General features: G+C 46.0%; 2 long non-coding RNA genes across 2 annotated transcripts; both read left to right on the top strand.

Moving 5' to 3' along the window:
* The first annotated feature begins 27,855 nt into the window (after positions 1 to 27,855).
* LOC125541368 lies at positions 27,856 to 28,996 on the top strand. Its single transcript, XR_007297501.1, has 3 exons — positions 27,856 to 28,019; positions 28,395 to 28,567; positions 28,656 to 28,996. It is a non-coding gene; the product is annotated as an uncharacterized LOC125541368 (long non-coding RNA).
* A 1,172-nt stretch (positions 28,997 to 30,168) lies between these two features.
* On the top strand, positions 30,169 to 31,171 carry LOC125541367. Its single transcript, XR_007297500.1, has 4 exons — positions 30,169 to 30,282; positions 30,406 to 30,528; positions 30,615 to 30,724; positions 30,868 to 31,171. It is a non-coding gene; the product is annotated as an uncharacterized LOC125541367 (long non-coding RNA).
* Positions 31,172 to 72,089: the final 40,918 nt, after the last annotated feature.

Here is a 72,089-nt window from a genome sequence, read left to right as displayed (position 1 = left end):
TTTGAACGTCATGGAGCATATCAGATGTTCCAGGAGTTGAAGTTAATATTTCAAGCAAATGCCCGGATTGAGAGATATGAAGTCTCCAATAAGTTCTATGGCTGCAAAATGGAGGAGAATAGTTCTGTCAGTGAACATATACTCAGAATGTCTGGGTACCACAACCACTTGACTCAGTGATAACCCACAAGTATAGGGGATCGCAACAGTTTTCGATAAGTAAGAGTGTCGAACCCAACGAGGAGCGAAAGGCAGAACAAATTGTTGGGGATCGTTGCGGAAATTAAAAAAATTCTACGCATCACCAAGATCAATCTATGGAGTAACTAGCAACGAGAGAGAGGGGAGTGCATCTTCATACCCTTGAAGATCGTGAGTCGGAAGCATTGCAAGAACGCAGTTGGAGGAGTCGTAAACGCAGCAATTCAGATCGTGGCCGAATCCGATCTAAGCACCGAACAATGGTGCCTCCGTGTTCAACACACATGCAGCCCAGTGACGTCTCCCGCGCCTTGATCCAGCAAGGAGGAGGGAGAGGTTCAGGAAGAAGGCTCCAACAGCAGCACAACGGCGTGGTGGTGATGGAGTGGCAGTTCTCCGGCAGGGCTTCGCCAAGCTCAAGCGGAGGAGGAGAGGTGTTGGGGAGGGGAGGGGCTGCGCCTTGGATGTGGTACTGTAGCCCTCCCCTCGCCTCTCTATTTATAGGGAGAAGGGGGAAGGGGGGCCAGCCCCTCTAGATGAGATCTAGAGGGGGGGCCGCGGCCAAGGGGAGGGGGATTGCCCCCCAAGCAAGGGTGGCGCCCCCCTTTAGGGTTCCCCCAAACACTAGGCGCATGGGCCCTTGGGTGGGATGGCGCCCAGCCCACTAGGGGCTGGTTCCCTTCCACCTACAGCCCATAAGTCCCTCCGGGGCAGGTGGACCCTCCCGGTGGACCCCCCGGAACCCCTCCGGTGGTCCCGGTACAATACCGGCATGCCCCCGAATATTTCCGGTGACCGTATGATGACTTCCCATATATAAATCTTCACCACCGGACTATTCCGGAACTCCCCGCGACGTCCAGGATCTCATCCGGGACTCCGAACAACATTCGGTAATCACATACAAATCTTCCTAATAACCCTAGCGTCATCGAACCTTAAGTGTGTAGACCCTACGGGTTCGGAAACCATGCATACATGACCGAGACAACTCTCCGGCCAATAACCAACATCGGGATCTGGATACCCATGTTGGCTCCCACATGTTCCACGATGATCTCATCGGATGAACCACGATGTCGAGGATTCAAGCAATCCCATATACAATTCCCTTTGTCAATCAGTACGTTACTTGCCCGAGATTCGATCGTCGGTATATCGATACCTTGTTCAATCTCGTTACGGCAAGTCTCTTTACTCGTTCCATAACACATCATCCCGTGACCAACCCCTTAGTCACATTGAGCTCATTACGATGATGTCTTACCGAGTGGGCCCAGAGATACATCTCCGTCATACAGAGTGACAAATCCCAGTCTCGGTTCATGCCAACCCAACAAACACTTTTGGAGATACCCGTAGTGCACATTTATAGCCACCCAGTTACGTTGTGACGTTTGGCACACCCAAAGTATTCCTACATTATCCAGGACTTGCACAATCTCATGTTCTAGGGAAAATATACTTGACATTAGAAAAGCTTTAGCAGACGAACTGCACGATCTTGTGCTAGGCTTAGGATTGGGTCTTGTCCATCACATCATTCTCCTAATGATTTGATCCCGTTATCAATGACATCCAATGTCCATGGTCAGGAAACTGTAACCATCTATTGATCAACGAGCTAGTCAACTAGAGGCTCACTAGGGACATGTTGTGGTATATGTATTCACACATGTATTACGATTTCCGGATAACACAATTATAGCATGAACAATAGACAATTATGATGAACAAGGAAATATAATAATAACCATTTTATTATTGCCTCTAGGGCATATTTCCAAAAGTCTCCCACTTGCACTAGAGTCAATAATCTAGTTACATTGTGATGAATCGAACACCCATAGAGTTCTGGTGTTGATCATGTTTTGCTCGAGGAAGAGGTTTAGTCAACGGATCTGCGACATTCAGGTCCGTATGCACTTTACATATATATGTGTCTCCATTTTGAACATTTTCACGAATGGAGTTGAAGCGACGCTTGATATGCCTGGTCTTCCTATGAAACCTGGGCTCCTTGGCAAGGGCAATAGCTCCAGTGTTGTCACAGAATAGAGTCATCGGGCCTGACGCATTGGGAATAACTCCTAGGTCGGTAATGAACTCCTTCATCCAGATTGCTTCTTGTGTTGCCTCCGAGGCTGCCATGTACTCCACTTCACATGTAGATCCTGCCACGACGCTTTGCTTGCAACTACACCAGCTAACTGCCCCACCATTCAAAATATACATGTATTCGGTTTGTGACTTGGAGTCATCCAGATCTGTGTCGAAGCTAGCATTGACGTAACCCTTTACGACGAGCTCTTCGTCACCTCCATAAACGAGAAACATATCCTTAGTCCTTTTCAGGTACTTCAGGATATTCTTGACCGCTGTCCAGTGTTCCATGCCGGGATTACTTTGGTACCTTCCTACCAAACTTATGGCAAGGTTTACATCACGTCTGGTACACAGCATGGCATACATAGTAGACCCTATGGCAGAGGCATAGGGGACGACACTCATCTTTTCTCTATCTTCTGACGTGGTCGGGCATTGAGCCGTGCTCAATCTCATACCTTGCAATACAGGCAAGAACCACTTCTTGGACTGATCCATATTGAACTTCTTCAATATCTTGTCAAGGTACGTACTTTGTGAAAGACCAATGAGGCGTCTCAATCTATCTCTATAGATCTTGATGCCTAATATATAAGCAGCTTCTCTAAGATCCTTCATTGAAAAACACTTGTTCAAGTAGGCCTTTATGCTTTCCAAGAATTCTATATCATTTCCCATCAATAGTATGTCATCCACATATAATGTGAGAAATGCTACAGAGCTCCCACTCACTTTCTTGTAAACATAGGCTTCTCCATAAGTCTGCGTAAACCCAAATGCTTTGATCATCTCATCAAATCGAATGTTCCAACTCCGGGATGCTTGCACCAGCCCATAGATCGAGCGTTGGAGCTTGCACACCTTGTCAGCATTCTTAGGATCGACAAAACCTTCTGGCTGCATCATATACAATTCTTCCTTAAGGAAACCATTAAGGAATGCCGTTTTGACATCCATTTGCCATATCTCATAATCATAGAATGCGGCAATTGCTAACATGATTCAGACAGACTTCAGCTTCGCTACGGGTGAGAAAGTCTCATCGTACTGAAGCCCTTGAACTTGTCGATAACCCTTAGCGACAAGCCGAGACTTATAGATGGTCACATTACCATCCGCGTCTATCTTCTTCTCGAAGATCCACTTATTTTCTATGGCTCGCTGATCATCGGGCAAGTCAGTCAAAGTCCATACTTTGTTTTCATACATGGATCCTATCTCGGATTTCATGGATTCCACCCATTTGTCGGAATCTGGTCCCACCATTGCTTATTCATAGTTCAAAGGTTCACCATTGTCTAACAACATGATTTCTAGGACAGGGTTGCCGTACCACTCTGGTGTGGAACGTGTCCTTGTGGACCTACGAAGTTCAGTAGCAACTTGATCTGAAGTTTCATGATCATCATCATTAACTTCCTCTCTAGTCAGTGCACGCACCTCAGAAACATTTTCTTTAGCTGCGCCACTCTCCGGTTCAAGAGGAAATACTTCATCAAGTTCAACTTTCCTCCCACTTACTTCTTTCGAGAGAAACTCTTTCTCTAGAAAGGATCCATTCTTGGCAACAAAGATCTTGCCTTCAGATCTGAGGTAGAAGGTATACCCAATAGTTTCCTTAGGGTATCCTATGAAGACGAATTTTTCCGATTTGGGTTCGAGCTTTTCAGGTTGAAGTTTCTTGACATAAGCATCGCATCCCCAAACTTTCAGAAATGACAGCTTAGGTTTCTTACCAAACCACAATTCATACGGTGTCGTCTCAACGGATTTTGACGGAGCCCTATTTAAAGTGAATGCGGCAGTCTCTATAGCATAACCCCAAAATGACAGCGGTAGATCGGTAAGAGACATCATAGATCGTACCATATCCAATAGAGTGCAATTACGATGTTCGGACACACCATTACGCCGAGGTGTTCCAGGCAGCGTGAGTTGTGAAACAATTCCGCATTTCCTTAAGTGTGTGCCAAATTCGTGACTCAAATATTCTCCCCCACGATCTGATCGTAAGAACTTGATTTTCCTGTCACGTTGATTCTCAACCTCACTCTGAAATTCCTTGAACTTTTCAAAGGTCTCAGACTTGTGTTTCATTAAGTAGACATACCCATATCTACTCAAGTCATCAGTGAGGGTGAGAACACAACGATAGCCTCCGCGAGCCTCAACACTCATTGGACCGCACACATCAGTATGTATGATTTCCAATAAGTTGGTTGCTCGCTCCATTGTTCCGGAGAACGGAGTCTTGGTCATTTTGCCCATGAGGCATGGTTCGCACGTGTCAAATGATTCATAATCAAGAGACTCCAAAAGTCCATCTGCATGGAGTTTCTTCATGCGTTTGACACCAATGTGACCAAGGCGGCAGTGCCACAAGTATGTGGGACTATCATTATCAACCTTACATCTTTTGGCATTCACACTATGAATATGTGTAACATCACGTTCGAGATTAAATAAGAATAAACCATTGACCATCGGGGCATGACCATAAAACATGTCTCTCATATAAATCGAACAACCATTATTCTCAGATTTAAATGAGTAGACATCTCACATGAAACGAGATCCAGATACAATGTTCATGCTCAAAGCTGGTACTAAATAACAATTATTGAGGTTTAAAACTAATCACATAGGTAAATGTAGAGGTAGCGTGCCGACAGCGATCACATCGACCTTGGAACCATTCCCGACGCGCATCGTCACCTCGTCCTTCGCCAGTCTCCGTTTATTCCGCAGCTCCTGTTTTGAGTTACAAATATGAGCAACCACATCGGTATCAAATACCCAGGAGGTACTACGAGCGCTGGTTAGGTACACATCAATAACATGTATATCACATATACCTTTGACATTGCCGGCCTTCTTATCCGCTAAGTACTTGGGGCAGTTCCGCTTCCAATGACTGTTTCCCTTGCAATAAAAGCACTCAGTCTCAGGCTTGGGTCCATTCTTTGGCTTCTTCCCGGCAGCTTGCTTACCGGGCGCGGCAACTCCCTTGCCGTGCTTCTTGAAGTTCTTTTTACCCTTGCCTTTCTTGAACTTAGTGGTGTTATTCACCATCAACACTTGATGTTCCTTTTTGATTTCCACCTCCGCTGATTTCAGCATTGAATATACCTCAGGAATGGTCTTTTCCATCCCCTGCATATTGAAGTTCATCACAAAGCTCTTGTAGCTAGGTGGGAGCGACTGAAGGATTCTGTCAATGATTGCATCATCCAGGAGATTAACTCCCAGTTGAGACAAGCGGTTGTGCAACCCAGACATTTTGAGTATGTGCACGCTGACGGAACTATTCTCCTCCATCTTACAACTGTAGAACTTGTCAGATACTTCATATCTCTCGACCCGGGCTTGAGCATGGAAAACCATTTTCAGCTCTTGGAACATCTCATATGCTCTGTGTTGCTCAAAACGCTTTTGGAGCCCCGGTTCTAAGCTGTAAAGCATGCCGCACTGAACCAGGGAGTAATCATCACTACGCGTCTGCCAGGCGTTCATAACGTCTTGATCTGCTGGGAAAACAGGTGCTTCACCTAGCGGTGCATCAAGGACATATGCTTTCTTGGCAGCTATGAGGATAATCCTCAGGTTACGGAACCAGTCCGTGTAGTTGCTGCCATCGTCTTTCAGCTTTGTTTTCTCTAGGAACGCGTTGAAGTAGAGGGCAACATTAGTGTGGGCCATTTGATCTACAAGACATATTGCAAAGTTTTTTTAGACTATGTTCATGATAATTAAGTTCATCTAATCAAATTATTTAATGAACTCCCACTTAGATAGACATCCCTCCAGTCATCTAAGTGATACATGATCCGAGTCAACTAGGCCATGTCCGATCATCACGTGAGACGGACTAGTCATCATCAGTGAACATCTTCATGTTGATTGTATCTTCTATACGACTCATGTTCAACCTTTCGGTCTTCCGTGTTCCGAGGCCATGTCTGTACATGCTAGGCTCATCAAGTCAACCTAAGTGTATTGCGTGTGTAAATCTGGCTTACACCCGTTGTATGCGAACGTTAGAACCTATCACACTCGATCATCACGTGGTGCTTCGGAACAACGGACCTTAGCAACGGTGCATAGTTAGGGGGAAAACAATTCTTGATATTTTAATGAGGGATCATCTTATTTATGCTACCGTCGTTCTAAGCAAATAAGATGTAAAAACATGATAAACATCACATGCAATCAAATAGTAACATGATATGGCCAATATCATTTTGCTCCTTTTGATCTCCATCTTTGGGGCGCCATGATCATCATCGTCACCGGCATGACACCATGATCTCCATCATCGTGTCTTCATGAAGTTGTCTCGCCAATTATTACTTCTACTACTATGGCTAACGGTTAGCAATAAAGTAAAGTAATTACAAGGCGTTTTCAGTGACACGCAGGTCATAAATAATTTAGACAACTCCTATGGCTCCTGTCGGTTGTCATACTCATCGACATGCAAGTCGTGATTCCTATTACAAGAACATGATCAATCTCATACATCACATATATCATTCATCACATTCTTTTGGCCATATCACATCACATAGCATACCCTGCAAAAACAAGTTAGACGTCCTCTAATTGTTGCTGCATGTTTTTACGTGGCTGCTATGGGTTTCTTAGCAAGAACGTTTCTTACCTACGCAAAACCACAACGTGATATGCCAATTTCTATTTACCCTTCATAAGGAACATTTTCATCGAATCTGATCTAACTAAAGTGGGAGAGACAGACACCCGCTAGCCACCTTATGCAACTAGTGCATGTCAGTCGCTGGAACCTGTCTCATGTAAGTGTACGTGTAAGGTCGGTTCGGGCCACTTCATCCCACGATGCCACCAAATCAAGATAATACTAGTAACGGCAAGTAAACTGACAAAATCAACACCCACAACAACTTGTGTTCTACTCGTGCATAGAAACTACGCATAAACCTGGCTCTGATACCACTATTGGGGATCGTTGGAGAAATTAAAAAATTTCTACGCATCACCAAGATCAATCTATGGAGTAACTAGCAATGAGAGAGAGGGGAGTGCATCTTCATACCCTTGAAAATCGCGAGTCGGAAGCGTTGCAAGAACGTGGTTGGAGGAGTCGTACACGTAGCGATTCAGATCGCGGCCGAATCCGATCTAAGCACCGAACAACGGTGCCTCCGCATTCAACACACATGCAGCCCGGTGACGTCTCCCACACCTTGATCCAGCAAGGAGGAGGGAGAGGTTGAGGAAGAAGGCTCCAACAGTAGCACGACGGCATGGTGGTGACGGAGTGGCAGTTCTCCGGCAGGGCTTCGCCAAGCTCACGCGGAGGAGGAGAGGTGTTGGGGAGGGGAGGGGCTGCGCCTTGGATATGGTGCTGCAGCCCTCCCCTCGCCCCTCTATTTACAGGGAGAAGGGGGAAGGGGGCCGGCCCCTCTAGATGAGATCTAGAGGGGGGGCGACGGCCAAGGGGGAGGGGGCTTGCCCCCCTTTAGGGTTCCCCCCAAACCCTAGGCGCATGGGCCCTAGGGTGGGATGGCGCCCAGCCCACTAGGGGCTGGTTCCCTTCCACCTACAGCCCATAAGGCCCTCCGGGGCAGGTGGACCCTCCCGGTGGACCCTCGAAACCCCTTCGGTGGTTCCGGTACAATACCGGCATACCCCCGAATATTTCCGGTGACCGTATGATGACTTCCCATATATAAATCTTCACCTCCGAACTATTCTGGAACTCCTCGTGACGTCCGGGATCTCATCCGGGACTTCGAACAACATTCAGTAATCACATACAAATCTTCCTAATAACCCTAGCGTCATCGAACCTTAAGTGTGTAGACCCTACGGGTTCAGGAACCATGCAGACATGACCGAGACAACTCTCCGGCCAATAACCAACAGCGGGATCTGGATACCCATGTTGGCTCCCACATGTTCCATGATGATCTCATCGGATGAACCACGATGTTGAGGATTCAAGAAATCCCGTATACAATTCCCTTTGTCAATCGGTGTGTTACTTGCCCGAGATTCGATCATCGGTATACCGATACCTTGTTCAATCTCGTTACGGCAAGTCTCTTTACTCATTCCATAACACATCATCCTGTGACCAACCCCTTAGTCACATTGAGCTCATTACGATGATGGCTTACCAAGTGGGCCTAGAGATACCTCTCCGTCATACGGAGTGACAAATCCCAGTCTCGATTCGTGCCAACCCAACAGAAACTTCCGGAGATACCCGTAGTGCACCTTTATAGCCACCCAGTTATGTTGTGACGTTTGGCACACCCAAAGTATTCCTACAGTATCCGGAGTTGCACAATATCATGGTCTAAGGAAAAGATACTTGACATTAGAAAAGCTTTAGCAGACGAACTACATGATCTTGTGCTAGGCTTAGGATTGGGACTTGTCCATCACATCATTCTCCTAATGATGTGATCCCGTTATCAATGACATCCAATGTCCATGGTTAGGAAACTGTAACCATCTATTGATCAACGAGCTAGTCAACTAGAGGCTCACTAGGGACATGTTGTGGTCTATGTATTCACACATGTATTACGATTTCCGGATAACACAATTATAGCAAGAACAATAGACAATTATTATGAACGAGGAAATATAATAATAACCATTTTATTATTTCCTCTTGGGCATATTTCCAACACAAATATTCCCTCAAGTTCTATCGACCACTGATACAACTCTACGCACGCTTGATGTTCGCTTTACCTAGAACAAGTATGAAACTAGAAGTACTTTGTAGGTGTTTTTGGATAGGTTTGCAAGATAATAAAGATTACGTAAATAAAAAGTAGGGGCTGTTGTAAGTGAAGAAGCAATAAAGTAAATATAGCGAGTGTGGAAAAGTGGTGGTAGGAGTTGCAAAATTGCCCCTAAGCAATTGACTACTTTACTAGACCGATGGCAAGTATTATGTGGGAGAGGCCACTGCTAGCATGTCATCCCTGACTTGGAATTCTATGCACTTATGATTGGAACTATTAGCAAGCATCCGCAACTACTAACGTTCATTAAGGTAAAACCCAACCATGGCATTAAGATATATTGGCCCCCCTTCAATCCCGTATGCATCAATTTCTATGCTAGGTTGAAGCTTCTGTCATTCTTGCACTCCAATACATAGTCCTATCAACATACAACTAACCCTAGGGTGTGATCCAAGCGCGCAATCATATGATGGGCACCAAAGGACAGCAACATAACCACAAGCAAATTAAATCAATCATAGCAATTCATCAACTACCGATAGGACAACGAAAATCTACTCAGACATCATAGGATGGCAACACATCATTGGATAATAATATGAAGCATAAAGCACCATGTTCAAGTAGAGGGTACAGCGGGTTGCGGGAGAGTGGACCGCTTTAGATAGAGGGGGGAAGGTGATGGAAATGTTGGTGAAGATGGCGGAGGTGTTGGAGTAGAGCGGTGATGATGATGATGGCCAAGGCAGCGTTCCGGCGCCACTGGAAGAGAAGGGGAGAGGGCGGCCCTTCGTCTTCTTCTTCCTTGAACTCCTCCCTAGATGGGAGAAGGGTTTCCCCTCTCGTCCTTGGCCTCCATGGCATGGGAGGGGCGAGAGCCCCTCCGAGATTGGATCTGTCTCTCTGTCTCTCTCTGTTTCTGCGTTCTGTTCTGCTGCCCTTTCACCGTTTCGGGTATATATGGAGATCTGTAACTCCGATTGGATCGAAACCTTCGCCGTGAATTTTTTAAGAAAATTAGCTTTCTTGCGGCTGAAGAAGGGCATCACCGGCCTTACGAGTGGCCCACGAGGGTCAGGGGCGCGCCCCCCTGCCTCGTGGCCACCTCGGGCACCGTCTCGCATGGATTTTTCTTCCGGAATTTTCCAAATATTCCAAAAATAAGCTCCGTCGGTTTTTATCCCATTTGGATTCCATTTGATATGGATATTCTGCGAAACATAAAACATGCAACAGACAGGAACTGGCACTGGGCACTGGATCAATATGTTAGTCCCAAAAATAGTATAAAAAGTTGCCAAAAGTATATGATAGTTGTAGAATATTGGCATGGAACAATCAAAAATTATAGATACGACGGAGACGTATCACTCAGCTGGGAGTTAATCTTCCTGATGATAGTGTCATTGACAAAGTTCTTCAATCACTGCCACCAAGCTAGAAGAGCTTCGTGAAGAACTATAATATGCAAGGGATGGATAAGACGGTTCCTGAGCTCTTCACAATGCTAAAGGCTGCGGAGGTAAAAATCAAGAAGGAGCATCAAGTGTTGATGGCCAACAAGACCACCCGTTTCAAGAAACAGGGTAAAGGGAAGAAGGGGAACTTCAAGAAGAACATCAAGCCAGTTGCTGCTCAAGTGAAGAAACCCAAGTCTGGACCTAAGCCTGAGACTAAGTGCTTTTACTGCAAAGGGACTGGTGTTGGGGAACGTAGTAATTTCAAAAAAATTCCTACGCACACGCAAGATCATGGTGATGCATAGAAACGAGAGGGGAGAGTGTGTCCACGTACCCTCGTAGACCGAAAGCGGAAGTGTTAGCACAACGTGGTTGATGTAGTCGTATGTCTTCAAGATCCGACCGATCAAGCACCGAACGCATGACACCTCCGAGTTCTGCACACATTCAACTATATGACGTCCCTCGAACTCCGATCTAGCCAAGCTTTGAGGGAGAGTTCCGTCAGCACGACGGCGTGGTGACGATGATGATGTTCTACCAACGCAGGGCTTCGCCTAAGCACTGCTACGATATGATCGAGGTGGATTATGGTGGAGGGGGGCACCGCACACGGCTAAAAGATCCAAGAGATCAATTGTTGTGTCTCTGGGGTGCCCCCCTCCGTATATAAAGGGGGGAGGAGGAGGGGGGCGGCCAAGGGGAGGAGGCGCGCCCAAGGGGGGGCAATCCTACTCCAAGTAGGTTTTGCCCCCCCTTTCCCATTCCAACTAGGAGAAGGGGGAAGGAGGAGGTGGAGAGAAGGAGAAGGGGGGCCGCGCACCACCTATTGGCCTCCCTCTCTCCTTTCCACTAAGGCCCATAAGGCCCAATAGCTTCCCGGGGGGTTCCGGTAACCCCCAGTACTCCGATAAATATCCGATAACTCCCGGAACCATTCCGGAGTCCGAATATAGTCGTCCAATATATCAATCTTCATGTCTCGATCATTTTGAGACTCCTCGTCATGTCTGTGATCACATCCGGGACTCCGAACTACCTTCGGTACATCAATACACATAAACTCATAATATAACCATCGTCGAACTTTAAGCGTGCGGACCCTACGGGTTCGAGAACTATGTAGACATGACCGAGACACGTCTCTGGTCAATAACCAATAGCGGAACCTGGATGCTCATATTGGCTCCTACATATTCTACGAAGATCTTTATCAGTCAAACTGCATAACAACATACGTTGTTCCCGTTGTCATCGGTATGTTACTTGCCCGAGATTCGATCATCGGTATCTCAATACCTCGTTCAATCTCGTTACCAGCAAGTCTCTTTACTCGTTCCGTAATACATCATTCCGCAACTAACTCATTAGTCACAATGCTTGCAAGGCTTGAGTGATGTGTATTACCGAGTGGGCCCAGAGATACCTCTCCGACAAATGGAGTGACAAATCCTAATATTGAAATACGCCAACCCAACAAGTACCTTTGGAGACACCTGTAGAGCACCTTTATAATTACCCAGTTACGTTGTGACGTTTGGTAGCACACAAAGTGTTCCTCCGGTAAACGACAGTTGCATAATCTCATAGTCATAGGAACATGTATAAGTCATGAAGAAAGCAATGGCAACAAACTAAACGATCAAGTGCTAAGCTAACGGAATGGGTCAAGTCAATCACATCTTTCTCCTAATGATGTGATCCCATTAATCAAATGACAACTCTTTGTTTATGGTTAGGAAACATAACCATCTTTGATCAACGAGCTAGTCAAGTAGAGGCATACTAGTGACACTCTGTTTGTCTATGTATTCACACATGTATCATGTTTCCGGTTAATACAATTCTAGCATGAATAATAAACATTTATCATGATATAAGGAAATAAATAATAACTTTATTATTGCCTCTAGGGAATATTTCCTTCAGTCTCCCACTTGCACTAGAGTCAATAATCTAGATTACACAGTAATGATTCTAACACCCATGGAGCCTTGGTGTTGATCATGTTTTGCTCGTGGAAGAGGCTTAGTCAACGGGTCTGCAACATTCAGATCCGTATGTATCTTGCAAATCTCTATGTCTCCCACCTGGACTTGATCCCGGATGGACTTGAAGCATCTCTTGATGTGCTTGGTTCTCTTGTGAAATCTGGATTCCTTTGACAAAGCAATTGCACCAGTATTGTCACAAAAGATTTTCATTGTACCCGATGCACTAGGTATGACACCTAGATCGGATATGAACTCCTTCATTTTCTGCTTCTGAAGCAGCTATGTACTCTGCTTCACATGTAGATCCCGCTATGACGATTTGTTTAAAACTGCACCAACTAACAGCTCCATCGTTTAATAAAAACACGTATCCGGTTTGCGATTTAGAATCGTCCGGATCAGTGTCAAAGCTTGCATCGACGTAACCATTTACGACGAGCTCTTTGTCACCTCCATAAACAAGAAACATATCCTTTGTCCTTTTCAGGTACTTCAGGATGTTCTTGACCGTTGTCCAGTGATCCACTCCTGGATTACTTTGGTACCTCCGTGCTAAACTAATAGCAAGGCACACATCAGGTCTGGTACACAGCATTGCATACATGATAGAGCCTATGGCTGAAGCATAGGGAACATCTTCCATTTTCTCTCTATCTTCTGCAGTGGTCGGGCATTGAGTCTTACTCAACTTCACACCTTGTAACACAGGCAAGAACCCTTTCTTTGCTTGATCCATTTTGAACTTTTTCAAAACTTTGTCAAGGTATGTGCTTTGTGAAACTCCAATTAAGCATCTCGATCTATCTCTATAGATCTTGATGCCCAATATATAAGCAGCTTCACCGAGGTCTTTCATTGAAAAACTCTTATTCAAATATCCTTTTATGCTATCTAGAAATTATGTATCATTTCCAATCAACAATATGCCATCCACATATAATATTAGAAATGCTAAAGAGCTCCCACTCACTTTCTTGTAAATACAAGCTTCTCCAAAAGTCTGTATAAAACCATATGCTTTGATCACACTATCAAAACATTTATTCCAACTCCGAGAGGCTTGCACCAGTCCATAAATGGATCGCTGGAGCTTGCACACTTTGTTAGCTCCCTTTGGATCAACAAAACCTTACTCATATACAACTCTTCTTCCAGAAATCCATTCAAGAATGCATTTTTGACATCCATTTGCCAAATTTCATAATCATAAAATGTAGCAACTGCTAACATGATTCGGACAAACTTAAGCATCGCTACGGGTGAGAAGGTCTCATTGTAGCCAATCCCTTGAACTTGTCGAAAACCTTTTGCAACAAGTTGAGCTTTATAGACATTAACATTACCATCAGCGTCAGTCTTCTTCTTGAAGATCCATTTATTCTCGATGGCTTGCCAATCAATGGGCAAGTCAACCAAAGTCCACACTTTGTTCTCATACATGGATCCCATCTCAGATTTCATGGCTTCAAGCCATTTTGCGGAATCTGGGCTCACCATCGCTTCCTCATAATTCGTAGGTTCGTCATGGTCAAGCAACATAACCTCCAGAACAGGATTACCGTACCACTCTGGTGCGGATCTTACTCTGGTCGACCTACGAGGTTCAGTAATAACTTGATCTGAAGTTTCATGGTCATCATCATTAACTTCCTCACTAATTGGTGTAGACGTCACAGGAACCGGTTTCTGTGATGAACTACTTTCCAATAAGGGAGCAGGTACTGTTACCTCATCAAAGTTCTACTTTCCTCCCACTCACTTCTTTCGAGAGAAACTCCTTCTCTAGAAATGATCCATTCTTAGCAATGAATGTTTTTCCTTCGGATCTGTGATAGAAGGTGTACCCAATAGTTTCCTTTGGGTATCCTATGAAGACACATTTCTCCGATTTGGGTTCAAGCTTATCAGGTTGAAGCTTTTTCACATAAGCATCGCAGCCCAAAACTTTAAGAAATGACAAATTTGGTTTCTTGCCAAACCATAGTTCATAAGGTGTCGTCTCAACGGATTTTGATGGTGCCCTATTTAACGTGAATGCGGCCGTCTCTAAAGCATAACCCCAAAACGATAGCGGTAAATCAGTAAGAGACATCATATATCGCACCATATCTAGTAAAGTACGATTACGACGTTCGGACACACCATTATGTTGTGGTGTTCCGGGTGGCGTGAGTTGCGAAACTATTTCGCATTGTTTCAAATGTAGACCAAACTCGTAACTCAAATATTTTCCTCCACGATCAGATAATAGAAACTTAATTTTCTTGTTACGATGATTTTCAACTTCACTCTGAAATTCTTTGAACTTTTCAAATGTTTCAGACTTATGTTTCATTAAGTAGATATACCCATATCTGCTTAAATCATTTGTGAAGGTGAGAAAATAACGATACCCGCCGCGAGCCTCAACATTCATTGGACCACATACATCAGTATATATGATCTCCAATAAATCAGTTGCTCGCTCCATAGTTCCGGAGAATAGTGTTTTAGTCATCTTGCCCATGAGGCATGGTTCGCAAGTACCAAGTGATTCATAATCAATTGACTCCAAAAGTCCATCAGTATGGAGTTTCTTCATGCTCTTTATACCAATATGACCCAAACGGCAGTGCCACAAATAATTTGCACTATCATTATCAACTTTGCATCTTTTGGCTTCAACATTATGAATATGTGTATCACTACTATCGAGATTCATCAAAAATAGACCACTCTTCAAGGGTGCATGACCATAAAAGATATTACTCATATAAATAGAACAACTATTATTCTCAGATTTAAATGAATAACCGTCTCGCATTAACAAAGATCCAGATATAATGTTCATGCTCAATGCTGGCACCAAATAACAATTATTTAGGTCTAAAACTAATCTCGAAGGTAGATGTAGAGGTAGCGTGCCAACGGCGATCACATCGACTTTGGAACCATTTCCCACGTGCATCGTCACCTCGTCCTTAGCCAGTGTTTGCTTAATCCATAGTCCCTGTTTTGAGTTGCAAATGTTAGCAATAGAACCAGTATCAAATACCCAGGTGCTACTGCGATCTCTGGTAAGGTACACATCAATAACATGTATATCACATATACCTTTGTTCACCTTGCCATCCTTCTTATCCGCCAAATACTTGGGGCGGTTCCGCTTCCAGTGACCAGTCTGTTTGCAGTAGAAGCACTCAGTCTCAGGCTTAGGTCCAGACTTGGGTTTCTTCTCTTGAGCAGCAACTTGTTTGCCGTTCTTCTTGAAGTTTCCCTTCTTCTTCCCTTTGCCCTTTTTCTTGAAACTGGTGGTCTTATTGACCATCAACACTTGATGCTCCTTCTTGATTTCTACCTCCGCAGCCTTTAGCATTGCGAAGAGCTCGGGAATCGTCTTATCCATCCCTTGCATGTTATAGTTCATCATGAAGCTCTTGTAGCTTGGTGGCAATGATTGAAGAACTCTGTCAATGACACTATCAACAGGAAGGTTAACTCCCAGCTGAGTCAAGTGATTATGATACCCAGACATTTTGAGTATATGCTCACTGACAGAACTATTCTCCTCCATCTTGCAGCTATAGAACTTATTGGAGACTTCATATCTCTCAATCTGGGAATTTTCTTGAAATATTAACTTCAACTTCTGGAACATCTCATATGCTCCATGACATTCAAAACGTTGTTGAAGTCCCGGTTCTAAGCCATAAAGCATGGCCCACTGAACTATCGAGTAGTCATTAGCTTTGCTCTGCCAGATGTTCATAACATCTGGTGTTGCTCCTGCAGCAGGTTCGGCACTTAGCGGTGCTTCCAGGACGTAATTCTTCTATGCAGCAATGAGGATAATCCTCAAGTTACGGACCCAGTCCGTGTAATTGCTACCATCATCTTTCAACTTTGCTTTCTCAAGGAACGCATTAAAATTCAACGAAACAACAGCACGAGCCATCTATCTACAATAGACATAGACATGCAAAATACTATCAAGTACTAAGTTCATGATAAATTTAAGTTCAATTAATCATATTACTTAAGAACTCCCACTTACACTACAAAAAAATACACTTCTGTGATGATACGTGTTTGTCACAGTAGGTCGCATTTTCTGTCATGCATGTACATCCATGACGATTTTATGACAGAATCAAGATAGGCATGCCTGTGCTGTCGTAGAAGTGTTCCATGACATTACCAAAATTATCATCACGGAAGTGTCCACTTCCATGACGATAAATCGCGCGTCACAGAAGTGCTTTCGTCAAGGGTGACCGACACGTGGCATCCACCGTAACGGAACGCCGTTAAGCTATCGGGTCGGGTTTTGTATCCGATAACCCGTTACAGCCCCGACCAATGGGGATTTTCCACGTGTAAAATCATCACTGGCTGGAGGAGACACGTGTCAGGTCCGCGTTGGCACAGGTGTCACTCATTCAATGGGCGAGACGCGCCTATGATATGTTGACACATGGACCGGCCCATCAAGTATAAATGGGCTGGCCCAACTGAAGGCCCACAAGATTTTGCAGACCATAATGGGTCGGCCCAGCTAAAGGCCCAGGAGATTTTGCGGACCATAATGCGCTGGCCTAGCTAAAGGCCCACAAGATTTTGCGGGTCATAATGGGCCGGCCCAGGTAAAGGCCCACAAGATTTTTGTGTGCCATAATGGGCCGACCAAGGTAAAGGCCCACAAGATTCTTGCAGATCATAATGGGCCGGCCCAACTAAAGGCCCACGAGTTTTCACCGACATTAATGGGCCGGCCCAGCCGTAGGCCCACAAGATTTTGAGGACCCTAGTAGGCCGGCCCATTAACTGGCTACCATGTTTTGGGCCAAATGTCGGCCCATATTTGATCCGGTCTGTTAATGGCCTGCCACGCTCCGGGCCTAATAGTGGCCCATATGAGATACGGCCCGTTAAAAGCCTACCATGTTCTGGGCCAAATTGCGGCCCAGATCAGGTCCGGCCCTTTAAGAGGCTTTGGGCTCAATTATGGCCCATATCAGATTCGGCCCGTCAACTGGACACTATACTTTTGGGCCCACTTGCTAAAGGCCCACTTAGTAATTCGGCTTGATATTAGTTTTGGCCTGTTAAGGGCCCGCTTAACATTTTGGCCTTATATTAATTTCGGCCTGTTAAAAGCCCGTCATATAGTTGGGCCTAACTACGGCCCGGTTTGCATCTGGTCTGCTCGCAGCCGATATCTGATTAGGCCAAACAAGGACCGAGACAATTTTGGCCTGTTAAAAGCCCGTGATTTGATTCGCACAATCATGGGCCGGGGTTCATTTCGGGCTGCTGCCGAACCGTGAGCTGTTCGGCACGTTTCAGGCCCAACCTACATCGTGATTGCATGACGGCCCGATTATGTACCGTAATTTTACGGTTTGGCCGGTTTACTGCAAAGACAGGATATATATACAATAAATAACTACAGCATCGTGAATAAGAAAACACCTAGACTATACAATAAAGAAATTACGGCATATTACATCCACTGGGCATCAAAGTTCGCCACTATGATAATAAAGCACAAGCAGACAGCAGATTACATACACTGGGCATCAAAGATCGCCACCAGTGCAAATAAACACGCCGACAAAATAATATACAAAACCGACAGCACTTCAATAGAGTTCAAGAAAGGTTAGCCCTGCTGGGGAGCTGCAGCGCAAGCAGCTGAGCAAGATGATGAGACTGCGCTTGTTCAACACTTATATCTTCCTCACGCTGAAAGATAAACAAGCAGACAGATGGCAGGTTTTGCACATAAAAGTATCAGTGTTGAAAATTCATCACATTTCTTACTGGCAAATAAAGTGACATAGTTTAAAATTGCATTAACACAATATGGTATTGTTCAGGTCAAGACATGGTAGGAAATCACATTGTGAAGGAGTTGGCAGCTTCACGACACCACTGGATTACAGATCAAGAACTCATAAGTATCAATGGTTGGTGTGTTGTCAATTTATACCATTTCAGATTGGCAAATAAAGAGACGGTTTAAATAATAGTAGAATGATATGACATTGTTCATAGTTACGACATTGCAGAATATGACATTGTGCTGTAGTGGGTAGGTTCACCACACCACTGGATTACGGATGAAGAACAGAAGCATACATGCAGTGCAAAAGAAAATCACTTGCTCTGTATAGTTTAATTTACATGGTATGAAGAAGGAACTTGGTTGTACAACTGAAAACTTAAATTGAGAAAGGAAAAACTTTTGTTTATGAACTACATAATAAACTTTAAACAAGCAATTTGATGCAAACACCAAAAATAAACAGCTATTGCAGTCATGCCTAACCAAATATATACAACAAAGTTTGAAGGCTTGAGATGGACAAACATACATTATTGGTGAAGGCAGGCTCTATAAAGGCCTTGTCCATGCTGATGGGGGGGCAATTCAAGAAGTTTACCACAAAATCTTCTTCAAAAGCATTGCCTTTATTCTACATTTTGTTAACAGTAAATATAGATGTGATAATATACGAAAAAATGGAGAATATTTAAGATAAGATGAAGAGTGATGCTACATAACCAAGTAGCTATAAATGTAAGTGCAACGATACAGGCAAAAGGTACAGCCAAGAGCAATGCACAGCTAAACTTCTTCAGTACCAACCTTGTGGTAAGAGTAAATATAGATCTGATGTGTAGAAAATGGAGGGAAAAGGAAAATAAGTTGCAGAGTGATGGTACATGAACAACTACCTGTCATTATAAGCACACTGATAAAGGACAGCATGTACTTACAAGAACAATGCAGAGCTAAAAAAACATTGGCATTGGATATATTCTACACTAATGTAACCATTCATACAGATCAGATAATGTGGAGCGAACAATTGATAAGCAAGCTATCATGCATACTGCTGTCACATAATGAACCAGGTATGTATGCAAGTACAGTGATACATGACAACAGGTAATAACAAGAGCAAAGCAGCGGGCAGCATATTTGCGATATCCTGTCGTTCTTGTCAAACCGGAATTCTTCTTCGAGCAGATTTCCTGCAAAAAAGATCTGTAAGGCACATGCGGAAAAGTAGAAGTTCAAATTGTCATGTGATTTCATAGACAGTACCTCATCCTGGGAACGAGATCAGTGCATAACAAGGTTTTTCCATTCAATGTCTTCTAAATTTAGCACATGAGACTTCACCGGAAATTCGTTTATAGACTTGCCATCAAAGTGTGATTTCCTCGGGTAACACCGATACTGCCGCAATGCTTCCTTGAAAAGCACAAGCAAGCTTTGCTCGTCATGACTATCCAGATTGACCCTCGCCTAGTTACAACAATGTAATGTAAATCATTGATGTGTTCAATCAGCAGAAAACAGGAAAATAATAACCATGAATAATAGCACTTACACGTAAGTTGGACAGGAAGATGTGAAAATGGTGTTTGTCTTCACAATAATCTTCCCATGATGGGAATATATGCACGTAGTCCCTAACAACATTGAAAGCATTGTCTTTTAAACTGGGAATAAATGGAATGGGGTTCCAGTCTGCAGGAATTGGCCGTCTCTGCAGTTGGGATAGGTCTTCGGCCGGTGGACTTGCTGTACTTTTTGCTGGAGTGGGATTTTTCTGTGGTACAGCTGGTGCTATGGCAAATGAAATCGGTATACCTTTTGCTGGAGTGCAGGTCCTGTGTGGTGGGGATAGTGGTGTGGCTAGTGAAGTCTGTGTACAGTCTGCTGGAGTCGGTCCTACGTTTTGTGTCACTGGTTGTACAGCCAATATAAGTGGGGTGATGTCTGATTTCTCAGGCACCATCATGTTTTTCAAGGACTTTGCTGGTGCTCCTTCAAGTTCAGCAATCACCCTCTTCCTTTTTGATGTCTGATGCACAAGAACAACATTTGAGTGAAAAAACATGGTATGATGATAGATGGAATATGTATTGATAATGGATGGGCATGGCATCTCGACATATATGATGAGTAAACTAAGAAGATGGCGGTGCAACAAAGTAGAAGAAATGCAAGACAACATATGCAAGATACCCGTAATCAATAAAACATTGCCAAATTAGAACATGCACCTTGATGGGTGAATAGGACAGGCCATCTGCCTTTGACTCCTCGAGGTTAGAATAGTCATTAGGATCATATTCTGAACAAGAATCAACAGGTGGGGAGCGTATGAGTTTCATTGCATCCAGAATGGCACTCAATGCCTTGGTGCCAATTTTGTAAGTCATTGCAGTGTTTAGCTTCAAGAGTGGACTGCTGCTAGTGTGACACGAAGCAGCTACACAGATCATAGTGTAGATATAACGGGAAAACCTTAAGCATCAGAGTAAAATCAGCAAAGTGGAACTTGCTGGAATATATGTGCTAGTATTGCCGGTACGGCTAGAAAGGCTTCGGATACCAGCTCTCTTCAAGTGAAGGTGCGGTACTGTTAATATCAGTGTAACTCTCAAAGGCGACACAGCTCCCCGCATTTCCTTGCTATTCTTATAGGATTCAAGTGGGCAGGCCACTACAAATCCTATTCCTATGTTTACAAGATCCTACGAATCAAAGAGGCTCAAAGTGTCCATCACAACCAACCGTATAGACCTCTACACTGCAAATGTCCCTGCTCATCTTCAGTACAATGAACATACTGTACTACTATCATATTCCCTCCGTTCCAAAATATAAGTCTTGGTAGAGATTTCCACTATGGATCACATACAGATGTATCCAGATACATTTTAGAGTGTAGATTCACTCATTTTGCTCCATATGTAGTCCATGGTGGAATCTATACAAAGACTTGTATTTAGGAACGGAGAGAGTACATATTAAAGAAGAACGAAAGAGGAACATGGTAAAGAAGAGCAAGCAGATTTTGGATAATAAAATGTTGGTTGCGCAGTGCCCACACATGATGAACCAGAGCGCATTAAGAATGCAACCCCCAGCTGTCTCTTGACCATTTCAGGCGGTTGGATGAAGATCCTACGTCTCCTAATCCTTCTTCTTCCTCGTCTCTGATTCTTCCCATACAGAACACCGCACGGGCCGCCGGCCGGACCACTGGCCCCCACGCCTGTGTTCCTCCACCACCCCCACCCCCCCCCCCGCCCCAACCCCCACCCGCGTTGAGTTTTCTTCGTTCGGCGAGGCCCCACAACCACCCGAGCCCCTTCGATCGCACCGGCGAACTCCGGCGAGCTCTGAAAAATCGACTGACCCAATTTTGAAATTTAGTCTACTGTGATTTAACTAGTGTGGAATATAAAAGGGAAAACCATAAGCATTGGGAGTATAGTGTTGGGCGTGCCATGGCGGATCTGAAGGTGCAAACCGGACAAAGGCAACTTCACAACCAAGACAAGAAATCAAAGTAAAGCAATGGCCATCTATTTTCTTGCTGTGATAAATAAGTTGAGCAGATACGAAAGAGTACCACCTCTGGTGCGGCGTCGTGTATGCATCTGCTGCAAATTTGACGGTGCTGGGGTAGCGATGGATGTCGGCGGCATGGAAGCAGATCTAGGAGGGTAGACGGTGGCAGCAGGGCGCGGTGGACGAGACGGTCGTAGGAGCGGCGCCGGCAAGGTGGACGGCGGCAGGGATGAAGCGAGAGAACAGGATGCAAGGATCCCGGTCCGAAGCCGTGGATGAGATAGGTCGATCTCTTGTAATGGACGGCGGCATCGGGTATCAGCTCTGGCATGGTGGAGGAGGACGGCGGTGGATGGGGTGGCGGACGGCGGCGGACGGAGGAGGGTGGGGTGGAGAGGGTGTTTTGGCGCCCACGGAGTACGAATGGGGAAAAGGGAGGTAGAGAGGAAGGGGGAACCATGTATTCAGGGCGCACTTGTCTCAAATGCGAGGAAATTTACAAACTTAGCCCCCGTTTCAAATTTCTACTACATCACAGCAACATTAGTCGGTTGGGGATAGGACGGTAATCTCGCATACACTGAATATTTGCCGACAAGAGTTTGTTTTTGGCACCCACCGTGTATGAATATGAATCAGGGAGGGAGTCGATTTCGGCCGAGGACACACTGTGTTTTGGTGCCCATCGTGTATGAATCCGGGTGAGAGGCGGTTACGTCACGTTTGGGTGACATTACAAACCTACCCCTATCGAAACCTATAGAAATCCAGCAGATAGGGTTTGCCTGGCAGGGATAGGCAGTAGTGATTTCCATCTCGCAGATTTTGGTTTCGGGCGGTTACTGCGACTTTCCCCGCTTCGTTCAAATTTTGCAGAGTGCACGTTTACCGTGCCAACTCAATTCGAATCCCGTTTGTATTCTATTTTTTTGGGCGGGATCCATTTTCAATTGGAATTACATTCTATATACATCATTTTTTATATATACTTTCAAAAGCACAACGCCATTTATACATAAATATGGTTTACAAATGGCATGATCTCAGATTCATAAGGTTGTATCCATCAATTTGGATTTTCAAATATTTGAAACCACTTTATGTTGAAATCCAATGTATGCATTCCTCGCGAACTGTCTCCAATTAATGTGTGTTTCATGCGGGTTTTTTTTACTTCTCAAACATGTATAATGTGTTTCACACACGCAACATATAGTGTAATGTTGTTTAGACATTAATTGCATATAAACCATGCATTGTTTGTAATTGAAGAATCTATGGATCACCAATATTGATAAACTATATAACATTACACGTGTGCCCAAATTCAAATGAATATGCATGTTTGATACACCAATTTGCGTTACAATATTATCGATGTCGTGATCTCCAGTTTAAATATTTGAATCCCCTTTAATACAGATATTCGTCTCATATAGCTATCACTCATGCTTATGTAGGACTATCTCTCTGGACCTATACGCGTTCATCGTCTCTCAGGTATCTCTCGTGCTACCTGTATGTCGACAATGATCTTTTATCTTCGTAACACACTAACGGTACTCTCTCCCTCGACCTTCATCACTCTATCTCTCTCTAAGTATATCTTGCTCCCTGCTATGTGTCTCTAACTATGATTCTCCATGTGGAATCTCTTTCTTTCACACAAACACAAAACTTTTTCTCCCGGGGTCTCATTTCTCTCTACTATTCCCATGTGTGCCACTCGCACACCCCTCATACAGAGATGTCTTTCGCTCCTTAGATATGAGAACCTACGACTCTTCCTCTTCAATATCTCTTTCTCACATACAAACACAAACTCTGTCTCCCAGGGTCTCATATTTCTCCATTGTTCTCTTGCATGTCGCTCACACACACCCTCTCTCCCCAGAGATATCTTGTGTTCCCTTGTATGTCTCTCTAGCTATCACTCTCGTTGTGAAATATCTTTCTCTCTCGCAGACACAAAACTCCGTCTCTCTGGATCTCATTTCTCTCTGATATCTGTTTGTATGTGACTCATGCACCCTCTCTCTATCTCTCTCACACCCACACACACATAACCCAGCCTTCTGATCCACTCGACTCCTATCTCTAACGCACACTAGCTAGCATCTTTATCTTTCTATTTATCTGTTTCTCCATCAACCTTCTTTCTCGCCCTCACTCTTGATTCCTATCACGCACACTACATATTTTTCTCTCTACATGCAGTCAAGTGCCCTCTCACACACATATATAACTTCACCCTTTGAACCACCTGACGGTCATCTCCAACACCCAAACTAGCGGATGTCCCTCTAGCTAGCATCTCCATATCTGTATCTATCTGTAGTTTCTCAGTCAACATTTCTTTCTCGCACGGAGTCTTGCTTCCTATCACCCACACTATATATGTCTCTCCATACATATGCATTTATAGGTTGGTCTCTTTTGCACAATCGTTGCGCCTCACTCCCTCTACTCGCCATAGATACATGCTCCAGCCCACGCCACTATCTCTTAAAGACAAAAAACACATGCTCAATTGTCGGGCCTTCTTCCCTGCATTCTCACATGCATGCATATTGTCATACCGATCCGTCTCTCCCATGCCGTTGATCTTATGACTTATGTCTTCTTTCTTTTATCTCGATCATGCGCGTGCGCACACACACATCCCACGTATACATGTATACCTCTCACACAGGCACGTTCAAGGTCTCTATGTCTCCATACGTAGTTAATTACCCTCAATCCTAACGCCACATCGAATCATTCTCCTCTTTTGTGCACATAACTTCCGCCTAGATGGGTAAAACACACACTCACACTTAACAATCTCCTTCTAGCTACCCCCCCCCCCCCCCCCCCTCCCCCCCCCCCCCCCGCCCCTCACTCTTCCCCTATATCCCCGAAACCAATAAGACCATCCCTTTGTTTAATTCCCGCCTACATGCACCATCAATATATAGTAGTCTTCCTCGGTGTCTCTCGAACAAACACGTTCTCTGCATGTCGACTCCTCTCATGCGCACACACCTTCTGTTCCCTCTCTATGGGCACTTACTCTCTCGCACCCCATCGTTGGTGGCCTCTGCCATACACATCACCTCTCTATGATGAAGCCATGCACACTTAAATTACATCCGCCATAGAGGACCCCGCGACACACACACGCACACACACACACACGCACGCACCCCCCCCCACACACACACACACTAAGACTCCATCTCTCTCTCACACACACACACACACAAACACACACACACACACGCACGCATGCACGCACCCCCCCACACACACACACACTAAGACTCCATCTCTCTCTCCCTCTACACACACACAAACTAAGACTCCATCTCTCTCTCCTCTCTCTCTCTCACACACACACACCCCACACACACACACTAAGACTCCATCACACACACACATGCTCTAGGCGGAGCATTTGTTCCTACCACCCTTCATCCAACCTTACCCGTATGATAAACAATCACCTTTATTTACTTGCATAACATGGACAAATTCCACTTTACTTTAGTAGTCAGCAAACTTATCATCTGTACCCTTATAAAAAATGAGTTGGCGGTGATGGTGTGCATGCCATCTTGTAATACAGACCGTATGATCTATATCTGAGGATAGAAAGCAAACTATGATAATTTTACAAAAGATACCCGCACCTCTCTCCACATCATTATCTCCCGCAATCTCATTGCTCAGCAATTAAAAAGGAATAAGTCTCTGGAACAATCTAGCATGCATGGTGGCCGCTGCTGCCTGCCGGTGCCGTCCATCCCCATGCCTCCGCCCATTCCGACCACCAGTCACCATCACGCTCCACTCCTCCTCGCCTTATCTCTCATCTTTCATTTTTTTCGATGACATTCTCGAGATACCAGTTTTCCGATAAAATTCTCGATATATCATTAGTTTTTACACATGGGATTACTCCTGCATTGGTCAATCACAACAGGTGTTTTGTAAAAAAATGCATAGTGATGTTCCCTGCAATGCACGAGAATCTTGCTTGTAATTATATAACGCAAATCATGAGCAGTAAGTGACATTTTTTGACACAACCACGTTAACATGGCCACGTAAATCACTAGCTAAAGTAAATACCATTATACTTATATCCCGATGCAAAAGGTTGAGTACATGTCCGAAGAGTAGAGTCGCACACACGCACTCTGTCTCTCAGAATCTCTCTCACACACACACCAGTTACGTGATGCCCACTTAAGCAGACACGTATGTTACAATTTGTGCACCCGCGGGTACACGTGATGCTGCACATTTATTTAAGCCGGAAGGCGAACCCAAACAGTAGCTGCATTCATTCCCCTCCCGCCGCCTCTTCTCTGGTCGCCGTCGCCCGGTAGCCATGGGTCGGCCGAAGGTAACAACATACGCCATACTCCCGCCGGAGCGGTGCTTTAATATGGGAAATTTTAGTGGTCATGCATGCATCTTTTTGTGCTAGCACTCCTATATAAGGGTTGACCGATCGCTTCCCGCGGACGTGTGCGGGCGGTGGAAGAGGAAGGAGAAGGGAAGCGGGCTATGGAGTAACGTTTTTACCACAATTTCTTAGGAAACTGAGTGCAATAATTGAGTAGTTTTGCAAACTACCAGTACTACACCTGAAACAGTTCAAAACCTATATTCCCTTGCTAGCGCGCGCTTCCCGTGTGAAACGGTCAGCGTCGCCCAGGAGCGTCAGTGCCGCATTAATGCCCGGCCAGAGCGGAGGTGACCTCTCACTGGCGTCGGCTTTGAAGTGGCGCGACGGCCGAGAGAGTGCTGCTTCCCGGTGCACGCAACTGCTCCGCGTCGAGACTGGCCATAGGCCCTGTTTGGATCCATGGGTTAGAGTTAGTTTGAGCTAGTTGGGGCTCAAATCTCTCCATAATAATAATAAAGCATGGATTGAGTCTCCTGGTTCACCGTCGCGGGTTTTTTGTGAAAAAGTTTTTTTGTTTTTTATTTATTGAACATGCAGTCCTTTCTTAAGTGAGAAAAACGTTTTGTTCAGGCTGTTTTCCAAAACCCCCCTGTCGTATCCAATATTCAACCTGCAGTTCTCAAGCACACAAAAGCACGGGCTCTCCTCACCTCCCGATCCCAGCCGCCAGGAGGCGACCGATCCCGGCGACGCTCGATCCGGTGCTGCGAGCTAGGGTTCGATCCGCCACCTCTCCGGCCTCCCCGTTGGTGGCGCACCGACGCTCCGGTCACCCCTCTTCTCCTCCCCTTCCCTCCTCTGCTCTTGCCCCCTTCTCCTCCACTCATTTTTTTCGTCCGTCTCAATTCGCTCGATCTGCCCCTCCTGAGCGGCGGCTGCAGGCGACGTGGTGCCATGCCACTCCTCTCTCCTCAAGGCGCCGCCATCCCGAGACGCGCTGATCTGGTGCCGCTGGAGGTGACCGCCGTTGTCGACCTGGTAGGCTCAATAGTCACCGCTGGAGCTCCACATCCCCAAGACGAGGTGGAAGAAGCCCCAATCACGGGCAAGTGCCGCCACCCCAACGGCACCGATGGGGTCTGGGAGGTAGATGTCAGGGACAGTGGGGATGACGGACAATCCACATACGCCAGTCGAAGGCCTCGAGAAGGATGGCTCAGTCGGACTCAAGAGCAGCTGGACTAGAGGACACCATCGTCTTCACATCGCATATGTCTATTGAATTTGATGAGCGAAGGGCATGGAGACAAGAAGGTTGGATCCTGCGGTTGTTAGAATCCTCGCAGTGTGTTGAACCTCCCAATGGAGCTGTTGTGTTCGGCAATGGCCATGTGATGGACAGAGCGAGAGGCACATCATCATGGCCAGACGCAACAAGGGATGGTACCTGAGGCACAATCGCTACGGTGCTGAGAAGGAGGCGGCTGTGGCACCCGACAAATGCTGGATTCAGCTTTGATGCTCAATTAGGGCGTCCACACACATGACTCTGCCCAAGCTTCAACTATAGTTGGCTCGGATAAAAAGGATTGCAACATTGGTAGTACTGTTGATAGGATGGTTAGTTTTGGAAAGGGAATGGTAGTATGTGCAGAGATTGAAAACAAGGCTACAGTGCAAACACTCTTGCTCAACCAATTTAAGCTCAGTGTCAGCTCTTTGTGCTCTTTCCTTCTTGCTGAACCAATGTTTCCTCATGAGGTGAGCAATGTTTCCTTGGGACACGGTGAAAATTCTAGAGGACACGAGTGGTGTCCCTTCAAATGCATGTAGCTCCTAATATGTATTATTTAACCTTAGTGATGGTATTTATTTATAGCAGACCTAAAAATTCAAATACTCTGCTGTAAGTGCATAGGTAGGTCTGTTTATGGATGTGACAATTTAGCAACTGAAATGTTGAATAGGTTGTTGTGATTTTTTTACAGCTGTTAATGCATTGAACTTTTTTTTTATTGTTGTGCATTTAATTTTGGTGGTAAAGATTTTGCGATCTAGCCCCATGATGCCTTGAGAAAGCTGAGATCTGCCATCGTGCTCTTCTCAGTTGCTGACGAGACCTTCTGATGCATGCAGTCACCTTTGTTCCCGGTATTATAGTCATGAAGAAGCTTTCCTTCACATTTTAATTTGCCTAACCAGCCCCAAAAGCATCCGATCTCACCTCTGACGCATTGCCGGAACACCTTCCGCCGTCCGCACGTGCTCCACACTTCGCCGGAACTTCTTCTGCAGGTTTTCCATTTGAGGTATGTACTAAAGCTAACCTTGCAAGAGGCATGCAATATAAGCATGATTTTCAACATATTACCTGCATCTTTTGTTCTGTTGTACTAGGCTATGCGATGAAGCTGATAGAATTGCTAGAAATCAGAAGATGAACAATGGAATAGTTAGTGACCAGTGAACCTTGAGCCCATGGAATAGCCCTTTATGACAAATAGCAGAACTCTGTTCTGTCTAGATCTTTTGGTTGCCCATCGTATCGGGCATGTGCATTGCACAACAGCATGCAAGGCAGTTGGGAATCAAGTGCATCATCACGGTGACACAACTGATCTACAACAAGAGAACCCATCCAAAGTAAAAGAAAATACATAGTATCCAATCCATCATATCCTAATTAAACCCCAAACAGATGTTCTTGCCTTGATCGAGGGTGTAAGCTACAGTAGTTTTCTTCTTATGCTGATAAGGCACTTGATATATGCCATAGTATCGGTAGTATGGTTCACACACTGGTGTACAAAAGATGGAAACAACACTGTCAAACTTAACCAAAGGAATAAAGGGCATACTACAGTGTGATGTGGTGTCGCAGGGCGCATGCTGGACATTTTGCCGATGCCATGCATCAATGAGAAACCTGCGCGTGCACCCCTCGCCTTCCTCTGTTTTAGGCCTCCCCGTCTTGCCTCACTCCTCTCCGGCAGTCATTGATTTAGACGGGAAATATGCAAGGAGGATGGGGAATAACTGCTTGTACGGGTTGTGGGCATGCTCGGACCAGGAGGAGACAAAAGTTGTTGCGGCTGCCATGCGCAATGAAGGCTGGATACGATGGTCAGCGGGATAGGATGCAGCGGCTCGCAGGGGCAGCGCCTTCGGCGGCAGGTGCTGGGGCAATGAATTCTACTTGTGCGTTGGAGTCAGTTGCACGCTAACTGGACAATGCGTTAGCTTGTTCTGTACTTACTCTGTAGCTACCAATGATCAAAGTTGGAAGCTCAATGTAAGCTACACAGTTACCTTCTTTACTTGTGTTGGTTTTTTCATGCATGATTCTTTGGGGCGTAGGAATTTTACTAAAGCTAGCTCGATTTCAACAAGAATTTGAACAATTCTCTAGTCTGGTCTGAAAGATACATATTTGGGTAGCTAGGTTCAGTGATTGAAAATATTGCATGTTATTATTGGTGAATATAAGTTCATGGACAAATAAAAGTGGAAGATCATGGGAAATTTGCTATCAATTTTTAATTTGTTACTCTGATGTATTCTATTGTCGACAAAATTATATAGTCAAACGAGGCATGTAGCACAGGTATTCAGTCTAGAATGATATTTTGGTGAGGATAATCATGAATTCTCTTGGGTTCTGTCCTGATATTTGGCAGTTGTAGAAAATTGTATCCATTATTTGTTTGAAATATGATATCTCCATTGTTACTGTAGAATATCATGCGATTATTTATTTGAAATATGACATCTTCATTGTTACTGTAGAATATCATGTCCATTATTTATTTAAAATATGATATCTCCATTGTTGCTACTGGAGCTGAAAAATATATTTCACAACTACCTAAATAAATCTATTTTATCATCTATTACTGACTTTTTGATTCCCATGTCCAAAGAAATAAGTTCTACAAGTGCAACCTTATATCTGTATCAGGTGTACTGCTCTAAATTGCTTAAGCGATCAGGTGTCCTGCTATATGGACCTCCAGGCACTGGGAAGGTAGGTGTACTGAGTTTTATACTTTGTCTGAATTGAGTTTTCATCCTCATTTTTTGAAAGTTAGTTGTATCTGACAACAAAGATAATACATGCTAACTAGGATGTTTCCTTTTGAATTTTTAGACATTACTTGTGAAAGCAGTAGCAACTGAGTGCTCATTAAACTTTCTTAGCGTAAAAGGTCCAGAACTGATAAACATGTATGTTGGAGAGTCAGAGAGGAATATCAGGGACATCTTTTAGAAGGTATATCCATCTGCACAAGCCATGTTTGTAATTGCCATGAAATATGCACATATACTCGGGTTTTCAGTTTTCACTGTCCATTTCAGGCTAGATCAGCACGCCCATGAGTAATTTTCTTTGATGAGCTTGATTCCCTTGCTCCTGCACGAGGGTCCTCTGCACATTCTAGAGATGTGATGGATAAATGGTTTCTCAGGTATAATTAACGTCATCAATTAGGTGGTTACTGGTGTCTCAGTTTTCCCTCTTTTTTACACAAGCCTCTGGTTTCCCTCTTATTTTCAGTGTTTAAATGTTAAGAGTAAGCTAATTCAGTTTCCCTTTTTCTCTCGTTACTAGCACAAATGCCCGACGGAGATGCATATGTTTGGCATTCTATCAGTAAACATACATGTGCGCTGGCTTGCAGTACTACATTTTGTGATTGTGTAGTATCCACACCACTACTAATGCTTAAGTCCGTTGCCTTGCCGTGTAATTGTGTCATATGCACACCAATACTAATGCTCTATGATCTCGCCTGAGAGCACGTGTTGTGCTTTGTATCATCTAAAAAATGTAAACTCTGTAATTAGAAACAGACTTTAGCACTGTGATCCAGTATGTATTGAGTAGTGGATTAATGTATGTATTTGGTGTGCTTTCAACTGCTTATTTATTGCTTGCACTAGAAATACCAATAAGTTACTATTGAAAACAAAATATACTATCAGGAAAATGTAAAAACGCACGCGCACTGGTCTCAACTAGCTCAAATGCTTTGCTGCCACCGCCCTCCCCTAAGAGCATTCAACCCTAGGCGGAGATGCTTCTGCACCCCGAACACTCAAGCCTATGATAGAGCTGGTTCTGCATCGCATCATTTTATCCCATTGCAATGCACGGGCTTAAATCGTCTTTATTTATCGGTTCAGTTTAGTAGTGCATCTTCTCATGATCGCATCTATCGTTTATTTCACGAAAGAAACATCTATGCATTTTTTTGGGTTTGTCGTGAAGTTCATAGGAATCGATCATGAACTTGATGTCATATCCAAGAAAGGTGAGGTTGCTTCGCATGCGAGCCGTACTTTGGCGAGCGGTAGTCACGCCGGTTGATTAGCCGCCTTTTATTTGTATCACTACCATTGGCTTCATCTGCGTGCATAGATGTATAATGTGGATGTAAAAACTAAGTTTTGTATTAGTATCATTCTTAATTCTCAAGAGAAAATCGGAGAATACGTTGTCAATGTGAACAAATTTTACTGCACTGCTGAGTCATTTCCTGATAAATCTCAGTTCCTTCGGAATGGGCAGATGATCTTTTTTGTAGTAATGTGTATTGAAGATTTATACGTGGAAATGTGTATATCATTAGGTGATCTGTTAACAATTTAGATTTCCATTGCAAACAATTATGTTTCATCTTTTTTTCATTTACTATACTCCAAATTTGAAGGTTGATATTATACAAATTTTACCAAATTAACAAATATTGGTTGTGAAAAAAAATCAGTATGTAACAATCACGAACATTAGGAAGCAATTCGTGGAAGGCAGCCCTCACGGTCCAGCTCGACAAGATTAGGTTTTAAAGTTATAATAAATGTTATCTTGTGCCGGTGTGGTTCAATGATAGTGTGGTGGGTGAGTTCATCGCCCTCAGATTGACCATGTTCAGACACGTTGCGACTAGGTGAGCGGCTTATGTCAACAACGGCGGGAAGAAGGATAACTATGAGACAGATTGGTTACCGTGTTCAAGTGGATGAAGCAGATTGTGTGTGTGGTGATGGGTTGTGATGTTATTATTTTTCACCTTATAGCGAATGAGGGTAACCTTAGTTTCGACATTTGTCTTGGATATAAGAAGTGGCGCATAGTGGCACTCGGAGTAGGAGCAGGTTTTACAAAAAAAGATCGCCCGGTGCAACGCACGGGCATTTGTACTAGTAGCCCTAAAGTATCCAAGCATGAGGGTTTAAATTGGAGCAAGTTGGACCGAACCCACCAAAAAAACTATCCCACCCAAGAGGTGCTAACTGGAGATAGTTTTCATTGGGACCACTGAAAAATCACTTTTCTCTCTCCATGAAGTGCATTTATTGTCAATCTAACCCTGTCACCCAAACACCTCTTTGGCTACAGTTAGTTCAGGGTTAGTCATGAGTTAGTCTAACCTCTAGCTAACTTAGAGTATCAAACAGGAGAAGTATAGGACATGCAAGTTGCTCAAAGCATACGGGCAAATTCGTATGTGAAAGGATTTTTTCTTTCTGAAAACGGAACGTGAAAGGATTTTTTTTAGAATTCTCTTGGCATGTCGCTAACATGTGATTGTTAACCGACCTCAATAGACGGCAGAAACGCCAGCCCGCCGCACTTTGATAGAGACAAGGAGGGAGAAGCGATACAGGCTGCTGGATTACTAGAGATAGGTGTCGCACGGAAGCCAAGAAATATGGTGATAGCGTGGGTTAGCCATGTACTAGTATGATGTAACTACACTGGGCTGTCGTGTTTCGTACTCTTCCAGTCCACTGTGGAGATGATTGGTTAATTTTATATCGCTGAATAATATTAAATATTATGAGTACAGACACTCCACCACGAGGTTCCTTGCTCCTTCTCGATCGTCCGGAATCTATGTTCTTCCACTCTATTTTTTTACGTGAGCTTTGTTCATCCTTTTGCCAACACGCGAGACATCTAGCATCAAGGTGCACGTGTTATGCAAGGATCGTTCCATCTATATGAAGAACACGTGGGACTGGAACTACGAGACGGACATGTACCCAGGAGTGGGCGTATGAACCTGAGTAATGTAGCGCAGTAAGTGAAGTACAAAGGCACAAATGGTATGAACATGCGTGGCATATTGGGTGTGTTTGGTTGCGTTCTCGTCTCAGCATAGTTGTTCCCTCTTCATGCATGCTCAACTCAACACCCCTCTTCATGCATGCTCTCTTCATGCATGCTTCTAGTGTATTTGTGCTAAACTAGTGTGGACTCATGCACCCTCCATACACTCTACCAAACACCCAAAAGTAGGTCGAGAAGGGAACTCTTGGGCGGCATTTGTCTCTTACTACGTACTACCACTAAATGTTGTATGTGCAATGCACGGTGATGTTATGGAGTACGTGCCTAAGTACTCTACTACTACTATATTAGTTGGAGGCACATATTAACTTTTATATTTGTTTACGTGTATGCCCCGAGACCTTCCAACTAGACGTGTCTTTCTCTCCAGGTCGCACTTTGTATCGTTCATACCACTAAGTACTACTACATGTGGTCTCCGACCCAGAAGTGGAAGAAGTGGAGATGCTCTACCACGCTATTTTTTTATGCTGGGCTCTACCACGCTGTTCATGTCCCACTCCTTTCGCTGACGTGTGGGACATCCAGCACATGTCGTGTTTGGCACCCTTCATCATAAGAGTTGAAACGCTAGCATTCATCAGAAATAAAAAAATAATATAAATCGGCAGTGATACTATCTTTTGCGAACCAATCAACAGTGATACTATACCATGCGGTTTCCTTGCTCCTTGATATCGGAAAGAATACTTCCGTTCGCCAACATGTGGGACATCGACCATCCTGGTCCACTCATGCACACAGAACTCCAAGGGAGAGTCACCCAGGTCATCACGCCGCAGAAACAATGACTAATGAGCCATCAAATCATAGGCCCACTTCCCACTTCGAAGTTGCTCGGACGAAGGAACCATCATGACTTTGTTAAATTCCGCTTCTTGAAGAAAACTACTATACCAGGAGTACTCCTAGCTACAGTAGTTACTCCAACAGAGGCCTCCTTTCGTTCATAGGATAGGAATATGAAAAACATAGGAAGTGATATGACATGCATCTCAATTCCTATAGAGAAAGAGATGCCATTTGATGCTTAGGATAGGAATTTTTCCATTTAGTCTAGGATAATGTACTGGTAATTTGCTCTAAAAACTACAGTAGTAACTAGTAGTATTGGTACATGCTCGTACTCAGACACAGACACACACACTGACTACTAGTACTACTACTTCTCACATGCTGGCCAGACGCCGTCGTTCTCCTTCCCGGCTTTGTCGGCGACACCCCACCGTGCTTGGATCTACGCTGACCTCTCTGTAGCAGCGCGTGCGTCCTTTTCTTTCTTGCGGCGGCGGGCCTCTGCTTTCTTGAGTGCTTTCTGACTTTTCCGCTCCCTTTGTGCGGCTTTCGCCGCCTCTTGCTCTACCGCCCATTCGGCCTTCGCATCTTGAAATTCCTCCCACATAGTTGTGAGGTCGCTAGCGGCGATGAACTCGGCACGGCGGGATGCCATTGCTTCCCTACCATTTTGTGTGCGGTCGTGGGCGGCGAGGAACTGGGCGCGGCGGGATGCCATCGTTGCCTTACCGGTTAGTGTGCGGCGCGGTGGCATGAACGACGCTTGGTGAGAGCTCTGGGGTGGAGTGGCCGGACAACCGTATAGTGCATTGGTTTGTCAAGAGCTCAAGGATAGAAGACGAAGCAAATTTGGATTCCCCTTCAATCCTGGTCATTTATTACCGAGTAAAATGCATTGGCAGTCATCGAACTTGTCTTGATAGCTCACTTTGATCATTGTATACGCTTCGTCATTTTGTTCTGGATTTCTATCGATCAACCGCGTGAAAATGTTACGCTTCGCAAGTTCTAAAGGAAAAGGCGGCACACTTACGACTCGTACGCGTCGCAACCCCGACAGTCCGGCCCGCACGCAGCTCACCAGAGGGGACACAGGTTGTCTTGCAATTTCCATGACATGTGGGACTGTAATTGAATAAACTATCGATAGCCAAAATCTAATCGCTCAGCGGGCGTCGGCTGAGAAGAGAGAAACGGGGGAGGAAGAAGAGATCGCCTGCCCGCCGCGCACGGACTCCAAGAAATATATGGTGATAATGTGAGGTGGGCCATGCTAGAGTCCGGACCGCTTCCGGAGCTCGCTCTCACCGCCCTGGCCCCTCAAGACGCCAGCTGCCCGCCGCATGCATGCATAGCAAGTAGTACTCCTTATGTGGAGGAGAGAGAGGCATTGACAAAGTCAAGGAGTGGGCTCTGCAAGAGCCCGTCTCTACACGTGCTCCTAGGTATAAAAAAGAATTCTAAAAAAAGGCATAAAAACAATTGTGTCTTAAAAAAGAAAGGTAAAAAACATTTGAGAGGAAATAGATTGAGAAAGTGAGAAAAAGTTGTAACCTGGGCATTACATGAGGAAGGAGGGAGTGGTGCACATGCCAAGTTCACTGGGCTGCCGTGTTTCACACTCCTCCGTCGTAACAGTGGAGACAATAGCTTTCATAAAAAATAAACAATGAATAATCGTTGCTCGTCCTCTATATCGGAAAGAATATTTTCATTCGCCGACATGTGGGACGTCGACCATCTTGGTCCACCTGCCATGCACAAAATTATCCTGGTCTACCCCGGTCGTATCGCAGGCCCAACCTTTCCCACTGTAAGTTGTTTGGACAAAGGAACCATCATGACTTCGTTGAATTCCGCTTCTTCAAGAAAACTTACTGTACCCACAATACTGCTACCACACGCGAAGACTGGATGGCATTGTACCACATCATATCACAGAAACCCACTAGGCCAAACTAGCCTGCCTAGGTCATCTATTTTGGAACGGAGGGAGTACGTCTCTGCACTGCTATGATTTTGTGTTGAACGTTCTCTGTACTTTTGCTACGATTTTCCTACCCTATGAACCAAATGAGGCCTGAATGTATGTCGACTATTGTCTGATCGATCGCTAAGCCTACAATTTTAGGAGCTAGGGCTATTGGTCGATCGATGAGGGATAAGTATAAGCGTACCACGAGCTCATCAGCCCCAGCATTTCTCTTCAGTGAGTGTTTTGCAAGTACTATAGCTCGCACAGTAGCTAGCCTACTAACACCAAGAATCATCAAACAAGCCCTGCTGATATGATAAACAGTTCAAACTTACATCTAAGCATGCCATATATTACATCAAAAGCTGGTGAGGATACATCTGTTTCCATAACTCGGAGAGGGTTCGCATGATTCATCGCATGTTTCACTATCAAACAAAAGTAGCAAGATCCGCCCACACAAGACAGTGCACTAGCCCTAAGATGGTTTGATAACACGCATCGTTCTGGTAATTAAACACAGGGCAATGCAAACTACCCTGAAGGATTAGCGCGACCAACTATTTCTTGTCATCGATCTCTCAGGCAATGACCACAGCACGGACAGTGGCATGGGAATCGATTTCTGGGTCGATGTCCATAGGATTGACCGCGACATCGGAATCGATCTCTGGGGCGATGCCCACAGGATGGACAGTGGCATCGGAATCGATCTCCGGGGCGATGCCAATAGGACGGACCACGACATCGGAATCATCAAGGGCGTCCACCGGCACCTGCACAACCCTAACATATTAGCAAGCACATTGCAAATAATCACAAACCACAACTATGGTAATAAGCCATTATTTTTTACCTTATGCAGCTCACCGGGGGATCTCATCCCTCCGGGGGCCATCTCCTCGTCCTCGATGGGGGCCATCACCTTGCCAGGGGAATACTGCTTCTCAACGGCGACTATCTCCTCAAACTCGGTCTTGAGCCTCACATAGGTGGCAATCAGAGTTCCTAGGGTAGGCACGGTGGGGCCCTTGCTGTTCTTCCAACTTTCTTTGAGGAGTTCGTCTGCCAACGTCCTCAACTCTTTGGCCAGTGCTTGTTTCTTGGAGTTCTTCGTCTCCATGGGTTGGCCTGCCAACATGGTCAACTCGTTGGTCGGTGCTCGCTTCCTGGAGATCGCTGTCTCTAGTGGGTTGTCCGCCAGCAACTCTTTGCCTAGTGCTCCAGGATCCATCAATGAACTGACAAAAAAAGCAATTGAAAGGAAACCACAATCGCAATGAAAACGGGAAAAGAATAGGATGTGAGAATCGGTCGGTGCTTCGTAAAAAGAAGATTCTTGGAATGAAAATATAGTAGCATAACTGATTCGCCCACCTTTCCTTCGTCGGTACAGAAGAAAAATGGCAGAAGTGAGTAGCCTGGAGTGAGGTTTTCTTCAAGAAAGGGAAGAAAGGGCTTGAACGAGCGTTCCAGTGAAATGATGGTTGCTTCGTCCAGTCCAACTTGGAGGCCACCTTACCACTGTTGGTAAAGGTGTGGGTTTTGTGATATGACGGGTCATGATGGCCACACCAGGGTGACAGGTGAGTCTTGACTGTAGCACCTCGCTGTGATTTGGTGGATGGCACGCGGGGCCGGATGCTTTGAAATGTCCCGCATGTGCACCGCGACCAAGGCAGAGAGGAAAATGAGAGAACTACGTAATTAATGCATGAGTTTAATTAGGGTAGTTTTGTAAAGTACGAGATACATTCCTCCAATCGCAAAATGCCTTGGTTCATGAGATTTGAGCCCTATAAACCGGAAGGGAGGGAGTACTGCACACGGTGTAGTCTAGTCACTTGTTGAAATCTCTAGAAAGGCAAATACTCCTTTCCGGTTTACAAGGATATACTACTCCCTCCGTCTAGGTGTGTAAGTCATCTTACGAAAACCAAATAGTCCCAAAACATTTAGGCGCGGTGCATTAACTTCTATCTTGTTTCTTGTTTCTTAACATATCAACTAATAAGAGATGAGAGGTGTGCATGCTTTTAATTACTTGCAATGGCTAGTTCATTGCATGCAATGCTATTAATTAGCAAATAAACATTGGTGACCCCAGGAGGAAACGGTGCTAAGCGCGTGGACCTATGCAGAATGAGTATCAACCAATGGATAATGTAGTTTAATTGTTAAAAATAGCAATTTTGTCTCATGCAAGAGCCTGGCTAGTACTCCAAGGAACCGCACCATGCGAGCGTTCGCAACTGCCATGTTCGGGTTGCGCTTGGCTCTTCGCCTCTTCGAGAAGACGAACAATGATGTTACTCCTACTTCTACAGTATCGAATCCACTGCTGCATGTTCGTCCACCTCGTGCGGGAGGGATAGCGTGTAGCAAAAGCTTCTACTTACTGCTCCTACCTTTGCGTCTATGACAGGTAGGCCCAACAGGTGGTTGGCCCTCCTGTCATGCAGCCAAAGGCAGGTGCAGTTAAGGCACCGGAGCTCACTCCGCGAGGGAGAGGGCGTTGTAGTACTCAAATTTCTCGGTCTTGTACGAGTTGACGCGACACATCAAAGCACTGCACTCGATATAAGTCTTTTTACACATTTCAAATGGGCTACTTCGTATGTAGGAGTAGACATATTCTGCTTCGTATGTAGTCACTTGTTGCAATCTCTAAAAAGACTTATATTTGGAAACGGGGGGAGTACAACGCATGCATGCATGCATGCTGTGACTTTTCTTCTGATACTTGCATGTGTTGATTTGATGCACCTTGCCAAATTTTGACTATAAATTTAACTAACCAAATTTTCATGCATGTCACAAAAAATTACCAGGCTGTTTGGATTGTGACTATGTTTGTCTTATGTTGCCACATTATTTTTCCCACACTTGCCACACTTGCCTAACCTGAGTTGCTCAAATTGTTAGACGCACTTTGGCTTGCCTAAGGGAATCTTGCCACAATTTTTGTGTCTATGACATGTGGGGTTCACTGCTAATGAAAAAAATTCTTTTCTTAGGTGTGGCTAATAAAAAAGACTTATATTTAGGAATGGAGGGAGTAGAAAATATAAATAATAATGCATGTTGGGGCAACCCACGTTTCCGCTAATTTTAGCCATGGGCTTGTTCACAATTTTTACGAGGGGTGGTTGTTCATTAATGGAGGGACTTGTAGTACCAGACTTGAACGATACAAAGTGCGACCTGGCACACCGTAACACCACTTGGAACAAGCGGGTAGCTATCTCAAAAAACAATCAACAACTAAAAAAACCGCGACCTGGCATGTAGTAGTACACAGTTTTAAACGATTGTTTTGATGGAGAGAAAAAGGAAAACTACCCCACTACGTATATATAGGCCGGAGCCTCCGCGCTTGCTTGCTAGGGTTGCTCTATTCACACACTCTCATACTCTCCAGATCTAAACAAGATAGGGGTAGTAACACTGTCTTTCTCCCTTCAAAAAACACTGGCTTTCTATCCTCACCGCGGGTTACAGATCCGGACGTTTCCCCCTCCGCCGGTGAAGGGGAGGAGGGGCAGCGTTTAGGCCATCGTCGACAGCGAGGGAGAAGACCCACTGCCGGCCGCACCGTTATCTCTGGCCGAACGCCAGCACGGGAGGTCCTCCGATCCCTTTGCCGTTGCCTGTGCGCGGATCCGGCCTCCCGCCGCCCACCTATCCACATCCCGACGACCTTCGGGTATATCTTCGTTCGAAACCTCCTTAGCTCTACTTCCCCAGCTCACTACGTCGCTGCATGTGCATCAGTTTCTACCTCTCAGCCCCTCTCGATCGGATGGTCCAATGTCACATATTTTTTTCTTCTATTGTTGGAGGTAAAGCTACTTCATGGAGTTGAATCTTGTACTCCCTCCGTCCAAAAATACTTGTCATTGAAATGGATGTATCTAGATGTATTTTAGTTCTAGACACATCCATTTTGATGACAAGTAATTCCGAACGGAGGGAGTACTTGGTTCAAACAAGAAATAAAGTGGGGGTGGGGGAATTTAGTATGTACATCGGACTTGGTACAAACAGGAAGGAAATGGGGTGAAAGTAGTACAGACTGGTCATCCAACCGGTCTCTTGGTCGAAAAGGGAAATATAGGGGTAACGCTGTACACATTGGTATGACCAGGACTAGATTTGCTATCCACACATAGGAGTAGGTGGCTAGAGTGAACAAAAATGGGACCAACTCAGATATGTATCTTGGATGTTTGTTTCTCGGGGCAACAAACTATGAATCACCACTTTATGCCCATGTTTACGTACATGGTGCTGGACTGCTGGTGCACCCACTATCCCATGCCCTTATACCAAATATTTAGGCTCCGTTCGGAATAAAGGGGCAGAAAACGTAGGTCTTGATGAAAATAGAGGAATAGGAAAGGAATGTAGGTATAAAACTATCGAACAGCGAACCGGAGGAAACTCTCAAGAGAATGTGTTCGGATGGACTACGAAATGTACAGATTTGTTTTTTTAGAGTAGCATGCTTGGCAGTATGAGATGCTATTTGTTTATTTAGCTGCACAATGACTACTCTTGTCCTCACCTCACGTACCACACATAGGTTGATTTTCTTATTCCGGCAACACAGCACAGCAACCTGTCTAACGCATGGCAGTGAGCGCCTGCCTCGGGCTTCCGCCCAAAAAATGAGCAGTGCGTGGATGTTTCTAATCATATGGAATCAGTACTACCAGACCAGCTTTCCTATAAAACACTATTCACCTTTCCCGTGTTCCAAATGGTTGGAAGGGAAAGAATACCGTAGGAATTGTGTTCCTACGAAAATCCTGCACCAAACCTGTGAACTGAACGCAGCCTTAGCTGTTCTTAATCTAATGTCCCTAGTAAAAATGAAGCCATGCCACTATTATAAGCCATGACAAGTTTAGCCAAATGTTTTTTCCTGTAATTTTTTGAGACTCTGACTGTTTCCTCTGTGCCTTTTTGTGCAAACAGGGATATCCAATTCACCTGGTTGCTGTTGTGACCTTTTGGTGCACTGCATAAAACTCTTCTTAAAAGAAGTGACTTTTGTGATGTTTAACTGGAATGTCAGAATGGAACAGTTGATTCATTTTGGTGGAACTGCACAAAGGGAGATCTGCGTTCCAATACTCATCATCCATATTTGCGCCATAACCTTCCTTTAGGTAAGAATGATATTTAATGCATGTGTTCATCTCTATTTTCCGACTTGTACTCCATGAGAAAATAATGCTGTCTCACATGTACTCCATGTGTTCAGTCGAGGCCATTCAAGGGCTCCAGCAACGACTACCTTACATGTGAGACGATCCTCCAAGGAGCCCTTCCACTTCTGTTGTCTCACTTAATTAATTAGGAGTACTTAAGTACCACTAATTTATTACTGCCTAATTTTCCTGTTGGAGTTAAACAAATCTTTAGTAGGACCCTATATTGAATCATGTACGTGTTTATGTTTGTCTATGGAGGTGAATCATGTGGTGGAGCAGGGAGGGAATATTATTAGTGTCATGACATAATAGTGCTATTGTTTTGCATGTCAATTTATTGCCATTGGTTCAATGAGGCAATGTTTTGCTTATTGTCCATCATGAATTTGATGCTACTGTTTGAGTAATATGCTAATGTCTTCCTATCCTTTCTCACTAAGCTAATGAAGGTTTCACCTTGTTCCTACTTGTGCAAACAGGGATCATGTTGTGCCAATCATACATTTTAGTGGAACTACACAAGACAATACAATGAACTATATCCCAGCCACTGCTTTAACTCTGCTGGAAGTTCTTGATAATCTTTCGATATAATCTTAGCACTGGTAAACAAGAGTGATTTCAACCATACATTTGAAGTGCATAAAAATATATACTATTGTGTGATTCCAGTGGGTGCTTTATCATCTCTTATGGGACTACATGAATAAGCTTTTTTCTCAGGTTGGTACGGGCCTAAGGCCTTCATCCATATTAGTTTGCTGTCATCTCTATTTGTATCGTGCTACTGTCATGAGAAACTCCTTTATCTTTGCACGTTAAAGTTTTGCAACCTATGATAAATGGTAATGCTTTGAGTGTTGAGCTGAGCTAATTGGCACTGGTTAAATAAACTAATACCTCTCTTTAAGCAAGACTACTATGTTGCTAACTTTACCCATTAAGATGATGAGGGTGCTTCTATTTGTTAGTGTATGTTTCATCAACTAGTCCCACTATTACAGTAATCTCACTCACTCAATATATGTGCCAACATGGATGCTCGATTTTGGTGGAAGTGCACAAAAACTTTGGGTGCTTCATTGCCTCGACAGCTTCCGTCCTTTCCTGTCAGTCGCTAATCTCCGCTTGTTTTCTTCCTTTGCTATCAGTCGCTTGGCTTATCTCGGCTTCCAGTCAAAGGAAATAGTAATTGATATGCTACCTCACACAGGTTGGTACTGGTCTTTATCCTGATTATTGTGCCTGTCATATGTATTGGTAATTTGGTATTGTGCTACTGTTTGCCGATTTCATAAAGGAGTAATTTGGAGCCTGAACTCGCAGGCAAATCATTACATCGGGTGATTTTAGTAGAACTGCACAAAATGATCAGATGGACAGGTACTTATGCTGCTGCTATGTACTCCAAAGTTCACTCAGACAAACATCGATGTTGACAAGAAGTGCCTATATTCATTCGAGTATCAACCGGCGTCAACAAATTGTCAAACTCCAGGTATTAGGAGGGTGAACGCTAAAAATATTGCTTGGTGCATAGCCCAGAAAAACGCAGTCCAGTCTTTGGTCCCAACTTGTGCCTTTTGGTTATCGGCACATATGGTAGCGAACTATATGGCATGGAGTCTAAAGATTCTAGACAAGTTGGTTGACGCGTATATTCATCTGGCGCTTAATCAGTCTGCATGCCAAGGATGCTTCATTTCAGTTGAACTGCACAAAAAATTTGGGTGGTTCATTTTCTCAACCGTCTCCTTTCTCGTCTGCAATGTAGAATTTTGGCGAGATACAAGACCAAGATGAGCCAGTAAACTAGTTGGACGAAAGTAGTGGCCAAGTTGCTCAAACCTCCCTCGGCACGAGGCCACTATTTGAGGATAAACCTACAAGTAAAGTTCAGATTGTCTGTGCTGCCTCTTATGTACTCGAAAGTTTACTCGTACAAGAACTAATTTTAGCAATAAGTACCTCCGATTGAACACCATTTACCAGTCTGTACCCTAGGTAATTAAAGTTCGTCCATGGATCATATTGGCTGTGATCTCAATCATTTGGATGCATGAACATACTGAACATGTGTATATCTGAATCTTCTTGTGAATTATGTATGAATATTGTTGTGTGATCTATCAATCATTTGGATGCATAGATATGCTGAGCTTGTGTATATATGAATCTTTTGAGTTGTTGATAGTGAATGTTGGCTATGAATATGAATGTGTCCTGTGAACCTGAGTTTGATATGAATGTTTACCTTTTCTGTTGTATTTGTGTGTGAACTTGTTAGTATGCCTACTGTGGGGTATAAAACGCAGGTCTCTTATAAAAGTAATGATGTGTCCAATTTATGTTTTCCCTTCTAACCACATTATATATACTAGCAAAAGGGCCCGTGCGTTGCAACGGGAAAAAAAATATGGCACACACTTACGTTCTATTCTTCTTTACCGGGTCTGTCATTACATGTGCTCCGGTGTAATAACATCATAAATTACCAATCTGCCTTAGGAGTTTTTGTCTCAGGCACCACAGTGAGAATGATTGACAATATGAGCATCACCAGCCTGAAGAAAGTTGTTGCTGTTATGACCGGCATGGCCAAGAGGATATATGAGGCGCACTGACATCCAACAACAACATTTCTTATGGTTTCGGTTTTTTTTCTGAACCAGTGCTATATTTGATTATTTGGCACAAAAAAGTTGTAATTCTTTCACTCCAACTACGGCCAACATGGCTCGTCATTCTTCCAAAAGATGTCCCTTATGATATTTTTTTAGAAAAAAGGAGTGCATTATCTCCTTGCTGTCGTCTAACTGAAGGAAACTGAATGTGAAAATTTAAGTGCATATACACTGACCCACTCGGAGTGCATACAAAAATATTTTTATCCAAGTCGTCAGTGCCAACACTGTACCTCCAATGTCCATCTGCATCTACACGGCTAGGTCTAATCTTAAGCAAGAATGAAACTACCAAGCAAACTGAGATAACAGCATGTAGCCGACCCCGGGCAGCAGGTGGTCAGGGATCATCAGCAGAGAAACACGAAGTCGGCTGACGACCGCCGAGCATAGCCAGGCCCATCTCGCTCTCGTGGCTGCCGTGGTGGCTCCCGGGCCTCTCCGTGGCTCCTCCACTTCGAGTCCGCAGCCCGACCTCGGCATTCCGCCTCCATCCTCCTCCGCACTCTGTCCCGCGTGCTCCTCCACACCTCCCTCTCCGAGCCGACGGATCCGACCTTCCCCTTGCTGGATCCGGTCCACCACGAGCCTCAAGCCACCCTGCCGCCGCGCTCGTGTCCATGTCGTGCATGGTGTAGAGGTGGCCAGCGTGTGGAATAGGCTGCTTCACAGGCGTCTGCGCGCTGCGCCTCCGCTTCCTCACCCCGGCGAGCGCCGGACTGAACAGCTTCGCGCTGGACTGTCGTTTTGTTGTACAATTTCCCTTTGTTCTCATTCTGTGTTTGTTGATTCAAGAGGCTCGTTGTTGATATGCAATTTTCCTAGGTATATAAACTGGTAGACTTTCATGTAAGCAATCGAGGTGGGATTACTCCGAGTACATGTGTGAAAATCAGGTAAGGTACAGATACAAAAGCGTGCATGCAGGTCGAAACATGCGTGCAGGCCCAATAAGAGAATGTGGACGTGGACCAATTGGATGGACACAGTTTTTAGTACCGCCTCGCAGCAATTGGACGGACTGTCGATCAAAACTAACGGAAAAAAACTGAAAGTGTAAATTCACGGAAAGAAGCGTATTATGACGGTGAACCCAAAGAGTCAATCCGTGCTTTATTATTAGGGAAAGATTTATATTATTACTATTATCGTATATTTTATAGAGACTTATATATACATTATAAAAACATCCCACGTGTTATTAACTTATAAAAGTAAATGTTTAACGGAAGTTGGCAAGGAAAATCCTAGTTGTTTTTGACTCACGGGCAAGGGAAATCCTGGTGATTGCGTATAAAAGCATGCGAAGATTTTAAGGACCAATTTAATAATAATGCACTCATTTTTATTTTGAGCAATAACTCGCTAATTTCTTAATTATATATATAAAAAATGTGCCTCTCCGGTTTATTCTTTGATATTAATTGCTCCTTCTAACATAACATTATATATATAACGAGCCCACCTAATACGTGTATTTCAAGGAAGTGCAAATGGGCTGGGATTTCTTAGAAAATATAAATGGGCCTGATTGACGTGAAATTATTTGCTCACCCAGCCCAGCAAATGTACTGTACATTCTAGAAAACATGGGTTAAATATATGCCACATTTTTGCAGGCTGACATGTGGGCCAATAGGTCGAAGCCTACGCAGGGCGTTGTCAACTTGGTCAACAAATGATTGTGTCATCCACAGCCATTGGATTTATATCCAACGGCCAGCATGCACCTTCAATCTCTCATCTTCTTCCTCCAGCGTCGCCGGGACCGCCTGGTCCAGCCTCCGGCGGCTAGCGGCTCTGCTTAGCACGCATCGCTGCGAAGCGCTACCCCACCGCCGGCCAGGCTATCCCTCCACCCCTCGACACCTCCTATTATTCTCCACAGACTACAGCCCCACGCCGCAACAGAACCAGTTATAACCCTTCTCCTCCTCTCAATCTGCTACTCCACTGCCGCGTTTTCCCATCTCCGAGTCGTTCCCGTCCGGGGCCTCGCCATCGTCCACCGCCTCGCTGCGTTCGGTGCGGCGTGGTCAACAAACGGGAGTCATCGGAAGAGGACTGTACGTGGAGAGCCTGACAGCTGGGACCCACGAGGTCCGTGGTCGCACGCAAGGAAAGTTCCTCCTTATTAAGCTGAAAAAAATGTTTCCTCCACCTGACAGCTGGGACCCACCGGCTGTATCTTCGCACGGAAGGAAGTGCCTCCTTGTTTTGCGAAAAAAATTATTCATCCCGTTGACACCTGGGACCCATCAGATTTGGTGACTGACTTGTGGGCCTACTACACGGACGTGTACGCACGGCTTTGTCAACTTGATCAACAAATGATTCTAGCAGCTGGACCGTTGGATGTTAATCCAAAAGCCGTGCTCCTTCTTCAACCTCTGTTCTTGCTCCTGTCTCCCGTGGGCGGCACCGCGGCTGTGCTGCTGCGCACCCAAACCAGTGAAGTTTCCCACTCCTCTCCATCTGCGACTCCACTGCCCCGTCTTCCCCATCTCTGGGTCGTTCCAGTCTGGGTACGCTCGGCATGGTGTGGTCAACATGGTCAACAACCGAGAGTCATCGGAAGATGACTGTATGTGAGAGGCTGACAGTGGGGATGCACCACGCCCATGGACGCATGCATGCAACGGAACGCGGCGAGGTCAACGTGGTCAAGGAACGACTTCCATCGGAAGTATACTGTACGTGGAGAGTCTCAACTGGGTCCACGGCCGCAGCAAGTAAGTGCCTCCTTATTATGCGGAAAATAATGATTCCTCCAACTGACAGCAGGGACCCACCGGACGGGCCACCGTATTTTGTGAAAAAATGTTTGCCCCCTGACTGTTGGGACCCACCTGATGGGCCACCGTATTTCGCGAAAAAAACGTTCCCCCCGCTGTCAGCTCGGACCCACCTGAAGGGCCTCCTTATTACGCACAAAAAAATGAATACTCCCCCGGCTAGCTGGGACCCACCTTGGTGGGAGGCTGACTTGTGGGCCTACTAAGTTGACGGGGACAAAGGCCATTGTCAACTTAGTCAATATGAACGATTCTAGCTCTAGTGACCGTACGATGTCCATCGAACGGCCATAGTGCTTCTTCAACCTCTGGTCTTCTTGCTCCAGCCGCCCAAAGCAGCGCCAGTCGTGCCGCATGCTCCTGCCTCCCATGGCCGACTGTGCTGCTACGGAGGCCTCACCGCCCCCTACTATTCCCACCGCTGGCCAGGCCCTGCGGCAACGGCAGCCTCACACCGCAGCCGAACCAGTGAACCCTCGTACTCCTCTCCATGCGGGCTTCCACTGCCGCGTCTTCCCCGGCTTCGCGTCGTCCCCTTCCTAGGCCTCGCCGTCGTCCACCACCGTGGTGCTCTCCGCGCGGTGTGGTCAACATGGTCAAGGAACGACTTCCATTGGAAGAGTATTGTATGTGGAGAGGCTGACAGCTGGGTCCACGGCCACATCCCAGTTTTTTTGTGATTTGCCAAGTAAGTCGCTTTGTCAGGCCTGTTGGGCTGCAAATCTTTCAAGACGAGGAGAGCTTTCATTCGGCTGGCCGAGAAAATGGCCCATCAGTAATGAGAAATGGGCTATACATTTTTAAAACACATCAAACCGGCAATTAGTTTCAAATATCTTTTTTTTCATTTCGAGATTTTAAATTACATTAATTTTTATGCGTGGAGAATTTGCTGGATTTTATATTGATATACATTTATTTTTAAAATCAGTTTGAATGTGAGTCGAAATTTTGGGATTAAAAACAGTTCGGACCGCACCGAAATATGCAAAATTTCGTATAATTTTTTAACCGTGGCCACAATATGGGCTGTAATGCTAACAAAAAGAATATGGGCTCCAAAAAAACCTTAAGAATTAGCAAATGGGCTGTAAATTATTAGAAATAATGGCAGATGGAATGTATGTTGTTTTCCACAGATTTGAGGCTTTCCTAAAAAAAAGGTTGACGCACAAGCAGTGACTGTTGGATGTCCATCGAACGACCATCGTGCTTCTTCAATCTCTGCTCTTCCTGCTCCAGCCGCTCAAACAAGCGCCAGCGGGACTGCCTGCTCCCTCCTCCCCTCGGCCGGCTATGCTACCGCGCAGGCCTCACCGCCCCATCGTACTCTCATCGTTGGCCTAGCCATCCCTCTACTCACCCACACCTGCTGTTATTCTTCGGCGACGGCAGACGAACCAGTAAACCCTTGTACAGTCGTACTCCCCTCCGCGTGGGAAACAACTGCCGAGTCTTCCCTGCCTCTGTGTCGTTCCCTTCCTAGGCCTCGCCGTCGTCCACCGCCCTGGTGCTCTCGGCACGGCCTGGTCAACGTGGTCAACGACCGACATGCATCTGAAGTGGACTGTACGTGGAGAGGCCGATAGCTGGGTCCACGGCCGCACGCAAGGAAATGCCTCCTTATTACGCGCAAAAAAAAATGATTCCTCCACCTGACATCAGGGACCCACCGAAAGGGCCTCTATATTTCGCAAAAAAAAACATTACCGTCGCTTACAGCTCGGACCCACCAGCTATATCTTCGCACGCAAGGAAGTGTCTCCTTATTATGCACAAAAAAATGAATACTCCCCCTGTTAGCTGGGACCCAGTATAGTGGCAGGCTGACTTGTGGGCCTACTAAGTTGACAGGGACGGAGGGCTTTGTCAACTTAGTCAATATGCACGATTCTAGCTCCAGTGACCGTAAGGTGTCCATCCAATGGCCGTAGTGATTCTTCAACCTCTGGTCTTCTTGCTCCAGCCGCCCAAACCAGCGCCGGTTGTGCCTTGTGCTCCTGCCTCCCGTGGCCGGCTGCGATGCGGCGGAGGCCTCACCGCCCCCTACTACTCAACCGCTGGCCAGGCCATCCCTCTACTCACCCACACCCCCTGTTATTCTGTGGCGACGGCAGCCTCACACCGCAGTGAACCAGTGAACCCTCGTACTACTCTACATGTGGGCATCCACTGCCGCGTCTTCCCCGGCTCCGCGTCGTCCCCTTCCTAGGCCTCGCCGTCGTCCACCGCCCTGGTGCTCTCGGCGCGGCGTGGTCAACGTGGTCAAGGAACGGCTTCCATCGGACGTGGACTGTACGTGGAGAGGCTGAAAGCTAGGTCCACGGCCGCAGCAAGGAAGTGCCTCCTTATCACGTGCAAAATAATTATTCCTCCACCTGACAGTGGGGACCCACCAGACGGGCCACCATATTTCGTGAAAAAACGTTTGCCCCTGACTGCTGGGACCCACCAGCTACATCTTTGCACAAAAGGAAGTGCGTCCGGGCAAAAAAAACAATTCGCCCCCCTGACGGCTGGGACCCACCAGCTACATCTTTGCAGGCAAGGAAGTGCCTGACAGTCGGGACCCACCTGGTCGAAGCGTATGTAGCGTTGTCATTCTGGTCGCGAACATGTACGTACATATATACTGGTGGATGTAGAGGCGCGCACGTGTCATAGTAGACGCGCGTACGTGTCGTAGTAGAGGCGCGCACGTAGCATGTACACGTACATACAGCGGCCAGGGTGCAAGAAAGAAAATACGGCCACGTATGTGTACATACGGGCGGGGTCTCGAACGCCTACTCGCGCATACGTACGGCCAGGGCTCGTGTACATGGCTTGGTCGGAACGGAGAAACATCGTCGTCTCGTGTTCATGGGGAGGCAACGGAATGCGTCGTGTTCATGGGGAGGCAACGGAATGTGTCGTGTTCATCGGGAGGCAACGGAACGCGTGGGAGCCAACCGGCTGGGTCGGAACAGAATGCATGGTCGTGTTCATCGGGAGGGCCTGGATGGAACAGGCGATGGAAACGAGGCCTGGCGTACCGCACAACGGAGGAAACAGACCTCCTATGGTCGAAACGAGGGTCCTGTTGATCGGGAGGGGTGTGGCGTACCGCAAAATGGACGAAACGGACCTCCTATGATCAAAACGGGGGTCCTGTTGATCGGGAGGGGTGTGGCGTACCGCAAAATGGACGAAATGGACCTCCTACGGTCGAAACAGGGGTCCTGTTCATCGGGAGGGGTGTGGCGTACCGCAAAATGGGACTCCACAGGATACTGTTCATCTCCACCGTGGACCTCCTCCAGCCTCCATGGGCTACGGTCGACCTCCTCCAGCCTCCACAGGCTCAAGTTCATCCAGCCTCCACCGCGTGCTACTCCACCGGCTACTGTTCAACCACCCCTCCACGGGCACCCCTCCACCGTCTACTATTCATCCAGCCCTCCACACCACGGGGTCCTGTTCAACCACCCCTCCACGGGCACCCCTCCACCGTCTACTGTTCATCCAGCCCTCCACCACAGCACGGGGTCCTGTTCATCCAGAGGCAACGCCACCGCTCACTGTTCATCCGACCCTCCCCCCGCAACGCTCACTGTTCATCCCAGAGGCAGCATCGATCGGCTTCAGTTAGCAGCAGTAGCGAAGGAATCGCTCGATCGGGTTCAATTAATAGCCATCGATCGATCGCTCGGGTTAGTAACGCGTAGCCTGCAGTGCAATCGCTCGGGTTCAGTTAGAGCCCAACGCCTCGCTCGGGTTCTGTTAGAGCCAACGCCTCGCACACACGCGCGTACGTGTATGAGAGAAACACGCAACGCTCGGCCCCCGACCTTCCACCGTAACCGGGAACTCCCCGAAATTTTCCTCGCCCTCGCTTCTACCACGGTTTTTTCCGTCATGGACGGCCCAAAGAATGTCATGCAGCTGCGTCTCCGGCCCGCCCAGTATGAAAAGCCCATTTTCTGTCATGATTTTTTGTCATAGAAGTAGGAGCCCACCACATCTATGATGATATCGGGTTTTGTCACAATTATCGTCATAGAAGTGTCATATGTATGACTTAAAAAATTTGTTCGGCCCAAAATGTCACGGTTGTGTCTTTTTTTGTAGTGTTAGATAGACATCCCTCTAATCATCTAAGTGATCACATGATCCAAATCAACTAAACCATAACCGATCATCACGTGAAATGGAGTAGTTTTCAATGGTGAACATCACTATGTTGATCATATCTACTATATGATTCATGCTCGACCTTTCGGTCTTACTGTTCCGAGGCCATATCTGCATATGCTAGGCTCGTCAAGTTTAACCCGAGTATTCTGCGTGCAAAACTGGCTTGAACCCGTTGTAGATGGACGTAGAGCGCAACGGTGCATACTCAGGGAGAACACTTTTATCTTGAAATTTACTGAGAGACCATCTTATCATGCTACCGTCAATCAAAGCAAAATAAGATGCATAAAAGATAAACATCACATGCAATCAATATAAGTGATATGATATGGCCATCATCATCTTGTGCTTGTGATCTCCATCTCCGAAGCACTGTCATGATCACCATAGTCACCGGTGCGACACCTTGATCTCCATCGTAGCATCGTTGTTGTCTTGCCAACTATTGCTTCTACGACTATCGCTACTGCTTAGTGATAAAGTAAAGCAATTACAGGGCGATTGCATCGCATACAATAAAGCGACAACCATATGGCTCCTGCCAGTTGCCGATAACTTCGTTACAAAACATGATCATCCCATACAATATAGCATCACATCTTGACCATATCATATGACAACATGCCCTGCAAAAACAAGTTAGACATCCTCTACTTTGTTGTTGCAAGTTTTACGTGGCTGCTACGGGCTGAGCAAGAACTGTTCTTACCTACGCATCAAAACCACAACAATAGTTCGTCAAGTTAGTGTTGTTTTAACCTTCTCAAGGACCGGGCGTAGCCACACTCGGTTCAACTAAAGTTGGAGAAACTGACACCCGCCAGCCACCTGTGTGCAAAGCACGTCGGTAGAACTAGTCTCGCGTAAGCGTACGCGTAATGTCAGTCCGTGCCACTTCATCCAACAATACTGCTGAACCAAACTATGACATGCTGGTAAGAAGTATGACTTGTATCGCCCACAACTCACTTGTGTTCTACTCGTGCATATAACATCAACGCATAAAACCTGGCTCGGATGCCACTGTTGGGGAACGTAGTAATTTCAAAATAAATCCTACGCACACGCAAGATCATGGTGATGCATAGCAACGAGAGGGGAGAGTGTGTCCATGTACCCTCGTAGACCGAAAGCGGAAGCGTTAGCACAACGCGGTTGATGTAGTCGTACGTCTTCACGATCCGACCGATCAAGCACCGAACACACGGCACCTCCGAGTTGTGCACACGTTCAACTCGATGACGTCCCTCGAACTCCGATCCAGCCGAGCTTTGAGGGAGAGTTTCGTCAGCACGACGGCGTGGCGATGATGATGATGTTCTACCGACGCAGGGTTTCGCCTAAGCACTGCTACAATATGATCGAGGTGGATTATGGTGGAGGGGGGCACCGCACACGGCTAAAAGATCCAAGAGATCAATTGTTGTGTCTCTGGGGTGCCCCCCTCCTCCGTATATAAAGTGGGGGAGGAGGAGGGGGCCGACCAAGTGGAGGAGGCGCGCCCAAGGGGGGGCAATCCTACTCCAAGTAGGTTTTGCCCCCCTTTCCTATGCCAACTAGGAGAAGGGGGAAGGAGGAGGTGGAGAGAATGAAGGAGAAGGGGGGCCACGCCCCCTTCCCTTTCCCAATTCGGATTGGGGCAAGGGGGGCCGCGCGCCACCTCTTGGCCTCCCTCTCTGTTGGGGATCGTTGCAGAAATTAAAAAAATTCTACGCATCACCAAGATCAATCTATGGAGTAACTAGCAACGAGAGAGAGGGGAGTGCATCTTCGTACCCTTGAAGATCGCGAGTCGGAAGCATTGCAAGAACGCGGTTGGAGGAGTCTACACATAGCGATTCAGATCGCGGTCGAATCCGATCTAAGCACCGAACAACGGTGCCTCCGCGTTCAACACACGTGCAGCCCGGTGACGTATCCCGCGCCTTGATCCAGCAAGGAGGAGGGAGAGGTTGAGGAAGAAGGCTCCAACAACAGCACGACGGTGTGGTGGTGATGGAGTGGCAGTTCTCCGGCAGGGCTTCGCCAAGCTCACGCGGAGGAGGAGAGGGGCTGGGGAGGGGAGGGGCTGCGCCTTGGATGTGATGTTGCAGCCCTCCCCTCGCCCCTCTATTTATAGGGAGAAGGGGGAAGGGGGGTCGGCCCCTCTAGATGAGATCTAGAGGGGGGGCGGCGGCCAAGGGGGAGGGGGCTTGCCCCCCAAGCAAGGGTGGCGCCAGCTTTAGGGTTCCCCCCAAACCCTAGGCGCATGGGCCCTAGGGTGGGATGGCGCCCAGCCCACTAGGGGCTGGTTCCCTTCCACCTACAGCCCATAAGGCCCTCCGGGGCAGGTGGACCCTCCCGGTGGTCCCGGTACAATACCGACATACCCCCGAATATTTCTGGTGACCGTATGATGACTTCCCATATATAAATCTTCACCTCCGAACTATTCTGGAACTCCTCGTGACGTCTGGGATCTCATCCGGGACTCCGAACAACATTCGGCAATCACATACAAATCTTCCTAATAACCCTAGTGTCATCGAACCTTAAGTGTGTAGACCCTACGGGTTCGGGAACCATGCAGACATGACCGAGACAACTCTCTGGCCAATAACCAACAGCAGGATCTGGATACCTATGTTGGCTCCCACATGTTCCACGATGATCTCATCGGATGAACCACGATGTCGAGGATTCAAGCAATCCCGTATACAATTCCCTTTGTCAATCGGTATGTTACTTGCCCGAGATTCGATCGTCGGTATCCCAATACCTCGTTCAATCTCGTTACCGGCAAGTCACTTTACTCATTCCGCAACACATCATCCCGTGACCAACCCCTTAGTCACATTGAGCTCATTACGATGATGTCTTACCGAGTGGGCCCAGAGATACCTCTCCGTCATACAGAGTGACAAATCCCAGTCTCGGTTCATGCAAACCCAACAAACACTTTTGGAGATACCCGTAGTGCACATTTATAGCCACCCAGTTACGTTGTGACGTTTGGCACACCCAAAGTATTCCTACAGTATCCAGGAGTTGCACAATATCATGGTCTAAGGAAAAGATACTTGACATTACAAAAGCTTTAGCAGACGAACTACACGATCTTGCGCTATGCTTAGGATTGGGTCTTGTCCATCACATCATTCTCCTAATGATGTGATCCCGTTATCAACGACATCCAATGTCCATGGTCAGGAAACCATAACCATCTATTGATCAACGAGCTAGTCAACTAGAGGCTTACTAGGGACATGTTGTGGTCTATGCATTCACACATGTATTACGGTTTCCAGTTAATACAATTATAGCATGAACAATAGACAATTATCATGAACAAGGAAATACAATAATAACCATTTTATTACTGTCTCTAGGGCATATTTCCAACAGTCTCTCCTTTCCACTAAGGCCCATAAGGCCCAATAGCTTCCCTGGGGGGTTCCGGTAACCCTCGGTACTCCGATAAATATCCGATAACTCCAGGAACCATTCCGGAGTCCGAATATAGTCGTCCAATATATCAATCTTCATGTCTAGATCATTTCGAGACTCATAATATAACCGTCATCAAACTTTAAGCATGCGGACCCTATAGGTTCGAGGACTATGTAGACATGACCGAGACATGTCTCCGGTCAATAATCAATAGCGGAACCTGGATGCTCATATTGGCCCCTACATATTCTACGAAGATCTTTATCGGTCAAACCGCATAACAACATACGTTGTTCCCTTTGTCATCGGTATGTTACTTGCCCGAGATTTGATCGTCGGTATCTCAATACCTAGTTCAATCTCGTGACTGGCAAGTCTCTTTACTCATTCCGTAATACATCATTCTGCAACTAACTAATTAGTCACAATGCTTGCAAGGCTTGAGTGATGTGTATTACCGAGTGGGCCCAGAGATACCTCTCCGAGAATCGGAGTGACAAATACTAATCTCGAAATACGCCAACCCAACAAGTACCTTTGGAGACACCTGTAGAGCACCTTTATAATCACCCAGTTACTTTGTGACGTTTGGTAGCACACAAAGTGTTCCTTCGGTAAACGGGAGTTGCATAATCTCATAGTCATAGGAACATGTATAAGTCATGAAGAAAGCAATAGCAACAAACTAAACGATCAAGTGCTAAGCTAACAGAATGGGTCAAGTAAATCACATCATTCTCCTAATGATGTGATCCCGTTAATCAAATGAAAACTCTTTGTCTATGGTTAGGAAAAATAACCATCTTTGATCAATGAGCTAGTCAAGTAGAGGCATACTAGTGACACTCTGTTTGTCTATGTATTCACACATGTATCATGTTTCTGGTTAATACAATTCTAGCATCAATAATAAACATTTATCATGATATAAGGAAATAAATCATAACTTTATTATTGCCTCTAGGGCATACTTCCTTCAACTGTTCACTGGAAGCGGAACTGCCCCAAGTATTTGGCGGAGAAGAAGGATGGCAAAGTGAAAGGTATATTTGATACACATGTTATTGATGTCTACCTTACTAATGCTCGTAGTACTGCCTGGATATTTGATACTGGTTCAGTTGCTAACATTTTCAACTCGAAACAGGGGCTACGGATTAAGCGAAGATTGGCTAAGGACGAGGTGACGATGCGCGTGGGAAATGGTTCCAAAGTCGAAGTGATCGCCGTCGGCACGCTACCTCTACAACTACCTTCGGGATTAGTTTTAGACCTAAATAATTGTTATTTGGTGCCAGCTTGAGCATGAACATTATATCTGGATCTTGTTTGATCCAAGACGGTTATTCATTTAAATCAGAGAATAATGGTTGTTCTATTTATATGAGTAATATCTTTTATGGTCATGCACCCTTGATGAGTGGTCTATTTTTACTAAATCTTGATAGTAGTGATACACATGTTCATAGTATTGAAGCCAAAAGATGCAGAGTTGATAGTGATAGTGCAACTTATTTGTGGCACTGCCGTTTAGGTCATATTGGTGTAAAGCGCATGAAGAAACTCCATTCTGATGGACTTCTGGAATCACTTGGTACTTGCGAACCATGCCTCATGGGCAAGATGACTAAAAATCCGTTCTCCGGAACAATGGAGCGAGCAACAGAGTTATTGGAAATCATACGTACTTGATGTATGTGGTCCAATGAACATTGAAGCTCGCGACAGATATCGTTATTTTCTCACCTTCATAGACGATTTGAGCAGATATGGGTATATCTACTTAATGAAACAAAAGTCTGAAACATTTGAAAAGTTCAAAGAATTTCAGAGTGAAGTGGAAAATCATCGTAACATGAAAATAAAGTTTCTACGATCTGATCGTGGAGGAGAATATTTGAGTTACGAGTTTGGCCTTCATTTGAAACAATGCGGAATAGTTTCGCAACTCATGCCACCCGGAACACCACAACGTAATGGTGTCCAAACATCATAATTGTACTTTATTAGATATGGTGCAATCTATGATGTCTCTCACTGATTTACCGCTATCGTTTTGGGGATATTCTTTAGAGACGGCTGCATTCACGTTAAATAGCGCATCATCTAAATCCGTTCAGACGACACATTATGAACTGTGGTTTGGCAAGAAACCCAAGTTGTCATTTCTTAAAGTTTGGGGCTGTGATGCTTATGTGAAAAAGCTTCAACATGATAAGCTCAAAACCAAATCGGAGCAATGTGTCTTCATAGGATACCCAAAGGAGTCTGTTGGGTGCACCTTCTATCACAGATCCTAAGGCAAGATATTCGTTGCTAAGAATGGATCCTTTCTAGAGAAGGAGTTTCTCTCAAAAGAAGTGAATGAGAGGAAAGTAGAACTTGATGAGGTAATTGTACCTGCTCCCTTATTGGAAAGTAGTTCATCACTGAAATCAGTTCCAGTGATTCCTACACCAGTAAGTGAGGAAGCTAATGATGATGATCATGAAACTTCTGATCAAGTTACTACCAAACTTCGTAGGTCAACCAGAGCAAGATCCGCACCAAAGTGGTACGGTAATCCTGTTCTGGAGGTCATGTTACTTGACCATGATGAGCCTACGAACTATGAGGAAGCAATGATGATCCCAGATTCCGCAAAATGGCTTGAGGCCATGAAATCTGAGATGGGATCCATGTATGAGAACAAAGTGTGGACTTTGGTTGACTTGCCCGATGATCAGCGGGCCATAGAGAATAAATGGATCTTCAAGAAGAAGACTGGCAATGACGGTAATGTTACTGTCTACAAAGCTCGACTTGTTGCAAAAGGTTTTCGACAAGTTCAAGGAGTTGACTACGATGAGACCTTCTCACCCGTAGCGATGCTTAAGTCCGTCCGAATCATGTTAGCAATTGCCACATTTTCTGATTATGAAATTTGGCAAATGGATGTCAAAACTGCATTCCTTAATGGATATCTTAAAGAAGAGTTGTATATGATGCAACCGGAAGGTTTTGTCAATCCAAAAGGTGCTAACAAAGTGTGCAAGCTCCAGCGATCCATTTATGGACTGGTGCAAGCCTCTTGGAGTTGGAATATACACTTTGATAGTGTGATCAAAGCATATGGTTTTATACAAACTTCTGGAGAATCCTGTATTTACAAGAAAGTGAGTGGGAGCTCTGTAGCATTTCTGATATTATATGTGGATGGAATATTGCTGATCAGAAATGATACTGAATTTTTGAATAGCATAAAAGGATACTTGAATAAGAATGTTTCAAATAAAGACCTCGGTGAAGCTGCTTATATATTGGGCATCAAGATCTATAGAGATAGATCAAGACGCTTAATTGGACTTTCACAAAGCACATACCTTGATAAAGTTTTGAAGAATTTCAAAATGGATCAAGCAAAGAAAGGGTTCTTGCCTGTGTTACAAGGTGTGAAGTTGAGTCAGACTCAATGCCCGACCACTGCAGAAGATAGAGAGAAAATGAAAGTCATTCCCTATTGTCGGTGTCAAAACCGACGGATCTCGGGTAGGGGGTCCCGAACTGTGCGTCTAGGCCGGATGGTAACAGGAGGCAGGGGACACGATGTTTTACCTAGGTTCGGGCCCTCTTGATGGAGGTAAAACCCTACGTCCTGCTTGATTAATATTGATGATATGGGTAGTACAAGAGTAGATCTACCACGAGATCAGAGAGGCTAAACCCTAGAAGCTAGCCTATGGTATGATTGTATGTTGTGATTGTTGTCCTACGGACTAAAACCCTTCAGTTTATATAGACACCGGAGAGGGTTAGGGTTAGGGTTACACAAGGTCGGTTACAAAGGAGGAGATATCCATAACCGTATTGCCTAGCTTGCCTTCCATGCCAAGTAGAGTCCCATCCGGACACGAGACGAAGTCTTCAATCTTGTATCTTCATAGTCTAACAGTCCAGCCAATGGAGATAGTCCGGCTGTCCAGAGACCCCCTAATCCAGGACTCCCTTAGTAGCCCCTGAACCAGGCTTCAATGACGATGAGTCCGGCGCGCAGTATTGTCTTCGGCATTGCAAGGCGGGTTCCTTCTTCGAATACATCACAGAAGAATTTGAATATGAGGATAGTGTCCAACCCTGCAAAATAAGTTCCACATTCCACCGTAGAGAGAATAATATTTTCGCAGATCTAATTTTCTGGCTTGTTTTGGCAGCATGACGTTACGTCATGGCCCGGTGATTATTCGAACCGTTTCTTTTAACCAGCTCCACACATAACGCGGGGCGGTTTCTTGACACGTCTTGTCGAAGCGGAGATCGTGTTCCCCCAATTACGGGATTCTCATTAATGAGGTCATGGGTAACCCAACCGTGTCTAGGACTCCTAGATTATAGGCAAGTCCTAAACGGCTACGGAGAGGACGCTTGATATTCACCCTCTTTATAAAGGGACAAGGTTTTCACTTCTTCCCTCTCGTGCTCAATCGAACCCTTCCCCCGCCTCAAGTTCTAACACCCAAAGCCCAGGTTAGGTGCTCCGGATCTTCAATCATGTCCGGATCCAGCCTTCAAGGCTGATGGATGCCCTTCTCCATTACGGAAGAGGACATTAAGAAGTTGAGGGAGGCCAGATACCTGACCGCCGAGGTTTCGCATCGGCTTCCTGCTCGAGGGCAGATCGTCCCTACTCCCGAACCCAACGAGAACGTCGTGTTCGTCTCCCACTTCCTCTGAGGTCTAGGCCTCACTCTGGATCCCTTCGTCGGGGGTTTGATGTTCTATTACGGGCTAGATTTCCATGATCTAGCTCCGGACTCCTTTCTCCACATCTCGACATTTATTGTCGTGTGTGAGGCCTTCCTCCGCATTACCCCTCAATTCGGCATGTGGCTCAAGACCTTTGAAGTGAAGCCGAAGATGATCGAGGGGCAACATGCAGCGTGCGGAGGTGCATCAATAGGCAAGATGGCAGGAGCTCCATGGCCGAAAGATTCCTTTCCAGAGGTGTCCGAATTATGGCAGCGGGAGTGGTTTTACATCACAGCTCCCAGAAGTGCCAAGTGGGCGGTTGCCCCCGTTTTTCGCTCGGGCCCCCCACCACGACTAATGTCATGGATTAGCAGAGGTCTGAGCTGGGGTCCAGCCAAGGACATGCCGATACTGCAAAGCCGCATTCAAGATCTCTTCGAGGGAGATTTTGATTTGGTAGTGGTAATACAAGTTATGCTGGTTCGTCAAGTCCAGCCTTGCAAACGCCGGCCCCTTCGCTTGTGGGAGTTCAACCCAGAAGGACCGCGTGCCATTCAAAGTTTCCTCGGCCTGACGCACGAGGAGATGTACAAGTCATTCTTCGGACCTCAAATAGAGTGTCCGGATGCTACTGAGGACGTGGGCCTGAGCAGTAACCGCACCACCGAACAAGTAAGAAATCCTCTAGCCGAACACACCGCCTTTTATTCATCATGAAGTTATTTCTGAGAGATCGCTCTTTGACTAGGACTGGCTAACAAAGGCGAAGATGATTCGGTGTTCGGTCCCCCTCCCTGAGGGTTTGGAAAATCCGGTATTGGAAAAGATGCTCGAGCTCGCATCTTGCCCGGGGCCCTCGAAGGAAGATACATGGGGGAATAATATGGGCAGAAGCGGGCCCCATCGCTGCCAGTTTCAACCAAGGGAATGAACCCCTCCTTAAAGGAGGATAACCGGGGGAGGAAGAGGACTGCTTCCGAGGATCCGGAAGCCGAGGCCTCCAAACGAGAGAAGTCTCCAACAGAGGGTCCTGCCTCGGGGGGTGCTCTTGCCGCACAAAGTCCGCGGCGGGATCAGCCCTCCAACGAGTCGTAAGTGATCCAAAAAATACTTTAATAGTGAAGGTATACTATCTTTCTTCTGAGAAAATAACCGCCGCATATATCTTGTAGTTCAGGTCTTAGCCCTTCTCCGTTGAGCTCGTCTTCAGGGGATCTTCTTTCGGAGATGATGGAGAGCGAAACGCCTCCCCCGGACTCCTCCGCTCAAGAAGCGGGCGACCCCGAAGTGTCATCACGGAGGGCCTCTCCGGATCCGGTGAGGCCAGAAGATAATCACATAGATCCTCGAAGTCCCCAGCGTCCGGCTCCCGAAGAGAGCAAACAAAAGAGTCCGACACCGTCTGGTATGCGGTCGGACGTTCTGAGGGAGCTGTTGGGGCGAGCGGCCATCTCAGAAGAACACCGTACGCTGATGGGTACGGTGATGGAAAGAATTTTGTCCGTCGAAAGGGGATTACATGAAGCCTTTATGAGTCTACTGACAGGCTTTGAGGTACGTGAAATAATATGTGATAGTACCGCACATGTTAGGTGTGCCCTGTGTAGATAGTAGCCCCTGAGACTCTGGTTGTCATCGAGAACAGTGGCGAATAGAGGATCATAGTCCCAGGCAATAACCAGACTGCCTTTATGTGCAGGTGATGGAAGCTCCGGTGGCTAGCCGGACTAGTGAGTTTGCCGAATTAAAATGGCAACTGGATGCGGCAGACGCCGACATCGAGCTTGTTCACAAGCGGCTTGACGAATCACAGGGTAAGTAATGTTTTCTGGTGAATGTCACACAATAAGAGCAGCATGATGCCAGTATCTTTAATATGTTGTGACTGCAGACAGAGCTGCCACCGTGGAGACCCTTTGGGCGGAACTCGACCGAGCCAAGGAACAAGCGAGGGTTAGTAATGCGGCTGCTTTGAAGGTGGCCGAAGAGTTAAGAGACGAGAAGGCCGCCCATTGCGAAAGCAAAGAAAAGATGGCCAAGATGGCCGTAGAATTAAAAGGCACTGCCGACCGTTGCCAGTTCCTTGAAGAAGAAAACCGAGTGAAGGCAGCGGACCTTGAGAAGGCCACTATGGTGACCAAAGACAGTCGCTCTGCTATGAGGGCGAAGAAGGAGGAGCTGCGCGAAGCCGGGGATATTGTGGCTGGGAAGCCCTTTCTGCTGCGGAGGAAGTTCGGAGATCCATGGTATGCCCCTCTGGATCGGCTGTGGAGTTCGGCAGCCGCATATATGGACTTGGCGGCGAGCGCTGTCGATGCGGTCGAATACTTCCAAGATCAATCAGATCGTGAAGTGGACAAGCTATTCTGGTCGCAACTCAACGTTCCAGAGCGTCCGCTTCCCTTGACTGATCAGCTAGCCAAATGGGCCGAACTTAATAGGTTGTCCGGACTCGCCATGAGGTCTGTTGTAGATCATTTGTGGCCGGAGAAGCCGAAGCCGAAGAACTATTTCAACTTAGTGCAGCAGTTCCTTGGTGCGGTGTCGCGCATCAACGCGATGAAGAGGTCGGCATGCATAGAAGGCTCGCGGATGGCCTTTGCCCGTGTCAAGGCATACTGGGCGGAGATGGATGCTACCACTATTGCGGCGCAAGGTTCGGCCATAGGCTGAGTAGCTGCCGAGCACTATTTTGAAGAGGTTCTTGAGGGTGGTCGTTTGATAGAGTCCCAGTGCTCGAAGAATATTATGTTTGAATTGTTGGAAATATGCCCTAGAGGCAATAATAAAATGGTTATTATTATATTTCTTTGTTCATGATAATTGTCTATTGCTCATGCTATAATTGTGTTATCCGGAAATCGTAATACATGTGTGAATACATAGACCACAACACGTCCCTAGTGAGCCTCTAGTTGACTAGCTCGTTGATCAAAAGATGGTCATGGTTTCCTGACAATGGACATTGGATGTCATTGATAACGGGATCACATCATTAGGAGAATGATGTGATGGACAAGACCCAATCCTAAGCATAGCACAAAGATCGTGTAGCTCGTTTGTTGTAGCTTTTCTGAATGTCAAGTATCATTTCCTTAGACCATGAGATTGTGCAACTCCCGGATACCGTAGGAGTGCCTTGGGTGTGCCAAACGTCACAACATAACTGGGTGACTATAAAGGTACATTACAGGTATCTCCGAAAGTGTCTGTTGGGTTGGCATGAATCGAGACTGGGATTTGTCACTCTGTATGATGGAGAGGTATCTCTGGGCCCACTCAGTAATGCATCATCATAATGAGCTCAATGTGATCAAGTGGTTGATCACAGGATCATGCATTACGGTACGAGTAAAGTGACTTGCTGGTAACGAGACTGAACAAGGTATTGGGATACCGACGATCAAGTCTCGGGCAAGTAACGTACCGATTGACAAAGGGAATTGTATACTGATTGATTGAACCCTCGACATCATGGTTCATCCGATGAGATCATTGTGGAGCATGTGGGAGCCAACATGGGTATCCAGATCCCGCTGTTGGTTATTGACCGGAGAGTCGTCTCGGTCATGTCTGCATGTCTCCCGAACCCGTAGGATCTACACACTTAAGGTTCGGTGACGCTAGGGTTGTTAGGAAGACTTGTATGTGATTACCGAATGTTTTTCGGAGTCCCGGATGAGATCCCGGACATCACGAGGAGTTCCAGAATGGTCCGGAGGTGAAGATTTATATGTAGGAAGTTGTCATACGGTCACCGGAAAGGTTCGGGGGCATATCGGTATTGTACCGGGGCCATCGGAGGGGTTCCGGGGGTCCACCGGGAGAGGCCACCTCTCTCGGAGGGCCTAATGGGCTGTAGAGGAAAGGGGAACCAGCCCTACATGGGCTGGCCGCATCCCCCCCTTGGGCCCATGCGCCTAGGGTTGGGGGGAAACCCTAAAGGGGGCGCCCCCCTTGCTCGGGGGGCAAGCCCCCTCCCCTTGGCCGCCGCCCTCCTTCTAGATCTCATCTAGAGGGGGCCGGCCCCCTTCCTCCTTCCCCTATAAATAGAGGGGCAAGGGGAGGGCTGCACACAACATCCAAGGCGCAGCCCCTCCCCTCCCCAACACCTCTCCTCCTCCATAAGAGCTTGGCGAAGCCCTGCCGGAGTACTGCAGCTTCACCACCACCACGCCGTCGTGCTGCTGTTGGAGCCCTCTTCCTCAACCTCTCCCTCCTCCTTGCTGGATCAAGGCGCGGGAGACGTCCTCGCTTCGTACGTGTGTTGAACGCGGAGGTGCCATCCGTTCGGCGCTAGGATCTTCGGTGATTTGGATCACGACGAGTACGACTCCATCAACCCCGTTCTCTTGAACGCTTCCGCTCGTGGTCTACAAGGGTATGTAGATGCACTCCTCTCTCCCTCGTTGCTAGATGACTCCGTAGATTGATCTTGGTGATGCATAGAAAATTTTAAAATTCTGCTACGTTCCCCAACAGTGGCATCATGAGCTAGGTCTATGCGTAGTTACTATGCACGAGTAGAACACAAAGCAGTTGTGGGCGTCGAAATTGTCAATTTGCTTGGCGTTACTAGTCTTGTCTTGATTCGGCGGCATCGTGGGATGAAGCGGCCCGGACCGACCTTACACGTACGCTTACGTGAGACTGGTTCCACCGATTGACATGCACTAGTTGCATAAGGTGGCTGGCGGGTGTCTGTCTCTCCCACTTTAGTCGGATCAGACTCGATGAACAGGGTCCTTATGAATGGTAAATAGAAATTGGCAATTCACGTTGTGGTTTTGGCGTAGGTAAGAAACGTTCTTGCTAGAAACGTATAGCAGCCACGAAAAAACTTGCAACAACAATTCGAGGACCTCTAACTTGTTTTTGCAGCAAGTGTTTTGTGATGTGATATGGCCAAAGGATGTGATGAATGATATATGTGATGTATGAGATGATCATGTTCTTGTAATAGGAATCACGACCTGCATGTCGATGAGTATGACAACCGGCAGGAGCCATAGGAGTTGTCTTTATTTATTTATGACATGCGTGTCAACATAAACGTCATGTAATTACTTTACTTTATTGCTAAAGCGTTAGCCACAGTAGTAGAAGTAATAGATGACGAGACAACTTCAAGAAGACACGATGATGGAGATCATGATGATGGAGATCATGGTGTCATGCCGGTGACAACTATGATCATGGAGCCCCGAAGATGGAGATCAAAAGGAGCAAATGATATTGGCCATATCATGTCACTATTTGATTGCATGTGATGTTTATCATGTTTTACATCTTATTTGCTTAGAACGACGGTAGCTTAAATGAGATGATCCCTCAAAATAATTTCAAGAAAGTGTTCCCCCTAACTGTGCACCGTTGCGAAGGTTCGTTGTTTCGAAGCACCATGTGATGATCGGGTGTGATAGATTCTAACGTTCGAATACAACGGATGTAAGCCAGATTTACACACGCAATACACTTAGGTTGACTTGACAAGCCTAGCATGTACAGACATGGCCTCGGAACACAGAAGACCGAAAGGTCGAGCATGAGTCGTATAGAAGATACGATCAACATGAAGATGTTCACCGATGTTGACTAGTCCGTCTCACGTGATGATCGGACATGGCCTAGTTAACTCGGATCATGTTATACTTAGATGACTGGAGGGATGTCTATCTGAGTGGGAGTTCATTGAATAATTTGATTAGATGAAATTAATTATCATGAACTTAGTCTAAAATCTTTACAATATGTCTTGTAGATCAAATGGCCCACGTTGTCCTCAACTTCAACGCCTTCCTAGAGAAAACCAAGCTGAAAGACGATGGCAGCAACTATACGGACTGGGTCCAGAACCTGAGGATCATCCTCATAGCTGCCAACAAAGATTATGTCCTAGAAGCACCGCTAGGTGACGTACCCGTCCCACAGAACCAAGACGTTATGAACGCTTGCCAGTCACGTGCTGATGATTACTCCCTGTTCAGTGCGGCATGCTTTACAGCTTAGAACCGGGGCTCCAAAAGCGTTTTGAGAGACACGGAGCATATGAGATGTTTGAAGAGCTGAAAATGGTTTTTCAAGCTCATGCCCGGGTCAAGAGATATGAAGTCTTCGACAAGTTCTTCAGCTGTAAGATGGAGGAAAATAGTTCTGTCAGTGAGCACATACTCAAAATGTCTGGGTTGCATAACCGCTTGACTCAGCTGGGAATTAATCTCCCGGATGACGCGGTCATTGACAGAATCCTTCAGTCGCTTCCACCGAGCTACAAGAGCTTTGTGATGAACTTCAATATGCAGGGGATGGAAAAGACCATTCCTGAGGTATATTCAATGCTGAAATCAGCAGAGGTAGAAGTCAAAAAGGAACATCAAGTGTTGATGGTGAATAAAACCACTAAATTCAAGAAAGGCAAGGGTAAGAAGAACTTCAAGAAGGACGGCAAGGGAGTTTCCGCGCCCGAAAAGCAAGCTGCCGGGAAGAAGCCAAAGAATGGACCCAAGCCCGAGACTGAGTGTTTTTATTGCAAGGGAAGTGGTCATTGGAAGCGGAACTGCCCCAAATACTTAGCGGACAAGAAGGCTGGAAACACAAAAGGTATATGTGATATACATGTAATTGATGTGTACCTTACCAGTACTCGTAGTAGCTCCTGGGTATTTGATACCGGTGCGGTTGCTCACATTTGTAACTCAAAGCAGGAGCTGCGGAATAAGCGGAGACTGGCGAAGGACGAGGTGACGATGCGCGTCGGGAATGGTTCCAAGGTCGATGTGATCGCCGTCGGCACGCTACCTGTACATTTACCTACGGGATTAGTTTTAAACCTCAATAATTGTTATTTAGTGCCAGCTTTGAGCATAAACATTGTATCAGGATCTCATTTAATTCGAGATGGCTACTCATTTAAATCCGAGAATAATGGTTGTTCTATTTATATGAGAGATATGTTTTATGGTCATGCTCCGATGGTGAATGGTTTATTCTTAATGAATCTCGAGCGTAATGCTACACATATTCATAGTGTGAATACCAAAAGATGAAAGGTTGATAATGATAGTCCCACATACTTGTGGCACTGCCGCCTTGGTCACATAGGTGTCAAACGCATGAAGAAGCTCCATGCAGATGGACTTTTAGAGTCTCTTGATTACGAATCATTTGACACGTGCGAACCATGCCTCATGGGTAAAATTACCAAGACTCCGTTCTCAGGAACAATGGAGCGAGCAACCAACTTATTGGAAGTCATACATACTGATGTGTGCGGTCCAATGGGTGTTGAGGCTCGCAGTGGCTATCGTTATGTTCTCACCCTCACTGATGACTTGAGTAGATATGGGTATGTCTATTTAATGAAACACAAGTCTGAGACCTTTGAAAAGTTTAAGGAATTTTAGAGTGAGGTTGAGAATCAACGTGACAGGAAAATCAAGTTCTTGCGATCAGATCGTGGGGGGGAATACTTGAGTCACGAATTTGGCACACACTTAAGAAAATGTGGAATAGTTTCACAACTCACGCCGCCTGGAACACCTCAGCGTAATGGTGTGTCCGAACGTCGTAATCGCACTCTATTAGATATGGTGCGATCTATGATGTCTCTTACCGATTTACCGCTATCATTTTGGGGCTATGCTTTAGAGACTGCCGCATTCACTTTAAATAGGGCTCCGTCGAAATCCGTTGAAACGACACCGTATGAATTATGGTTTGGGAAGAAACCTAAGTCGTCGTTTCTAAAAGTTTGGGGATGCGATGCTTATGTCAAGAAACTTCAACCTGAAAAGCTCGAACCCAAGTCGGAAAAATGCGTCTTCATAGGATACCCTAAGGAAACCATTGGGTATACCTTCTACCTCAGATCCGAAGGCAAGATCTTCGTTGCCAAGAATGGATCCTTTCTAGAGAAGGAGTTTCTCTCGAAAGAAGTAAGTGGGAGGAAAGTAGAGCTTGATGAAGTACTGCCTCTTGAAGCAGAGAGTAGCGTAGCTCAGGAAAATGTTCCTGAGGTGCCTGCACCGACTAGAGAGGAAGTTGATGATGATGATCATGAAACTTCAGATCAAGTTGCTACTGAACTTCGTAGGTCCACAAGGACACGTTCCGCACCAGAGTGGTATGGAAACCCTGTCTTGGAAATCATGTTGTTAGACAACGGTGAACCTTCGAATTATGAAGAAGCGATAGCGGGCCCGGATTCCGACAAATGGCTGGAAGCCATGAAATCCGAGATAGGATCCATGTATGAAAACGAAGTATGGACTTTGACTGACTTGCCCGTTGATCGGCGAGCCATAGAAAATAAATGGATTTTTAAGAAGACAGGCGCGGATGGTAATGTGACCATCTATAAAGCTCAGCTTGTCGCTAAGGGTTATCGACAAGTTCAAGGGGTTGACTACGATGAGACTTTCTCACCCGTAGCGAAGTTGAAGTCCGTCCGAATCATGTTAGCAATTGCCGCATTCTATGATTATGAGATATGGCAAATGGATGTCAAAACGGCATTCCTTAATGGTTTCCTTAAGGAAGAATTGTATATGATGCAGCCAGAAGGTTTTGTCGATCCTAAGAATGCTGACAAGGTGTGCAAGCTCCAACGCTCGATTTATGGGTTGGTGCAAGCATCTCGGAGTTGGAACATTCGTTTTGATGAGATGATCAAAGCGTTTGGGTTTATGCAGACTTATGGAGAAGCCTGCATTTACAAGAAAGTGAGTGGGAGCTCTGTAGCATTTCTCATATTGTATGTGGATGACATACTGTTGATCGGAAATGATATAGAATTCTTGGAAAGCATAAAGTCCTACTTGAACAAGTGTTTTTCAATAAAGGACCTTGGAGAAGCTGCTTATATATTAGGCATCAAGATCTATAGAGATAGATCGAGACGCCTCATTGGTCTTTCACAGAGTACGTACCTTGACAAGATATTGAAGAAGTTCAAAATGGATCAGTCAAAGAAGGGGTTCTTGCCTGTATTGCAAGGTACGAGATTGAGCACGGCTCAATGCCCGACCACGGCAGAAGATAGAGAAAAGATGATTGTCGTCCCCTATGCCTCGGCCATAGGGTCTATCATGTATGCTATGCTATGTACCAGACCTGATGTAAACCTTGCCGTAAGTTTGGTAGGAAGGTACCAAAGTAATCCCGGCATGGAACACTGGGCAGCGGTCAAGAATATCCTAAAGTACCTGAAAAGGACCAAGGAAATGTTTCTCGTTTATGGAGGTGACGAAGAGCTCGTCGTAAAGGGTTATGTCGATGCTAGCTTCGACACAGATCTGGATGACTCTAAGTCACAAACCGAATACGTGTATATTTTGAATGGTGGGGCAGTAAGCCGGTGCAGCTGCAAGCAAAGCGTTGTGGCGGGATCTACATGTGAAGCGGAGTACATGGCAGTCTCGGAGGCAGCACAAGAAGCAGTCTGGGTGAAGGAGTTCATTACCGACCTAGGAGTCATACCCAATGCGTCGGGCCCGATGACTCTCTTCTGTGACAACACTGGAGCTATTGCCCTTGCCAAGGAGCCCAGGTTTCACAGGAAGACCAGGCATATCAAGCGTCGCTTCAACTCCATTCGTGAAAGTGTTCAAAATGGAGACATAGAGATTTGTAAAGTACACACGGACCTGAATGTAGCAGATCCGTTGACTAAACCTCTCCCTAGAGCAAAACATGATCAACACCAGAACTGCATGGGTGTTCGATTCATCACAATGTAACTAGAATATCGACTCTAGTGCAAGTGGGAGACTGTTGGAAATATGCCCTAGAGGCAATAATAAAATGGTTATTATTATATTTCTTTGTTCATGATAATTGTCTATTGTTCATGCTATAATTGTGTTATCCGGAAATCGTAATACATGTGTGAATACATAGACCACAACACGTCCCTAGTGAGCCTCTAGTTGACTAGCTCGTTGATCAAAAGATGGTCATGGTTTCCTGACTATGGACATTGGATGTCATTGATAACGGGATCACATCATTAGGAGAATGATGTGATGGATAAGACCCAATCCTAAGCTTAGCACAAAGATCATGTAGTTCGTTTGTTGTAGCTTTTCTGAATGTCAAGTATCATTTCCTTAGACCATGAGATTGTGCAACTCCCGGATACCGTAGGAGTGCCCTGGGTGTGCCAAACGTCACAACGTAACTGGGTGACTATAAAGGTACATTACAGGTATCTCCGAAAGTGTCTATTGGGTTGGCATGAATCGAGACTGGGATTTGTCACTCCGTATGACGGAGAGGTATCTCTGGGCCCACTCGGTAATGCATCATCATAATGAGCTCAATGTGATCAAGTGGTTGATCACAGGATCATGCATTACGGTACGAGTAAAGTGACTTGCTGGTAACGAGACTGAACAAGGTATTGGGATACGGACGATTGAGTCTCGGGCAAGTAACGTACCGATTGACAAAGGGAATTGTATACGGATTGATTGAATCCTCGACATCGTGGTTCATCCGATGAGATCATCGTGGAGCATGTGGGAGCCAACATGGGTATCCATATCCCGCTGTTGGTTATTGACCAGAGAGTCGTCTCGATCATGTCTGCATGTCTCCCGAACCCGTAGGGTCTACACACTTAAGGTTCGGTGACGCTAGGGTTGTTAGGAAGACTTGTATGTGATTACCGAATGTTGTTCGGAGTCCCGGATGAGATCCTGGACATCACGAGGAGTTCCGGAATGGTCCGGAGGTGAAGATTTATATGTAGGAAGTTGTCATACGGTCACCGGAAAGGTTCGGGGGCATATCGGTATTGTACTGGGGCCACCGGAGGGGTTCCGGGGGTCCACCGGAGGGGTTCCGGGGGTCCACCGGGAGGGGCCACCTCTCTCGGAGGGCCTAATGGGCTGTAGAGGAAAGGGTAACCAGCCCTACATGGGCTGGCCGCATCCCCCCCCTTGGGCCCATGCGCCTAGGGTTGGGGGGAAACCCTAAAGGGGGCGCCCCCCTTGCTTGGGGGGCAAGCCCCCTCCCCTTGGCCGCCGCCCCCCCTCTAGATCTCATCTAGAGGGGGCCGGCCCCCTTCCTCCTTCCCCTATAAATAGAGGGGCAAGGGGAGGGCTGCACACAACATCCAAGGCGCAGCCCCTCCCCTCCCCAACACCTCTCCTCCTCCATAAGAGCTTGGCGAAGCCCTGCCGGAGTACTGCAGCTTCACCACCACCACGGCGTCGTGCTGCTGTTGGAGCCCTCTTCCTCAACCTCTCCCTCCTCCTTGCTGGATCAAGGCGTGGTAGACGTCCTCGCTTTGTACGTGTGTTGAACACGGAGGTGTCGTCCGTTCGGTGCTAGGATCTTCGGTGATTTGGATCACGACGAGTACGACTCCATCAACCCCGTTCTCTTGAACGCTTCCGCTCGTGATCTACAAGGGTATGTAGATGCACTCCTCTCTCCCTCATTGCTAGATGACTCCGTAGATTGATCTTGGTGATGTGTAGAAAATTTTAAAATTCTGCTACGTTCCCCAACATGAATGACATGTATTCCCATTGTAAACACAATGTTTTTATGAAATATAGTAAGGTTGTATTTATACTTTTGCCAGAAAGTAATGTGATGCCTCCTGTGCGGCCGTTTGTGTATATATGCATATAACCTAAAAGATTGCAGCCGTCGGCTTCAACCACCACGCATATAATGCGGGAGGTGCTCGCAAAAAATGCGTGTTCACACTTAACCCAACGTCTTGGTCCTATTAAGGAGGTGATAGCGCAGCGAACGAGGCAACCGGACTATAATGCTTTAACACTTTCACTTAGCCATAGGAGTTTGACAGTGGGGCTACTAGATAGCCCCTGGTGGCTCCGCACTTTCCTGATCTCGGGGTGCGTACATGCCTGGCCGGAAAACGGCCATTCGTTAAGGCAGAGGAATTCTAACATTCCGATAGGTCATCGAGTGGTTGACTAGTCTCACGCTATATCATGACAGTCAGTTTTCAGCTTTCTCTACTGAGGTGCTCGTCCGGATGAACCAGGGCACAATCACAGTAGTTCTCCTGGTGCTGCCTTAGCCGATAAAGCGGAACATAAGGCACCAAAACACAGGAGCCGGGCAAACCCAACATTTGACCAAAGACAATGATTCGGAGCTGATGCATATAAGGCCAAACTCGCGACGTCGAACACTCCCTAAGGTATTCGGTCTTTATTGTATAAACCGGGCCTAAATAGTGCCCTTTGTAAGAAGCCCCTTGTGTCCAGGTACGTGCATTATTCTGACGTGGCCACATGCCAAGACTTCAGCATCCTTCCCAATTGTGCTGAGAATTTGGTGGATGTGTATCAACAAGAGACAGTAAAAAAGGTTTACGTAGGGTCTTAATCTAAATAGAATCCTTCGAATGGGTCCCTGCTGCACGTCTGCGCCTGTGTCTCCGTTGTGCCGTATCCTGGATGGGTGTAGCACGATGATCATCTGTAAAAGAGAGGAACTTAGGTGAAAAAGTTGTCGTGCAAAAAGATAGTTTTTAAAGAAACCATGTATAACTAAAAATGAGTAGAAATTTCCACTTGTCTGTGCGCGTTGAGCCCCTTGTATTTGTAATAGGGGTGTCGCCATCCATCCGGTACAAATTACATATAGCAGCGCCGGACTCGTCTAACCGCGTCCGTGGTCTTGACGACCTATCAAATGCTTTAGTTGGTGAGGCCGTTTTTAGTGTGCGGCTGCCAAGGTAGTCGCATTCTCTTCGGCGCGCAAAGATCGCTTGATACTCCCGTTCACTATAATGATGCCGCATGGACCGGGCATCTTGAGCGTCAGGGAAACGTAATGTGGTATTGCATTAAAGCGAGCAAAAGCTTCGCGTCCAAGTAGTGCTTGATAGCCGCTTTGGAACAGAGCGATGTGG

Source organism: Triticum urartu, chromosome 2 (assembly GCF_003073215.2).
Source record: "Triticum urartu cultivar G1812 chromosome 2, Tu2.1, whole genome shotgun sequence".
In the NCBI taxonomy this organism is placed as follows: Eukaryota; Viridiplantae; Streptophyta; class Magnoliopsida; order Poales; family Poaceae; genus Triticum; species Triticum urartu.
This window is presented reverse-complemented; position numbering and strand designations above follow the sequence as displayed.